The 72,089-nt window shown below is 41.3% G+C and overlaps 1 protein-coding gene and 2 long non-coding RNA genes across 4 annotated transcripts; 1 reads left to right on the forward strand and 2 right to left on the reverse strand.

Moving 5' to 3' along the window:
- Window positions 1-2,390: 2,390 nt before the first annotated feature.
- On the reverse strand, window positions 2,391-19,604 carry LOC149121489 (uncharacterized). 2 transcript variants are annotated; one of them, XR_016223262.1, is made up of 3 exons: window positions 19,406-19,604; window positions 19,139-19,220; window positions 2,391-2,531 (listed from the first exon to the last, which is right to left on the reverse strand). It is a non-coding gene; the product is annotated as an uncharacterized LOC149121489 (long non-coding RNA). The 2 variants fall into 2 exon arrangements; XR_016223261.1 differs by lacking the exon at window positions 2,391-2,531 and adding an exon at window positions 15,965-16,421.
- Window positions 19,605-34,315: 14,711 nt separating this feature from the next.
- LOC149121490 (methyl-CpG-binding domain protein 3-like 2) lies at window positions 34,316-34,882 on the reverse strand. Its single transcript, XM_089315536.1, has one exon. It carries the CDS (start codon window positions 34,880-34,882, stop codon window positions 34,316-34,318), a length of 567 nt encoding a protein of 188 aa, XP_089171662.1.
- A 1,785-nt stretch (window positions 34,883-36,667) lies between these two features.
- LOC149121491 (uncharacterized) lies at window positions 36,668-38,467 on the forward strand. Its single transcript, XR_016223259.1, has 3 exons — window positions 36,668-37,049; window positions 37,497-37,599; window positions 38,078-38,467. It is a non-coding gene; the product is annotated as an uncharacterized LOC149121491 (long non-coding RNA).
- The last annotated feature ends 33,622 nt before the right edge of the window (window positions 38,468-72,089 follow it).

Consider the following 72,089-nt stretch of genomic DNA (forward strand, 5'->3'; position numbering starts at 1 on the left):
TTGGTGCATCCAGTGTGCAATCCAGTTTCTGCTCAGAGGCAGAAACAAACTTGCCGGCATTTCTGTTTCCCATGAGGTTTTGAATATTTTAAATAACCACCCGACCTGCCAGTTTTTCCAGCTTTGGGATGCATTTGTCTCCTTATCCATATTCACCTGAGGAAATTTTTGGGCCCTTTGTATATTTTCCACTCTAATATGTCAACCCTTATGAAAGCAGCTTTGTTAAAATATATTTTCTTTGAAAGATGAGCATTCACTTCAGGACTTATGTCTTATTGTGATAGAATCCAAGCTAGTCCCTCAAGGGTCTTTATTTTCAGTGTTGGTAATGAATTATCCTCTCTTCATTTACATTTTGCACCTGAATATTTTCTGCTGTTTATAAGTAGCTTAGCCATCTAAATTAGTTCTTGGAATTTAAAAATAACTCCCACTGGCAGCACCGTGGCTCACTACGCTAATCCTCTGCCTGTGGTGCCGGCACATTGGGTTCTAGTCCCGGTTGGGGCGCCAGATTCTGTCCCAGTTGCTCCTCTTCCAGTCTAGCTCTCTGTTGTGGCCCAGGAAGGCAGTGGAGGATGGCCCAAGTGCTTGGGCCCTGAACCTGCATGGGAGACCGGAAGAAAGCACCTGGCTCTTGGCTTCAGATCAGCACAGTACGGCTGCCATAGCGGCCATTTGGGGGTTGAACCCAAAGGAAGACCTTTCTCTCTGTCTCTCTCTCTCACTGTCTAACTCTGCCTGTCCAAAAAAATAAAATAACTCCCACATATCATTTCTATATGGGAATTAGTGTCATTTTCTCATTTTTTTCTTCTTCCATTGGCATTATTCTCTTCTTTTCTGACTACTCAAGTTTCCTCCATAATTTGAACATAAAAATGCTTCCTTGTTAATAAATAACAATCTTAGTGCATTAAATCACTTAGTTTTTTCCCATGATTCTTTTCTTCTAATTAATTACAGAAAATTTTATTTTGTGTTAAATCTTTAAATAATTTTGAAATATTCTTAATGAGATATCAAGACAGAACGGAAAACTGCTGCCCATTTTAGATTACCCAGGTCTAGGCATTGAAGATTCTAGGATGTGACAAGCACATGATGGCTGGCCCCTTATGCACAGAATGAGGGTGGAGAGATACTTCCCTAGCTGCAGGACAGAAGGCAGAGTGCACCTCCAGCTTTGGTACCTGGAATAAAGGCTCTCACTCTGAAGGTAGGGATTCCTTCATCTTCAGATCACATTCCACCTCCACATCTGTCACTCAATGCACAGTCATAACTGTCACTTAACCAAGAAATTCACACACATGAACGACCTCCCACAAAAATGTCTCATTCAAGTTTTGGCTAGAAATGGAGTCACTAAAAGAGATTAGGGCACCAAAATGAAACAGTGAGAGGGATAGGTTATGTGAAGGCACAGGTTAGGCAAATTGCAAGGCTGCAATTCTGCCCCCAAAGTGAGGAGACCCATCATGAGCTCCCTCTTATGCAAGGCGACCTGCTGTGGGGACAGGTGTTAAATTCCAAAAGAAACTCACAAGGACAGACTGACTCCAATTAAACAACTTGTGTTCCTCACCCTGTTCTGAACACATGAGCATGTGGATCTCTTAAATGTCTGAGAAGCTTGCACCACTGTTGTGACCAACAAGGTGTTAAACCCCCTTGTTAAGCAGCAAAGTAGCAACCCAGTTACTAGAAGCATGCACAAATGAGGTGTGCAAATCCCAGAATTCATGCAGTTTCTGTATTGTTCCTGGAAAAGAACCATCAGCATCCTAGTGAAAAAAACATTGACTCGTTAGGAAACATGATTTATTTCCCTTTTTATTTTGATGATCAGGAACACCAACGCTTCCTCTCTGGTAGAACTGAGTTATTGATTGATGGTGGGACAGAGTCCATTTAGAGTGGTGGTTCTCAGGGTTTCACGGTTTCTAGTTCAGGCACATCTCAGCTATGCCCTTGTTGACTGTGATATCCAGCTTGAGCCTCTTGGGAACTAACCATGACCTTATGCCTGGTTATCAGTGTATCAGGACAACTTGAACCATCTCCATGGACTCCAGCAGGACTCATCTGTGGGTCCCAACAGTCTTAACCATTCCAATACCCCAAAGATTGGATCAGAGGGATGTGTCCAAATTGGTAGGTTTAAATATGTTGACACCTCTCTTCTGTTCTGAGGGACCAGGGGGGCAAACAGAAAAAAGGAAATGACTGCTGTGGAAGGGAAAAGAATTGAAGAGAACTCAACTTTCACTGGACTGCATTTCTGACACTTCTCTGTATACTTCTCAAAATTGCCAATAAGGATAGGACACACACGGGCACAAGCATGTACTCACACTCAGTCACAACCTTGAACTTACCGAGATGCTGACACTATATGCCGTGGCTTGACTGTAAAAGATAATTGGATCATCTCACATTCTAATTCCATGTAGTAAAGTGGGAGGAACCCACCCAGCTCCAAATCTTCATCTCTGTGGACATCTATCTTCAGATAAACGTGGCAGCTGCTGACCGACATGTTCAATGAAGTGTGTAAAGGGTGTGGGAGTAGGAAGAGAAAAATCAGAAATGGTGACATCCAGTATCTCCCCAGCATAGAGTCAGAGACCAGAGTCTCAGCTGAAATGGGAAGAACATGGGCAGATACTGCCTGCAGGGTCAGCCCTCTGCAGGCAGAACTTGTCTCTATGTAGGGCACAGCCAAGTCTTGGGATTGCTGTGTCCTCAGCCTATATAATGTGCATGACAGTGTGATGATCCAGACAAGGACACGGCTAGAAGCCAAAGGGAGATATTTCTAAGTCAGTCACAGTACAGAGACCTAGATTTTGTGTCACTGTGGTCAGAGCAGATCAGACCTCTGAGTCTTTTTATTCTTTTATCTGTGTCCATTCTGGAAACACAAGGAAGCATTCTGCAAGGAAGCTCTGCACCTATCACCCTCCATTCCGTGGAAAAATCACTTTGGAAAACAACACGATTATTCTTAGTCATTTAAATGTAACTTAAAAGTGATCCCTGTTAAATATAAGAATGGGAATAAGGGAGTGTGAAGATGTATAGTTCTGCACATGCTCATTTGGACTTACACCTCATAGTAGAGCTAGAAACGTGCCAGGGGATTCCAATTCAATCCCATTAAGGTGGCAAGTACCAATGCCATCTTACTTGTTCAAGTGATCAGTTTAAGTTCATAATTGATCAAAAAGATGGGATTAAGTGTCAAAGGGGCCAAATAAATAAGGCCAGTGTCTGCAAATAATAAATTGATAGAATTAAAAAGGAGGGAACAATGCAACATGGGAAGTGGGAAACAGAGCAAACTCTTAGAATGGCAGATGTCTTTAAACAGCACTCTGGCCTCAGAATCGGCCCTTAGGGCATTCAGATCTGACTAAAAAGCAGACGAGAGTATTCGAGGCATGGAAAGCCAAGACACTCTGTCAAAAAATGACCTAAATGAAAGATCTCTGTGAGTGAGATCCCAGTGGAAAGAACAGGTCATCACAGAATGCAGTACCTTTCTCTGAAGGGAGGAGAGAAATTCCACTTTGATTATGGCCTTGTCTAAACAAGATCGGAGTTGGTGAACTCAAGAGGCTTCCATAGCCTTGGCAGTTCATAACAAGAACTTTGGGTGATTACTGATATCATAAATAAGAGTGTCAATTGTTAAATCAACAATGGGGGTCACTGTGCATCTGCTCCCCATGTAGGACCTCTGTCCTTAACGTGTTGTACTATGTGAATTAATGGTAAAACTACTACCCAAACTGTACTCTATACTTTGTGTGTCTTTGTGAGTGCAGTCTGTTGAAATCTTCACTTAGTATATACTAAGTTAATCTTCTGTATATAAAGATAATTAAAATGAATCATGATGAAAAATGGGATGGGAGAGGGTGTGGGAGATGGGAGGGCTGCAGGCAGGAGGAAGGTTATGGGGGGGAAGCAGCTATAATTCAAAAGTTGCACTTTGGAAATTTGTATTTATTAAATAAAAGTTTAAAAAAAAGAAAAGACGTCTTTGTCCCTCCAACCTGTCCTCTATGATTTCATCATGGTCGATCAGGGCTTTTGGGACCACCCCAGGTTTACACAGCAGACCTGTAAACCTGTGTGTACAAGGGACCAAGAGTGGTTATTTCGATAGTTTGCTTGGGAGGATTTGGCATCTTTAGAAAGAGTTGGTGTTCAGATAAACAAAACAGCAAGTTGCATCATTACACGTGTTTCTCTAGAAAGAAGTGAAGGGCTGGTGTCATTCATTGATGGCTCTGTGTACACCCCAGCCATTGTCTTCATTACTGCATCTTAATATCACTCTCAGACCTACAGTACTCTGCTAGGAACATGAGTTTCTAATTGCTAAATAAATAGGTACATCCAGAGAACTGTAGGAGCTCATCTCCCTGCATCTACCACTCCAAACAATTAATCCACTTCCCCAACACACTTCTCAAATTCAGTATTCTGCACCAGCAACCTTGAATCAACATCCCATGGCAAATGGCAAATCACAGGAACTGTGATAAGTGACATATCCTGTGACAAGTGACAGGAACTGTATTCTTTATTAAACATTGATTTCCTGATCATATCTATGTTTCCTCACATTTCATATAAAACATCTCAGTAGAATTTTCTTAAATACTTTTAATTGTTTTTTTTTAAATTTATTAGACAGGTAGAGTTACAGACCCTCAGAGAGAGAGACAGAAAGGTCCTCCTTCTGTTGGTTCACTCCCCAAATGGCCACCATGGATGGCACTGCACCAATCCAAAGCCAGAAGCCAGGTGCTTCTTCGGGATCTCCCATGTGGGTGTAGGGGCCCAAGCACTTGGGCCATCCTCCACTGCCCTCCCGGGCCACAGCAGAGAGCTAGATTGGAAGAGGAGCAACCAGGACTAGAACCTGGTGCCCATATGGGATGCTGGTGCTGCAGGCGGAGGAGTAGCCACGTGAGCCACGGCGCCGGCCCCCTTAAATACTTTTATATGATTATTTAAAATGTAACAATTTATGGTTCCATGAGAATGACTTGCAACTGCATACATTGAGGATTGGCTCCATCCAACTATTTATCTTGTCCATTACCTCACATCCTTTTCATTTTTATGTGTGACCACGCTTAAAGGGTGGTGTCCAAGCACTTTGCGATAGATAATATGGTCTCAGAATGTTTCCTATGGTATGTCAAATATATGTAAACCTATAGAAAGTGAAGGAAAGGGGCCGGCCCTGTGGTGTACAGGGTAAAGCCAACACTTGCAGTGCTGGCATCCCACATGGGGGCTGGTCAGCATCCTATCTGCTCCACTTCTGATCCAGCTCTCTGCTATGGCCTGGGAAAGCAGTAGAAGATGTACCAAGTGCTTGGGCCCCTGCACCCACGTGGAAGACCTGGAAGAAGCTCCTGGCTCCTGGCTCCTGGCTTGGGATTGGCCAGTTTCAGCCATGGCAGCCATTTGGGGAGTGAACCAACAGAGGGAAGACCTCTATCTCTTTCTCTGCCTCTACCTCTCTGTCAGGCTGCCTTTCAAATAAATAAATACAAATTTAAAAAATTTTAAAAAGGAAACTGAAGGATATGATGGTTGCCTGCCCTGTGGTCTGGGGACTTGCTGTTGACTGCTTAGTGAAGAGACTGACTATGGGATAGGGAAGTGGTTTTGGATCTACATAGAAATGTTGTTTTCACAAATCTGTAAACACACTGTATACAATGTGAGTGTACAGTATGAGTATGGATGTGCTTCAGTTCCACTGAGATTTTCAGTTTAAAGTGATTCACATTGGCTATGCGAATTATATGTCAATAGAAACAGCATTCTCTCCAAGTGGAATTATAGAAAAAACTCTAAGCAAGGTCAAAAATAAACAGCAGTCAATGGATAGATTTAGTCCTATGTATTTAATTACAGAATCATTTGTATGTATTCATGAAAACTACATATAAGTGTGATAATGATACCATCTTATTTTTATTTTTTGGGGATGATTATAGATAAGTTTGTTAGTTAAATACTGATTCTACAGCTATTTCACCTGAAGATTGTGTTAGCAGCTTTGTGGGTTCAGGAAATCCTAGGAAGGTGACCTTCAGGAAGAAAGCACTGTAAATTATGATTAAAACAGATTCTTTACATAAGCATATTCTCTGTTACAGTATGTAGGAATTTGGGGTAGGGGCTGGGTGTTAGAGTAGAAAATAGTAACCCACAGTCATCTACTGTGCTGTTGATAAGAACAAGCACCAAGAAGTCTTTGAAGTACCATCATGCATAATTGGAAAATGATTATTATTCAAGAGATTGTGTACAATACAGTATCCATTTCAGGATAATAGCTTCATAAATTGACTCTGGTACTGGGAAGGAAACCCCACTTAAATTATGAAATAGCAAACTCAAATGACCCAGAGAAAACTGAACACAAAGCATATGTAGTTTAGATATCATATCAAGTATGAGTAATTGTAGTGTAGGTAGATTGATTAAGAAAATAGATAATAATTCAATATTCCAAAATTCAGGGATAGTTGCTCAATATAAAATGACATTATTGCTTGTATCCTTGCTAGGCAGCTGAAGATAGCTTCACACAATTACTCTTTTTCTTTTATTTCCAACATTCCCTAGTCATGTTTATTTCCTAATAAGTCTATGAAAAGAGAGAAAAATCTCAGAGCCAGCATCATGGCTCACTTGGTTAATCCTCCGCCTGTGACACCGGCATCACATATGGATGCCGGGTTCTAGTCCCGGTTGCTCCTCTTCCAGTCTAGCTCTCTGTTGTGGCCCAGGAAAGCAGTGGAGGATGGCCCAAGAGTTTGGGATCCTCCACCGTCATGGGAGATCAGGAAGAAGCACCTGGCTCCTGGCATCAGTTCGGCGCAGTGCTGGCCATAGCGACCATTTAGGGGAGTGAGCCAACAGAAGGAAGATCTTTCAGTCTCTCTTTCTCTCACTGTCTGTGACTCTACCAGTCAAATAAAATAAATAAATAAAATAAAAAAGAAATCACCTATTAAAAAAAAGTGAGAGAAAAATCTCCCACTTAGTTGGGGCTGGGCTTGGGACAGAACCAGGTGCCAAGAAATAAATCCAAGTCTTGCACATAGATGACAGGAAACCAATGCTTGATCTGTCACCACTGCCTCCCAGTGTCTGAATCTGAGAAGTTGGGGTCAGGAGCTGGAGCCAGGGATTGAACTCAGAAACTCCATTGAGGACATGGTCATAATCACTAGGCTAAAATGCCTGCTATCCATTTTGTAATAAAACAGAGAAATCAGTTGGGGTGCTAGGTTTCCGCAGCATTTGCTACTTATAGAACCAGAGTTCTGAGATGAGTAGCTCTGAGAGATCATGCGACAGCAGAAACTTCTGTGTGGGACATCACTAAAGATGTAAGCACAGTCACAGTGAGCATGGCTATAACCAGAACAAGTGAATCCATTGCTCTCTCCCAGAGATAAGGAAGGATATGTACCTTGATCTAATCTATTCCTCTTCTTCACCATACAGTCATCAAGTACTGATTTTAAAATGATGTCAGGGGGTGCCTCTGTGGCACAGTGGTTTAATGCCCTGGCCTGAAGCACTGGCATCCCATATGGGTGCCAGTTTGAGACCCAGCTGCTCCACTTCTGATCCAGCTCTCTGCCATGGTTTGGGAAATAAGTAGAAGATGGCCTAAATCCTTGGGCCCCTGCACCCATTTGGGAGACCCAGAAGAAGCCCCTGGTTTCTGGCTTCAGATCATCACAGCTCCGTCCATTGCAGCTATCTGGGGAGTGAGCCATTCGATGGAAGACCTCTCTCTCTCTCTCTCTCTCTCTCTCTCTCTTTCTCTCTGACTCAGACTTTCAAATAAATAAATAAGTCTTAAAAATGATGTCAGCCATTGTCATAGACAAAGATTTCTTGTAAAAGACCCTAGAGGCATAGGCAATAAAAGCCAAAATCGACAAATGGGATTACATCAGATCGAGAAACTTCTGCACTGTGAAAGAAGCAATCAGCAAAATGAAAAGACAACTGACAGAATGGGAAAAATTATTTGCAAACTATGCAACTGATAAAGGATTAATAACCAGAATGCATAAAGAGCTCAAGAAATTTAACAACAACAAAACAAACAACCCAGTTTAGAAGTGGCAAATTACCCGAGACATTTTTCAAAAGATGAAATCAAATGGCCAACTGACATATGAAAAAAAATGCTCAGGATCACTAGCCATCAGGGAAATGAAAACCAAAACCACAGTGAGGGTTCATCTCACCCCAGTTAGGATGGCTTTCATACAGAAATCAACAAAAAACAGATGCTGGTGAGATGTGTGGAAAAAGGTACCCTAATCCACTGTTTGTGGGAATGGGAGCTGGTAAGGCTGCTATATAAGAGAGTGTGGAGCACCAGTTTATATCAGTAACAATGTGGAAAAAAATGAATGTCCTGCTGTGGACTATTAGATAAAATGAATATGGTAGACAGAAAGACAAATACCACAAATTCTCCCTTAAATGTGGGAGCTAATTTTAAAATAATCACAATATGAAAATTGAATAAAGCACTTGGAGATGTGATGCCATTGAACAGCCCTTTTCTCAATTGTTGAGGAACGGTTTGTTTTTTCATACTACTTGTTGAACTCTTACTTAGTATAGAATTAACCTTATGTGTATAAAGTTAATTGAAAATATATCTTAGTAAAAATAAGAATGGGAATTGGGTAGGAGGGAGGAAGAAGTGTAGGAGTGTGGGTGGAAGGGCAGGTAGGGTGGGAAAAATCACAATGTTCCTAACGTTATATTTCTGCAATGCATGAAGTTTTGACACCTTAATTAAAAAGGTTCTGGGGAAATAAAAGAAAATTCATTTTGGCTGTGAAAAAAATAGAAATTTTAGGAGAGAAATATGTCTGTGTGTACCATTTGGGCTGCAAATACAGTGTTTTTGCAATACTTTGTTTTAAATCTTTGTTGAACGAATTATTAAGAACTATACAGTACTCTAGCATTAATATTCTATGGCAATTTTAAAATTTTCAGTATATGAGGGAAGTTGAACATCTTTTCATTGGATTATTGTTTATAGCCCCTGCCTATTTTCCTACAGTACTATGGTCTTTTTGCTTGGTGCTTGTTGAGCCCTTTATTTAGTGGAGCATTAAGCCTTTGAGTCAAATGCAAACTAAAACTATGTTATCTAAAAAATAACAATAAAATATTAGGTTGAACAAAAACAATGAAAGAGAATAAAATTGTAAAACAAAATGATAAAAATCATCAGTAAGATGGAGTTTGAAAAAGGAATTAATAAAGCCTGCTGCAATGTGGATGGGTTTGAAGCCAGACTCTTATGCCACATATTGACTGCTGCCACTTGTCAGAATTATTCAAAAAGGTAAACTCTTAGAAACTGAAGGAGATGATTGCTTCCATGATATGAGTTTGAAAGTGATTTCTTACTGCATAATACAATTTTTACGGTGATGAAAATCACTTCACTCCACATAGAGAAGACTATTGCACGAATGTGTGAACATACTGTGCACAATCTGCATGTTCAATATGAATGTGCATGCACTTAAATGCTTTTGACTTGTCCAGTTTAAAATTGGTTTATCTTTGCTATGAGAATTTCACATTAATCCAGCCTTGTGTCCCATGTGCAACTGGAAAAAGAAAACTTAAAACAAAGACAAAACAAAAGCCAATACATTGACAGAAGAACGTACAGTTACTAAGTCAGTGCCATGTGTAAATGAATATCCCATATATGTGTGATAAAAGCACCATTTCAAAAATCTCAGCAATGAGCATTTATTAAGATATTTTTGGGCAACACAATATCTCAACCACAGCCACAAAACACGTGTCCTCACACGGGGAAAACCTCAGTGCTGCCACCGCCACTGGTTATGGGCAGACCCCAACCCCACAAAACCCTTGTGGGAACATGGCAGCGGAACTTTTAAAGGGGACCCCCAGGAGGGTGAGCAGCCCGCAGTGGCAGAGAGCGGGGATGGGGGCCGTACTGGGGCCATGGGGGCGAGGCACAATATCTCTACAGAAGAACACTGTATGACCAAGCGCCTCCTGTGTCTGGAAAATAAATCTCATTTAAATGACAATGTCAACAAAGAAATGATAAGCACTCAATAGCCAGAGAAAACAGAATGTAAAGCATGTATAATTAGATGTCTTAGCAAATATGAATGCTTACATTGTCTGTATATTGATAAATAAATAGAAAGTAATTCAGTCTTAACCATTTCAGGGCTAGCCTTTTAAAATAAAGTAGCATTGTTGTTGGAGCCCTGATGGGCATTTACACCATAATTTATTTTCACTCAGTATAAAATTTTTCTCTAAATTCCATAACAAACTCTGAGATGGAGAGAAACAGAAGGTTAGTGACAGATAGAGACCTCCCATTCAATGCCTCATACCTCTACACCCCCAATGCCTGTGCCTGGGCTGAGGCTACAACCAATAACAGGGAGTCAAACCCTAAATTTTCACAAGGGTGGCCAGGATCAAGTTAATGTGAAGATTCACCACTTCCTTCCAGGGTCCCAGGAGTCAGAAGTCCAGGTCAGGAGCCAAAGCCAGAGCCAAAAATAGATGCCATGCATGCATTCAGATTGCTAGGCTAAATGTCCAATCCACAAGTAGATTTTAAAGGAAATAGCAATTTTAGTCCTTCATATTTCTGGAATGATATTTCAGAGTAGATTGTTGGGTCTAAACTCCAAATATTTGATAGCAAAACAAGTGGAAAATTTTAGAATCCTTTACAACTTGCTTTTTTTCTTTAAGTCTTTCAAATTGTTCTCAGGTCTTAAAAGAATAACATAGCATTTGGGGACAAATATGCAGCCTAGGAGCCCTGCACTGGAGGCCAAGATGGAGAAGACCTCCACGGCCACCATGACCGTCTGCTTCGTGCTGTGGCAGACAGGCAGGAAAGTCACCCAGACACTGCAGAACACCAGCATGCTGAATTTCAGGAACTTGGCTTCATTGAACATGTCTGACAGATTCCTGGCTAGGAAAGCCACAGTGAAGCTGGTCAGGGCCAGCTCCCATGAATTACCACAGACTAGACCACTCTAGACCCATAGATACTGATGACATTGGTTATAGCTGAAGAGATCACTTAGAGGTTTCAATTCTGGGATCACTGAGAAGCAAAACCCAAGTAACCACACAACTGACCTCCTACATTGCATCTAAACAAAAAAGTTTTCGAACTGAAGTTACTCCACAAAGAAAGAGGAACTGTTCCACCACATTTACAGATGTCAGTGTAGGAACACAGTAAAGATGCCTAGAAGCATGACAGCTCCAAAAGGATGAAACAGTTCTCCATTAATAGATACTGAATTGAAGGAGATAAATGAACAAATAAAAATAAATCCAAAATAATGATCCTTAGGAATCTCAATGAGATATCAGGGAACACAGATGGTCAATTCAAAACAATTAAGGAAACAATATATGATATTAAACATGTCATAAGCAAACAGAAGAAATCATTAGAAAGAATTAAACAGAAATTTTGGAGTTGAGAAATTACACCAATGAAATAAAAATACAATGAACAAAAATAAAATTGGACAAGTAGGAAAAAAAATTGCTGACCTTGAGATCAAGATTTTTGCCATCATCCTATCAGGCAAAAATAAAGAGAGAGAAGTTAAAAAAAAAAAGATAGCCTAGGGAATGTATGGGATATCATTAAGTAAACAAATGTTTGTGTTACAGGAATAATCATAGGAATAGCCATTGAGAACTTCTTAAATGAAATAATTGAGATATTATTTGAAATACACACACACACACACACACACACATATATAAGAAATAATTATTGAAAATTTCCCCAGTCTTGTATTTTATATGAGCAACCACATACAGGAAGTTCAAAGGACCTCAACAACTTTCAACGAATGAAGACTTTCTACAAGGAATGTTGTAGCCAAATTGTCAAAAGTTAAATGACAGAGGCCGGCACCACGGCTCAACAGGCTAATCCTCCACATAGCAGGGCCGGCACACCAGGTTCAAGTCCCAGTCAGGGTGCCAGATTCTGTCCCGGTTGCCCCTCTTCCAGGCAAGCTCTCTGCTATGGCCCGGGAGGGCAGTGGAGGATGGCCCAAGTGCTTGGGCCCTGCACCCGCATGGGAGACCAGGAGAAGCACCTGGCTCCTGCCTTTGGATCAGTGTGGTGCGCCGGCCACAGTGCGCCAGCCACGGTGGCCATTGGAGGGTGAACCAACGGCAAAGGAAGACCTTTCTCTCTGTCTCTTTCTTTCACTGTCCACTCTGCCTGTCGAAAAATAAAAAGTTAAATGACAAAATCCCAAAGACAGTGAAACACAGACATCAAGTTTCACTTAGATTAGTAGCAGACTTCTCAGCAAATACCTCTTCACCAGAAGAGAATAGGAGGATATGTTCAGGTCTTGAGAAACAAAATATCAACCAAAAATGCTTTATCCAGTGACCTACCTTTTAAAAGTGAATCAGAAATAAAATCATTCCCAGACAAGCTAAACTGAGAACATTCATCATTACCAGACAAAGAATCCTGAAGGGAGACCTACATTAGAATTAAAGGATCAGGGCCGATGCTGTGGCCCAGTGGGTTATTGCCTTGGGTTGAAGAGCCGGCATGCCATATGGGCACTGGTTCTGGAGTAGGCTGCTGCTCTTCTGATCCAGCTCTCTGCTATGGCCTGGAATAGCAATGGAGAATGGCCGAAGTCCTTGGGCCTATGCACCCATGTGGGAGACCTGGAGGAATCTCCTGGCTTCTGGCTTTGGATAGGTGCAGCTCCAGACATTGCAGCCATTGGGGAGTGAACCAGCAGATGGAGGACCTCTCTCTATGTCTCTGCTTCTCTCTGTAACTCTGTGTTTCAAATAAGTAAAATAAATCTTTAAAAAAGACTCAAGAATCTAATCACTAGATGCTTACAAAAAGAATTAAAAGATCATAACAATCATCATGAAAACACAATGACAATACAAAATTCAGTAACATTGCAAATTCATAAAAGAGAAAGATAAGAAAATCCACCATTATGACAGAAAGCTACCAAAACACAAAGATGAATGAAAAGAAAGGCAGAATGAAACATAGATTATGTAAGACAAGAAGTAAGCCATCAACAAAATTGCAGTAGTGAGTTCTCATCTCTCACATTAGCCTTGAAGGTAAATGGAATATATTACCCAGTCAAAAGATATAGCCTAACTGAATGAATAAGAAACTATACTGAACTCTACATTGCCCATAATAAATTCACCTCACAAGTAAAGATACACATAAACTGAAAGTAAAGGGATGCGAAAGATACAATGTTTCACTCTTTCAAAGACCACCAGGGCTTAATCAGAGAGACCTTGTCCATCAAGCAGGCACAAAAATGTTGGTGTCTCTCCTAGGTCTCTGAAGGAGTAGGGAAGCAAGTAGAAGCAGAAAGATAGTGGAAGAAAAAACAACCATTGTGTGCAGAATTCTCAGAAATCTCATTAGTGATTGGACACAGGGAGGCACAAGCATACACTCACATGTAGTCATAACAACACATAAGACTTACACACAGCCTTAAGCTTACCAAGATGCCACCACATTATACCCAGGCTTGAGTAAAAAGGATAACCGGATCATGTCTCTTTCTGGGTCCATGTACAGGGAAAAAACATTCCCAGCACTAGGTCTCCATTTCAGGACACTTGGCTTCAGATACTCATGGCAGTTCTCAACAATCCTGTCCTGTGAATTAGATAAAGCCATGTCACTGTCTCCCCAAACTATAGTGAGAGCCTTAAGTCTCAGCTGAGAGGAGGAGACACAGAGCTGGATCAGGTCTGAGGGCTCATCAATCAGCAGTGACAGTGGAGCTCTGTGTAGAGCACAGCTGACTCCAGGTATTGATGTGTGCCCTCTGCCTGTAGCAACCTGTGTGCCAGTCTGGTGAGCTAGATCAGAGCACAGCTAAAAGCAGAATGCAGAGTTCAAAGCAAGTCACAGTGCTGAGACCTGGCTCTGAGTGTCCTGTAATCAGAGCTGCTCTGGGTTCCCTGTATTTTCAATGCTTCCCATTTGTCTCATCCAGAAACTCAGGGGATCCACCTGCCGGAGGCTCTGCACCTGTTGTCCTCCATTATGGGGGAAAACCCTTTGGAAAAACATGTTTTGCACTTGTCTACCTCCTTTGCCTCTAGGGTTGCATCATAGTCCAACAAGGCTTTGGCAATCATAGCATCCTGGTACAGCAGCTCTGTTCAATAGTATGCACAGTGGCCAAGGGTTTTGTGAATAGACAGCTTTGAGGAATTTGGCAGGGTTAGAAAAAGTTGGTGTTGGAATAACCAAAACACCCAGCTGCATCTTCCCACATGATGCTGTAGACATTAGGCGAAGGGCTGACATCAGTCACAGATGACTTCTGACACCACAGGAATGCTCATCATTATCGTGCCTAATGTCACTCCCAGGGCCACGGTATCCTGCTGCCAAAATAGGGCTTCCTTATTAATAAGTGAATAAGCCACATTCCAGAGAGAGGAAGTAGTTCATCTCCCAATCTTACTCCTCTCCCACAGCTGAGCTCCTACCCATCAGCCTGATTCCCTCCACAAAGAGAACACTAGAATCACCAAGCTCTCAACATGTTGTTTCAATGTGACAACTGAGAGAAACTGTGTTGGTTTTCAACCACTTATTTTCTGTGTTCCATATTTATTTCCCCCCCCTTTTCAGAGAAAATTTTACATGTGTATTTTCATTTTGAAATTCATAATTTTAAATTATGTAGATGTATGTCTACCAGAGAATGATTTGATACCTGTACACAATGTTGAGTGGTATAATACAACTGTTTTGTGTCTCAGCTTTATTTCATTGCCTTATTTTTTCTTGTGCTGACCACACTTAAAGGTCTATTGTGTCAACACTTACAAGTATACAACATGTTGTTCACTGTGTTATCTCATGATATGTGACAGTTCACTTGAAATGCTTGGTCTTGCCTAATTTTGACTGCTGTGATCAACGTGTTCATAGTTTCCCACCTCCTAGTGTTTCAATCACAAAGCTCTATTTAATTTTTTGAACTTTTATTTAGTAAATATAAATTTCCAAAGTACAGTTTATGGATTACAATGGCTTTTCCCCCCATAACTTCCCTCCCACCTGCAACCCTCCCATCTCCTGCTCCCTCTCCCATTCCATTCACAAGATTCATTTTCAATTATCTTTATATATAGAAGATCAATTTAGCATATATTAAGTAAAGATTTCATCAGTTTGCACCCACACAGAACATAAAGTGTAAAATACTGTTTCAGTACTAGTTATAGCATTAATTCACATTGCACAATACATTAAGGACAGAAATCCCATATGAGGAGTAAGTACACGGTGATTCTTGTTGACTTAACAATTTGACACACTTGTTTATGGCGTCAGAAATTTTCCTAGGCTCTAGTCATGAGTTTCCAAGGCTATGGAAGCCTCTTGAGTTCTCTGACTTCGATCTTATTCCAACAGGGTCATAGTCAAAGTGGAAGTTCTCTCCTCCCTTCAGAGAAAGGTACCTCCTTCTTTGATGACCTGTTCTTTCCACTGGGATCTCACTCACAGAGATCTTTCATTTAGGTCCTCTTTTTTTTCCAGAGTGTCTTGGCTTTCCATGCCTAAAATACTCTCATGGGCTCTTCAGCCAGCTCCAAATGCCTTAAGGGCTGATTCTGAGGCCAGAGTGCTGTTTAGGACATCTGCCATTCTATGAGTCTGCTGTGTATCCCACTTCGCATGTTGGATAATTCTCTCCCTTTTTTATTCTATCAGTTAGTATTCGCAGACACTAGTCTTGTTTATGTGATCCCTTTGACTCTTAGACCTATCAGTATGATCAATTGTGACCTGGAATTGATCATTTTGACTAGTGAGATGGCATTGGTACATGAAACCTTGATGGTATTGTATTGGAATCCCCTGGCACATTTCTAACTCCACCATTTGGGGCAAGTCCAATTGAGCCTGTCACAATTTCAAAAAAGATTTGTTTATTTGCTGGTTTGCTCCCCAGATGGCCACAACATCTGGAGCTGTGCTGATCTGATGCCAAGCACCAGGAGCTTCTTCCAGATTTCTTCTGGATCCCCAACATGGCTGCAGAAGTCCAAGGACTTGGCCATCTTCTACTGCTTTCCCATACCACAGCAGAGAGCTTGATTGGAAGTGGAGAAGCCAGGAGTTGAACCCATGACCATATGGGATGCTGGCACTGCAGTTGGGAGCTTTATGAGCTATTCCACAGTGACAGCCCCAAAAGCTCTCTTTCTGAAGTTGACTTTGGACACCAGTCCTAGGAATGAGGAAAGGATACATTCTTTTTTTGCACATGATGTATGCCATGCATCCGAATGACCTCGACACTCATCCACGTTGTCAAATAAGATTTTCCTTATTGTTAAGACTGAATAATATTGCATTTTATATACAGACCACATCGTCTTTATACATTTATCTATTGATGGACACTTACGTTGATTCCACACTTGGAATTTTTGAATAATGTTGCAATGAACATGGGAGTGCAGATGTCTCTTTCACATGCAAATTCCACATCCTTCAGATATATAATTACAGGTAGCACTGGGACTGCTGGGTAATATGAAGGTGCTATTTTTCATCATACAATTTTCATTATATTAATACTAATTTACCTTTCTATCTTCATCCTTGTTAACATTTATTTCTTCTATGTTTTTTAAAGATTTATTTTATTTATTTGAAAGTCAAAGTTACAGAAAGAGAGGAAGGGGAAAGAACAAGGAGACAGAGAGAGAGAGAGAGAGAGAGAGAGAGAGAGAGATCTTCCATCCACTGGTTCACTCCTCCTAATGGCTACAACAGCTAGTGCTGGACCAAGTTAAAGCCAAGAGCCAGGAGCTTCTTCCAGTTCTCCCATGTGTGTTCAGGGGCTCGAGAACTTGGAACATCTTCTATGGTTTCCCAGGTCATTAGCAGGCAGGTGTATTAGCAGTGGAGTAGTCAGGTCTGAAACTATCACCTGTATGGGATACCAGCATCACAGGCAGTGGCTTTACCTGATATGCTAAATTGCCTGCCCCCTTTTATGTTTTTTTTTTTTAATAACTCTTCTAACATGTGTGTGGTGATATCTCTTTATAGCATCAGTTTGTAACTCTCTGGTAATTAGTGGTGATAAGCATTTATTCATTTTTTATTTAATGAATGCATTTTTCCTAGATACTACTTTAGGAATATAGTAGTTCTTTCCCCCTTACCCCCCTCGCAAATCCCACTTCACCTCCCTCTCCCTCTCCCATCTCTGTCTTTATTATGGTGTATTTTTAGCATGACTTTATATACAGAGGACCAACTCCATGCCAAGCATAGACTTCAACAATTTGCACCCATGCACATACACAACATATAGAGTACTGTTTGGGGAGAAAATGTGCAGTTGGTTCTCATATTAAAATTCATTAGGGACAGAGGTCCTTCATGGGGAGCAAGTCCACAGTGACTACTATTTTTCCTTTAAAAAGTAACGCTCTTTTTTTGACATCAGTGATTGATCATCTGAGACTCTTGCCATGGGCTGCCAAGGCTATGGAAACCTTTCGTGACCATAGACCCCATCAGTATTTGGGCACAGTCATAAGCAAAGTGAATGTTCTCTCCTCCCTTCAGAGAAGAGTGTATCCTTCTTTGATGACCCTTTCTTTCCTCTGAAGTATCACGGAGATCCTCCATGTATGATATTTTTTGTCACTGTTTTGGCTTTCCAGATCATTTATTAATTTACCTGTTCATTGTGGGTCTTCTTTTTGAGAAATCTCTATTCAAGTCCTTTGCAAACATTCAGTTGGGTTATTTTTTTCTTACTATTAACTTTTTGAGTGCCCTTTATGTTTTAACTATAATCTTTTATCTGATTTACACTTTCTTTTTTTATATTTAAATTTTGGAAAATTTTAATTATTATTACTTTTTAAAACAGCACAGTGAAATTTATTGTTGCAGCCAGCAAAACATCCCTTTTTAAAATTCCACAGAGCAATGCAAGTTAAAAAACTTCACTCATCAAATGAATGATATTTTAGACAAGGACTTGCTAAAGAAACCTCATCACAACAACTTTTTAGGGCATGATCACTTTAAATCCATGGGAGCAACAGTCATTCCATCTCTCTTTATTTCAGCAAGAAATCAGTGTCTGCCTGTTACATCAAAAGAAAAAAAATCATGATTTGCTTTCTAAATGTATCACCTGAGTCAAGGAAACATGTTATGACTTCTTGTTGTAGGAAAAATAGCTTGCAGCTTATAGGAGACACTTGGTTGATGTTCATTAATTAGTTTTTTTAAAAGATTTATTTATTTGAAAGACAGAGTTACAGAGAGATATAGATCCAGAGAGAGAAAGAGAGAGAGAGAGAAAGAGAGAGAGAGAGAGGTCTTCCATCTGCTGGTTCACTCCCCAAATGACTGCAAATGCTAGAGCTGAGCTGATCTGAAGCAAGGATCTTCTTCCAGGTCTCCCACGTGTGTACAGAGGCTAAGGGAGTTGAGCCAACTTCCACTGCTTGCCCAGGCCATAGCAGAGAGCTGGATCAAAAGTGGAGCAGGGGGAATCAAACCGGCATCCATATGGGATGAAGGCACTGCAGGCAGCAGCTTTACCTGCTATGCCACAGCTCTGGCCCCCCATTAATAAGTTTTTAACAGATTCAATGTGCTTTGTAGATACAATTCTAAAAACAAACTGATATTCCCTTTCTTCCTCCCTTAATTTCTCCTACTCTCTCTTACCCACCTTCTTTCTCCCTCCCTCTTTCTTTAGTTTTTGAGATAACATATTTACATTACTGTAAAAAGGCTTAATACTTTGCCAAATAAGATGGCGGAATACTGAGGGCACACCGACATCCGAGAAAAGATAGTATAATAAAAGTGGAGTTACGGTAGCCTCAGGAAAAGGATCAGGAAAAAACTCTTCCGGATCTAGTGGCTGTGACTCAGAGGACCTAAGGGGAGAGCAAGGTCACCCACCTCGTGGAAGCTGAGTCGCGGGAACCGCCAGGGCCGCCTAACCCGCCGGAACCTCCGGAGCCGCAGAGTCTGCACGCCAGCACTGGAAGGGGAGGTGAGACAAAAACCTCTCGGTAACCCAAGACATTGGTGGGGAAAGGCAGAAAAAGCCTACAGAGAATGAGGCCTGAAACCCCATTGGGGAAAGTTCACCAGGCTGGCTGGAGGAGAGAAAAAAATGAATAAATAAGGGGAACCTGCAGGGACATTTAGCCTCTCTCCACTCACCTTACAAAGCCAAGCAAGACAAAGGGCAGGCGCCATTTTACATAAGTAAAGTGGTGCGTACCATTTTGCATATGTAAAGCGGGTGCCCCTCATTAGCCAAGCAGAAAAACCTGACTCTGGTAAGCAAACGAATACCCACAGGGGCCAGATTTCATACATCAACTACTCTCAATTCCATTCAGCTCTGTGGAATTACTTCCCAACTGAGTCAAAAAAAAAAAAAAAGGAGAGAGTGAGAGCGAGAAAGAGAACAATCAAGGTGAATCACCTTTGGCACACCCTTAACCCTGTGGAACCAGAACTCTCTGGCCACACCCATCACAGCCTCTAAGGATCCATCAAAAGCAGACAGTCTTCTTAATCTAGAGTCACAGTATAATGAGAAAAAAAAAAAAAAAAACAAAGAATATCTCCAATATGCCAAACAACAAACGCAAAAACTGAGGTAACAAGAACAAGGAAGACACTATGACGCCCCCAAATGAAAGAGACACCACAATTCAAGATTATGAAGATGATGAGATAGAAGAAATGCAAGAAGCAGATCTCAAAAAATTGATAAGAACATTAAGAAGTTCTCAAAAACAAATTCTCAAACTACAGAAATCCTTAATGGACAAGATAGAAAATCTCTCTCATGAAAATGAAATATTAAGGAGGAAATAAAATGAAATGAAACAACTAGCAGAACATGAAACTATGATAGTGATGAGAAATCATAATGAAATGAAGAATTCAATAGATCAAATGATAAACACATTAGAGCGCCTTAAAAACAGAATGGGTGAAGCAGAAGAGAGTATCGGACTTAGAAGACAGAGCACAGGAAAAGATACAGTCAGACCAAAGAAAAGAAGAGGAAATTAGAAATCTAAAAAATATTGTCAGGAATCTTCAGGATACTATTAAAAAAACCAACATTCGGGTTCTAGGAGTTCCTGAAGGCATGGAGAGGGAGAAAGGATTAGAAGGCCTTTTTAGTGAGATACTAGCAGAAAATTTCCCAGGTTTGGAGAAGGACAGAGACAAACCTAGTACAGGAAGCTCATAGAACCCCTAATAAACATGACCAAAAGAGATCCTCACCACGACATGTTGTAATTAAACTCGCTGCAGTGAAACATAAAAAAAAAGATCCTAAAATGTGCAAGAGAGAAATGTCAGATTACTCTCAGAGGATCTCCAATCAGACTCACAGCTGACTTCTCATCAGAAACCCTACAAGCTAGGAGGGAATGGTGAGATATAGCCCAGGTGCTGAGAGAGAAAAATTGCCAGCCCAGAATATTATATCCTGCAAAGCTCTCATTTGTGAATGAAGGTGAAATAAAGACCTTTCACAACAAACAGAAATTGAAAGAATTTGTCACCACTCGTCCGGCCCTTCAAAAGATGCTTAAAGATGTGTTACACACAGAAACACAGAAACATCAATATGAAAGAAAGTAAATGAAGGAAACCTCACGCCTAAAGATCACAGGAAGTTCAAAACATATATCAGAAAATATCTTTGGCAAATGGCAGAGCAAAGTTACTACTTATCAGTAGTCATATTGAACATTAAAGGCCTGAACTGTCTAGTTAAAAGACACCGATTGGCTGATTGGGTAAAGGAACAAAACCCATCTATTTGCTGCTTACAAGAAACACATCTTTCCAATAAAGATGCATACAGAGTGAAAGTGAAAGGCTGGAAAAAGATATACCATGCCAACAGAAATGAAAAAAGAGTGGGCATAGCCATCTTAATATCGGACAACATAAACTTTACCACAAAAACTGTTAGGAGAGACAAAGAGGGGCAGTATATAATGATCAAGGGATCAATTCAACAGTTGGGGATCAATTCAATATAACCATCATCAATGTATATGCACCTAATTACATGGCACCGCTTTATTTAAAAGATTTGTTAAGGGACTTAAAGGGAGACTTAGACCCCAATACAATAGTACTGGGGGATTTCAGTACTCCACTCTCAGAAATAGACAGATCAACAGGACAGAAGATCAACAAGGAAACAGCACATTTAACTGACACTATTGCCCAAATGGATCTAACAGATATCTACAGAACTTTTCATCCTACACAGAAAGCATTTACATTCTTCTCAGCAGTACGTGGAACCTTCTCTAGGATTGAGCACATACTAGGCCATAAAGCAAGTCTCAGAAAATTCAAAAGAATTAGAATCATACCATGCAGCTTCTCACACTATAAAGGAATGACATTGGAAATTAGCAACTCAGGAATCCCTAGAGCATATGCAAACACATGGAGATTGAACAACATGCTCCTGAATAAACAATGGGTCATAGAAGAAATTAAAAGAGAAATCAAAAATTATCTGGAAGTAAATGAGGATAACAGCACAAAGTACCAAAACTTATAGGATACAGCAAAAGCAGTGTTAAGAGAAATGTTTATATCAATAGGTGCCTACATCAAGAAATTGGAAAGGCACCAAATAGATGACTTTCACTGTATCTCAAGGATCTAGAAAATCTGCAGCAAACCAGACCCAAATCTAGTAGGAGAAGAGAAATAATTAAAATCAGAGAACAAATCAACAGGATTGAATCAAGAAAAACATTACAAAAAATCAGTCAAAGGAGGAGCTGGTTTTTTGAAAAAATGAACAAAATTGACACCCCATTGGCCCAACTAACTAAAAAAAGAAGAGAAAAGACCCAAATCAATAAAATCAGAGATGAAGGAAATGTAACAACTGACACCACAGAAATAAAAAGAATCATGAGAATTTTCTATAAAGACCTGTATGCCGACAAACAGGGAAACCTATCAGAAATGGATAGATTCCTGGACACATGCAACCTACCTAAAATGAACCAGGAAGACATAGAAAACCTAAACAGACCCATAACTGAGACAGAAATTGATACAGTAATAAAGGCCCTCCCAACAAAGAAAAGCCCAGGACCAGATGGATTCACTGCTGAATTCTACCAGACATTTAAAGAAGAACTAACTCCAATTCTTTTCAAACTATTCAGAACAATCAAAAAGAGGGAATCCTCCCAAATTCTTTCTATGAAGCCAGCATCACCTTAATCCCTAAGCCAGAAAAATATGCAGCATTGAAAGAGAATTACAGACCAATATACCTGATGAACATAGAAGCAAAAATCCTCAATAAAATACTGGCCAATAGAATACAACAACACATCAGAAAAATCATCCACCCAGACCAAGTGGGATTTATCCCTGGTATGCAGGGATGGTTCAACATTCGCAAAACAATCAATGTGATACACCACATTAACAGACTGCAGAAGAAAAACCATATGATTATCTAAATAGACGCCAAGAAAGCATTTGATAAAATACAACACCCTTTCATGATGAAAACTCTAAGCAAATTGGGTATGGAAGGAATTTGAAAGCATTTCCACTAAGATCTGGTACCAGACAGGGATGCCCACTCTCACCACTGCTATTCAATATAGTTCTGGAAGTTCTAGCTAGAGCTATTAGGCAAGAAAAAAAATGAAAGGGATACAAATTGGGAAGGAAGAAGTCAAATTATCCCTCTTTGCAGATGATATGATTCTTTATTTAGGGGATCCAAAGAACTCTACTAAGAGACTATTGTAACTCATAGAAGAGTTTGGCAAAGTAGCAGGATATAAAATCAATGCAGAAAAATCAACAGCCTTTGTATACACAAGCAATGCCATGGCTGAGAAAGAACTGCTAAGATCAATCCCATTCACAATAGCTACAATAACCATCAAATACCTTGGAATAAATTTAACCAAGGATGTCAATGATCTCTATGATGAGAATTACAAAATCTTAAAGAAAGAAATAGAAGAGTATTCCAAAATATGGAGATTTAACAATTGACACTCTTTTTTATGACAGTAATGACCCAAGGTCAGTAATCACCCAAGGCTCTTGTCATGAGCTTCCAAGACTATGGAAGCCTCTTGAGTTCACAAACTCCTACTTTATTTAGACAAGGCCATAATCAAAATGGAAGTTCTCTACTCCCTTCAGAGAAAAATACCTCCTTCTTTGATGGTCCATTCTATAAAGTGATAGATTTCATACAAATCCATCTATAAGCCAGGGTAAAAAAGGCAACCAGAATTGTAATAATATTACTTTCAAGGTGAGCATGAGCATGTCATCTACAAATGTGCACCTACTACATGGTGATATGAAGAATCTAGTCATTGTTCACATTGCAAAAAAAATGCTTCTTCACATGGGAAAGGTGTGGATCATGGCAGAAATGTGGGGCATTTTTGTGGATGAGGCTGTCCCTACACTGATCTATGTCATTCTGAGCACAGATAAGATCACATTTTACATGCCCAGTGCTTTAAGGACAGTGATTCCCCATTCACAGTATGAAAGAAAAAAAATGCACCACTACAGGCTGTGGATGCTTTGCATTTCCAACTGAGAAGGCATGAACTTTGGATGTAGCATCAGGAAGAAAGTAGACAGTGGATTTCCCTCATCTTCTCCCCATGCCACTGGGGGAGCACAACCCCCTCTCTCAGCAACCACTGTTATGTGTTCACACTGAGACTAATGACAATCTTTACTGCATTGATCTCTTACAACTTTGCATGTGTCACCACAGTATAACCTGAGTTACCTTAGAAATGCAATCAATCCAGCCCAGAATCTTCCAAAGCTACTGTGTTCTGTGTTTTGCAGTGATATGTCCTGGCTGTTGCTTGTTTGAAATCGTCCCTTCATTGAGAATATCTGAGATGCTAATGCAGACCATGGGAAGCATCAGAAATGGCTCATGTAATTGGATTTCTAACACCTAGATTGGAGACTTCTATTGAGTTCCTGGCTCTTGGTTTCTTCCCAGGACCAGGTGGGCTTCTGCTATTGAGGTGTGCTTTTAGTGAGAAAACAGCAAATAGGAGCTCTCTCTCTTTCTGTCCCTGTTTCTCTGCCTCTCAAACAGAACAGTCAGAGGTTGTGAGAATGTTTTCTGGGTGCGCTTTGACAAAATCTGCTTTTGTGGAAGAGATTGTGGCAGGCTTGGGCTTGGGCAGGTGAGTGTGTGAATTCCAGTGTAATTGTAACTGAGCCTTAAACATTCCTTGGGGAATCTTCAGGACTAGCATGGCCCTCAGCTTCATCTGAAGTGGAAACCAGATGTCCAGGTATTCACATCTACACATCTAACCACCTTTGGTCCCTGGATGCCTTCTAAGAGAGCCTTGTCTTAGGACAGAATATTTCTGCATGCTATAAATATCTTATGTGTCAAAGAGCTGTGATTAGTCAAAAGTCAATATTCACAGAAGATGGCAAATGGATATATTATCCTCAGACAGCAATCAGAGTGGGCTCCCTCAGGTTGCACTGCTTCACACCTTCATTAGTTCTTCCACTTTTTAATATTCTCAGAATCCAGCCGACTCCCTGGGACACATTGTACACCATGGTAGGATACCCATACTTGGCTTCCACATTTGCCTTTCATCAGATGTGAGAGAATGGTATTGGTGGAGACTCACACATTGCTCTCCAGAATTAGGATTCCATTTACCTGTGGGGTTTTAGAGGTCCAACAAGTACCATCTATGCAGAAAATGCAGACATGGTTCCAGCAATAACAAGTGCTTTGTATTGTGTATGGCAATTATAGTTAGAGGGAGTAAATGCTTTTTGAAGAGAAAATGCAAAACATTCCTAAGGGTCAATGGTCCATGACAAAGGCATTGCAGCTTTGGAATTCCATGGATAGGTTGAGGAGTTATTGTGGGTCCTTATTGATCACCTGGATGGCAAAGTAAGAGGCCAACATATACGGGTGGTTCTTCCCTGACCACCTAAATGAAGCAGCAGATTTAGAGAGAAGGGTGAGATCCTATTTTTCAGTGTAGTTTCACAGCTAAATCCAAAGGAAGCCAAGGCTGGATTCAGGGTGCCACTCAGTGATGCTCCAGGGTCGCTGGAGGATTGTGGAATGTCCTTTTTTTACATTCTTGGAAGCAAACTGTATCCATGCACAACTTCATCTTCATGTACCCTTTGGGAAAGCTTTGGTAAATTCCAATGTGGGAGCTCATTTCTGCTTAAGAAGAGAAACCAATCTGCATCTATGTTTTCTGTAGGTTCTGGAATAGTTTGAATAGAACTTTGTTTGTCACTTGTTCAAATATGTGAGAATATTATCATCTGTGACCATATTCACCAGTGTGATTTCCCGAGACTTTTTGATAAGTTTCTACTTTTATATATAAACTCTTGTCAAAGCAGGTTTATTAAGTTAGATTTTCATTGAAACAAAGGCATCCAATTCAGGACTTCTTATATTAGAGATTTCAGAAGGTTCACTTTGTCTTCATTTATTAATTTCCTGTGTATTGAATTTATCTTGTCTTTTCGCATTTTACAATTTAGCAATCTGTATTTTCCCACATTTCCTGCCTGAAAATATGAGTTCTTGTAATTTAAGATGGATTTATGTTATTGTGAATAATAAAACAGTTGTTCTATTTTTTCACTATGATTTTCTTTGCCCCACTTTCCTTGGAATTCTGGTCTTTATCTTATTTCCTACATTTCATCCATAATTTGAATGTCAAGAAAATTGTCACATTGTAGTTATAAGGGAAGAAATATATTTATCCAATCATTTCTTCAGTTCATATACACTGATTTTTAGTTTGCAATGTTGAATTAATAAAGTGCCATTTCTATTTTGTTCCTTCTTATAATATATTCATAGTTTCAAGATGGCAGTGTTTCATTTTTAGTGTAAAGGTACTTTTCTATTTTGACACACTGTGTTGTATGTATTATCTTTACACATGAATTTAAAATTTTCTCCTGTGGTCTAAACAAGTGTTGCTTTCCCATAAACACCTGAACCAAAATTGGATTTCTGATCCCAGGAGGACTCACTTGTGGGACACTAAATAGATCTGGTGCAAAAATTGTGCTGTGGATCCATTGAGTAATTTTATGTATTTTAATGATAAGAATGTTGAATTAAATTTTTAAAATCATTTTTCCTTAGTGATAAACTTTTACACTATGAAGGGTATATTTGTTCACCCCTGGTTTACTTATAGCTCTGACAATCAGCTGAATATTGAGTACCTTAACCATGTAAATGTTCTGAGAAAAGTATACTTCTCACTGATACAAGGTACAACGTGGGTAAGATATGAAAATATTGGGCACTGAAAGAAGCTCATCCCAAAGGGTGACAAAGTGAATTAGAGGTTCTTGTCTTCTGATAAGAAATGTCAGACATAAGATGGAACAGTGATAAGCAAGGCAGCAACATTGAATGAAGTAGTGCATGCATCACAATAGCTAGGCTCCTCTCCAGACAGATCTGGACATTGGCAGTAGTGGTCCTTGGTCCCAACAGTCTTATCTTTGCCAAGACCCCCAGAGTTGGATCAGGGGATGTGCTTATAGGGTGGGCACAAAAATCTTGATGCCTATCCTCTGCCTCTGAAAGGCTGGGGAGCAAACGGAAAATTCCATGGAAGGCAGAACAAGGGTGAGGACCTCTGCTTTCATTCATCTGCCTTTCTGCTACACATTTTTCAGAATTGCCAATAGGGACAAAACACACAGGCACAAACATGCAGTCACATGCAGTCACAATGATATTTAACACATACACACAACCTTGAACTTCCCAAGATGCTGACACTGTGTTTTCTGGCTTGAACATAAGAGTCTGGTTGTGTCTCTATCTGTAGACTTTCGGTGTAGACATTTATCCTCAGATAAGTTTGGTAGCTGCTGACCAACATATCAAGGGAAGTGTGCAGGGGGTGGAGTTTCAAGCAGAGAAAAAGCAGACATGATGACATGTCAAGATCTCCCCAGCATAAAGTCAGAGACCAGAGTCTCAACTGAAATGGGGAGAACGTGGAGTAGATGCTATCTTCAGGGTCAGCCCTCATCAGGGAGAACTGGTCTCTGTGTAGGGCACAGCCAATCCCAGGATTGCTGTTTTTTTCAGCCTACAGAATGCCCATGAGAGTCTGGTGATCCAGATAAGGACACAGCTAGAAGCCAAAGGGAGAAATTTCTAAGTCAGTCACAGTGCTGAGACCTTGCCTTTGTGTCGCTGTGATCACAGCAGGTCAGACCTCTGTGTCCTTTTATTGCTTTATCCCTCTCCATAGGCCTATTATATAAAATGACATTGTCATTTATAAGTTGATGGTCTGCTGTGTTTCAGCTTAAACAGCGATTTCTTTTACTTTATATGAAAACATTTCTAGACTGCTTTGTGGTTTTTGAGAGGAAGAGAGAGAAGCATGGAAAGAGAGATAGTTGAGAGACCAACCTTTTGCTGCTTCACCTCTCAGTGCACATAGTGGCTGAGCCTGGATTGAGGCAAGAGCCAGGAGGTAAGAAAAAAATAACTGACAGGGACCCAATAGCTCTGAGTCATTACCACTCATTCGGTGCATTTCTTTTCTTGAGAATCTGGGGTCAGGAATCAGCCAAATTTCAAACCCAATTATTGTCATGTGGGACAGGGTCATAATAATTACTATATAAATGACTAACCAACAATGGTTTATAATTTGCTTACTTGACAATGTTGAAAGGGTGCTTCACTTTGGATTTTGTTTACAAAGTTATAATATAAAGAAATGCCTGAGAATAATAATTTAGGATCTCCTAGAACTGCTCTGGTTCTTTAAAGCTTTTAAAGAAATTGAGTTGGGGATACAGAGCATCTTTGGGATACTAGTAATACTATGTTCTGAATTTGGGTGTTGATTATGAGTGTGATGCAATGATGAAAACTCATTTATCTGTAGACTTATGTGAATCTCTTAGTATGTATACTGTTTTTAAATACTTTCAACATGTTCCATAGCATAAATTGTTTTTTTAAAATGTTCAATAGCAGATAACAAATCCTCCACACTCAGATAACTATTATAGATGTATATATGCCCAGTGAAGAATGAAAGAGCCCACTTTCCATCATACCTGATCATGCCAGTCTCAGCATGAAAACATGGTCACGTGTTACTGCAATAAAAATACCTGAGGATGCTAACAGGTGTTCAGTGAGTGTCCTGTTCTGGGAGATGTTTACCTGCCATGGAAGAATCCTAGGGTGAGCTGCATCTCCTGTAGATCCCTTTTCTATTTGCTCTGAAAGCATCTTATGGAGGGCATGGGCCACTGCATACACAGCATTGTAGATGAAATAGCTGGAGTCAGATATGATCAGCATGTCAATGCGTCCTGGGAAAAAATCAAAAGAAGCAATTGGTGGGCAGACTCCAGTTGTTCCAAAAAGTGACCCAGGAGGTAAGCAGTGAAAAGCATGAAGCCATAGTTGACTGAGGAAGAAATCTTCTGGGTAGTGGGAAGGGTCCACTGTCTTGACAACATGTTTGAGGCCAGGGATTTCTCTCTTTTGGTGTGAAAATGAGAAGCCTCCATGGAAAGAAGTCAATATGTGTTGTGTCTCATGCACAACAATATCCCACTTAGCAGCCATGATCCACTGTTGCAGTTGAATTCTGAGAGGAGGAGCGTGGTGGGGGCAAGAGGTGAGGAGTCACCACACAGACCCTGGGAGTCGGGTGAAAGCGGGCTTGAGGCAAGCAGCCTGGAAACTCATTTATTTCAGTTGTAATATATGTAGAATCTCTGTGAATTAGTTTGCTTCTTTCTACTAAATTTGCTTCTTTCCTCCTTGTATTAGCTTTGTTCCTACCATTCTCTAACTGCTGATAGAAACCTGCACATTTGATAGACACTGGATGATGACTTGTGTGAGGAACATAATATTTTATGCATGCATGTGAAATGAGAATTGAACGCATATTTAAAATTTCACACATCATCTCTTCTCACCTCCTTCTGTTTCAAATTCTTCTCATGGAACCATACCTCCTTGAATTCAGTAGGCCATTTTATCATCTTTGCATTGATAACCAAGCCTTGGTAATGTGCACGCTTGGCTGGGAAACTCTCCAATTTTATCCAACAACTCAAGACCTAGAGGAAAATCCACACACTATGGACATTGTGGTGTGCAATATGGTGCCTTGATCATAAGAGGAATCTCCTTCCCCAGCACTGTTTTTTTAACCTTTATTTAATGAATATAGATTTCCAAAGTACAGCTTATGGATTACATTGGCTCCCCCCACCAATGACTTCCCTCCTACCCACAACCCTCCCCTTTCCCACTGTCTCTCCCCTTCCATTCTTATCTAGATTCATTTTCAATTTTCTTTATATACAGAAGATCAGTTTAGTATACATTAAGTAAAGATTTCAACAGTTTGCACCCACATAGAAACACAAAGTGAAAAATACTGTTTGAGTACTCGTTATAGCACTAAATCTCAATATACAGCACATTAAGGACAGAGATCCTACATGAGGAGTAAGTGCACAGTGACTCCTGTTGTTGACTTTACAAATTGACACTCCTGTTTATGGCATCAGTGATGTCCCTAATGCTCCAGTCATGAGTTTCCAAGGCTATGGAAGCCTTTTGATTTCATTGACTCTTATCTTATTTAGATAAGGTCATAGTCAAAGTGGAAGTTCTCTCCTCTCTTCAGAGAAAGGTACCTCCTTCTTTGGAGACCTGTTCGTTCCACTGGGATCTCACTCACAGAGATCTTTCATTTAGGTCCTTTTTTTTGCCAGAGTGTTTGGGCTTTCCATGCCTGAAATACTCTCATGGGCTTTTCAGCCGAATCCGAATGCCTTTAGGGCTGATTCTGAGGCCAGAGCCCAGCACTGTTTGTAAATGGGCTTTTCCTTAGAAGATGCTGAAGCTGTAGGACAGGGATATTTGGAAAGAGAGTGAGAGCACTCAAATGAGAGGCAGGAAGTGCATGTGTACTCATCTGTCCTTATTATTTTTCCTTGACCTCCCTATCCTCAATGTTTCTTTTTGGTAGAAATTAGTTATTGTTTGTTTGTTTTTTGGTGGCCACCATGTAATAGGTTCAGATGGTGAGAAATGTTTGTCCATGAACCCTTCCAACAAGTTGGGAACTGACTTAACACAATCAAGATAGGTGTATGATGTAGTTCAAAGTTGGCTAGGGTATGGGCTATTTGCAAACATCCTAAAGATTTCGTTGCATCTTTATGGAAGCTAAACCTATTTTTTCAGTAACATAAGCAAATCATGGATGGATAAGTCACTATGATTTTTGGGTAGTTCACACATAGAGTGGTAGGTTTATTTTAAAATTCTATTTACATTCAATAATTCAAGCTCAATTTTGGTTCAGCAAATACAAATCGATCCATAGATTTTTCAGAATGCACAATTTCTGTTTAAAGACACCTTGTGTTATCTTGTAGGCCCAAACTTAAAAAAAATGTGTACATTCTATAAATTTAAACCTATGTATACATACTACTTATGTTATGTTACATCTCTAATATAGGAGGATGTCATTTTCTTTTGATATCATAAGGATTATTGCATGACCAAAAACAAAACTTCCAAATCTCCGCATGATATTACAACTATTCATAGTGTGAGCTAATCCTTATTTTCAGGGCTTATGATGCCTAATATAGGGTATATTAGGTATACATCTTTGGGACCCTTAGACAAATTCATTGTAAATTACTCCAAATGATGGACTGTAAATAAAAGCACAGACTATTTCAAGTAATGTAACTACAAGAAAAAAAAAATTAGATGTGAAATAAACTCTTGGCTATTTTTTTATATATAGCTATTTGTCTTTTTCCTAGACTTTAATCTCTTCGACTAATTTAACCTATATATCCCTTGAGTTACTAAATATATTCTACATATAATAAATGGGCCATCTTTTGCTTCTATCCCAGACCAAGTGTCCTAAGAAATCCCATTTTTATTTCCAAATCTCAAGTTCTCTGTTGGGAGAGGCTCAGTTTTGCTTGAGTGGTCATGGCCTCCTGGACTCAAGTGGGAGAAATTTTCCTCACCCATGGAAATGATGGGGGAGCTGTTGATTCAATCATCAGGATTCTGTAATATTTTTGAGCAGGTTTCTGGAATGTCCTTGGGTATTTTTTGATGTGAATTCTCATACTTCAGAAAGGCATGTGGATGCAAATTCCTACTTTATTGTTTTTAAAGAAGCCATTTATTTCAGGAATACAAACTTCATGAATTTCATAAGTACAACTTTAGGAATATAGTGATTCTTCTCACCATACCTGCTCTCCCACCCACACGCCCAGACTCCCTCCTCCTTTTCCCACTCCCAGTCCCATTCTCCACTAATATTCATTTCCAATTAACTTTAACACAGAAGACCAACTCTGTAGTAAGTAAAGAGTTCAACAATTTGCATGAAAAAAAAAAAACTGTTCCTCAACAGTCGAGACAAGGGATGTTCAAATCTTCTACTTAATTCACTAAAATGAAATAAAACTTTGAGAACAGGTTTCAAGTTAAATCTCATTGAGGACAACTCATTGAGGACAGATGCCCTGCATGAGAAGTTAGTGCACAGTGACTCTTGTGGTTAATTCAACAATTAACACTCTTGTGTATGACGCCAGTCATTAACTGAGGCTCCTGACAAGAGCTGCCTAAGCTATGGAACTTTTTTTAAATGTTTTTTTATTTATTTTATTTGAAAGGCAGAGTTACAAAGAGGAGAGGCAGAGAGAAATAGGTCTTCCATCCACTGGTTCACACCCCAGATGGCTGCAATGGCCAGAGATGTGCCCATCCAAAGCCAGGAGTCAGGATCTTCTTCCAGGTCTCAAATGCAAGTGCAGGGGCTCAAAGACTTGGGCCAACTCCCACTGCTTTCCCAGGTCATGCAGAGAGCTGTATAGGAAATGGAGAAGCAGGGACTTGAAATTGCACCCATATGTGAGGCCAACACTGCTGGCAGTGGCTTTACGTACTACACCACAGAGTCGGCCCTTACGGAAGACTTTTGAATCCACAAACATCATCAGGATTTAGACAAGACAATAAACAAAGTAGAAGTTCTCTCCTCCCTTCAGAGAATAGTACCTCCTTTCTTGAAGACACCTTCTTTCCAATGGGGTTTCACCCACCGATGTCCTTCATGTAGGACACATTTTTGCAGTAGTGTCTTCACTTTCCATGCCTGAAATGCACATGTGGGCATTGTAGCCAGAACAGAATGCCTTGAGGGTTGTTTCTGAATTAAGAGTGCTACTTAAAGTGATTATCATTCTATGAGTCTGCTGTGTGGACTGCTTCCCATGTTGGAACAGTCTCTCCTTTTAAATCTATTATTATGATTATTATTATCATTACTAGACACTTAATCCTATTTCTATGAGCACTTTAACACTTAATCCTATCCATATGATTATTTTCATACTTAAGATTTTTTTTTTACCACCCAACCTAAGGGGATTTGGTGCCCATGAATGTCTACTTCTTTGATGGTTATGATGATACTATGATGTATGCGATGTCCAAAGTTGTCAACATACATACATGAAACGTACTAAATTTGTATTACTATACATCAGGAAAGCTTGAAAAAGCCATTTTCCCCTCATGCTTAAAAATTTGGTCTCTTGTGTGTGAATGTTTCTGTCTTCTGACATTTCAGGGAACAAGGTGTGATCAAACATGAGAACTTTTTAAAAAAGATTTATTTATTGATTTGAAAGTCGAGCTCAAGACATATATATATAGAGAGAGAGATTGAGAGAGAGAGAGATCTTGCATCCATGGGTTCACTCCCCTAATGGTCTCTACAATAAGCAGCTGGGCCAGACTGATTCAAGGAGTCAGGAGTTTCTTCTGGGTCCCCTATGTGGGTGGCAGTGGCCCAAGCACTTGAGTCAGCTATCACTTTTCTTCCCAGGTTTATCAGCAGGGAGCTGGGTTAGAAATGAAGCAGTTGGGACTCGAACTGACTCCCATATGGGAAACCAGTGTCTGAGGTAGCAGCTTTACCTGCTTGGCCACCAAGCTGGTCCTGTGATGAAATTTTTAAACAGAATGTTCAAAACTGTGACATTTTGAAGCTCATGACCCTGATGTTGGAATTAGCCAACTACATATTCCTTAAAAAGATTTTGTTCTTCAGTAGCTTGATATAGAAGAATTGTAAACAATGGTATCAATCAAAATAACAGAGGTGAAACTTGTCCAAAATTTCAAATGTACCAAATGCTACTGATTTGTTTACCTGAAAATACTTCAGAGGCTGACCCTGTGGCACAGTAGGTTAATTCTCTACCTGTAGTGCGCCAGCATCCAGTATGGGCACTGGTTGGTGTCCCAGTTGCTCCTCTTCCAATCCAGCTATCTGAGAAGGCCTGGGAAAGTAGTAAAAGATGGCTCAAGCACTTGGGCCCCTACACCAATGTGGGAGACCCAGAAGAAGCTCCTGGCTCCTGATTCAGATTGGCATAGCTCCAGCCACTGCGACCATTTGGGGAAAGAACCAGTGGATACAAGACCTTTCTCTCTGTCTCTCCCTCTCACTCTCTGTAACTCCACCTCTCAAAAAATGAATAAAAAATTTTAAAAGTGAAAATCATTCACATGGACATCAGAGGAAGAGAATGTCTTTGGAGCAGGGGCCATCATTTCCTTTAATGTTAAGTAATGGAAGAAGAAAAATGAGTAAGGCAATAATCCCTCAATAGATTACCGATGAAGATGGTGATGTAAAAATGAAAAAAAAAAAAAACTGTAAAGAGAAACTTAAACACTTTCTCAAGGGAAACTTATCATGTCCCCTACAAAAAGAGGCACAGTCCACACTTCCTTTCTATCAGAGTTTAATAAAGTACAGTTGGGGATTACTGGATCCATAAAGAGGGCCGAACTGGCATTATACACAAAGACCAACATGGAAAGCTCTTTCTTGGGGGCTCCCCACCCCCACAGAGCCTGTACCACCATGTGGCTGCCCCTTCTCTCCAGCTTCCCCATGTTCAGTCTCCCCTCCCCACCTTCTCTTCCTCTCTGATGATCTTGTCTGCCTGCAGGGCCTCAGCCAGTCTCCTCCTCAGCTCCTTCACTTTCCTTGTCTGCCTTTTGATGTCCTCAGGAGTTACCTGCCAGCTGGAGAGAGGCCAGGAGACACCCAGATCTGCTGGTGGAATCACCACTACCACCTTGGAGGCTGGCTCAGGGGTAGGCTTGGGCCTGGACTGCAGACCCCCAGCACCAACCGGACCTGGGGATCTGCTTGGGATTGCTGGTGCTGTCATCTTCCAGGAGTTTGCAAATTCCAAAGTGGGTAAAGGCTCTCCCTCGTTGCTGCTGGCGCAGAGCCCCTGCAGTCGCCTGAGTGCACAGACCTGCTGGGGCTTCTCCAGGTACCCCTCTGTCAGCAAGTGTTGAACCACATTGCCCGGGTGGGCAGTGAATCGAGTGATCAGACTCTTGAAGATGCAGCTGGTCAGTCTGACTGGCTGTGCAGAGCCTGCTCTGGGTCTCGGCTTGGCCTTCAACACACGCGCTACTTGCTTCCTTTGCAAGGTCTCAGGAATAATCATTCTTCTCAGTCTCCCCTTGGAAAACAAAATCAAACTTGAGCAGAGTGGAAGACACAGACTTCCAGCCATGGAAGGGGTCCCACGTGCCTCCACCTCCCCTTCTCCTGGTGGAAGCTGCCTCGCACTGTGCACCATTGTCATCCAAAAGGTATGAGGCCAAGTGCATTGGAACCACAGGCGGTTTGAGGGGATGAGAACAAAAAGCTGTGTGTTTTAGGGTTTGTTTTTATTTGATAGCAGAGTGCCAGAGAGAGAAGGAGAGAGGGGGAGGATGGAAGATCATCTTTCACTAGCTCTTACTATTGTTCTATGTAACTCTTCCTTTGAAATAAATTAAGAAATATTTCAGAACAATCTGGTCTATGATCCCAAGAAAGTTCACATAATTAAGGGTAGATGACATTGACTGTCACTCAAAACCAGGGAGTGAAGCCCCATGTTTGAAGTTGTGGCCATGGTTGGAGTGAACCAGCACGTGGAGGGCTTCTCCCCCTCTCTTTCTCTCCCAATCTCTGCCTGTAACCCAGCCTTCCAAATAAATAACTAAATCTTTAGAAAAATCCTGTCAGTTACTGAGAGAAATTTAAGTAAAGAAAGAAGTACACCAGTGGACACTGGGTGGTCACAATAATTCTCAACTCACCAGGGAGGGCTGGCTTGGAGATGAGAATGACGCAGGTTCTCCCATGGTCACAAGTTTTGCCTGGCTGCCCTCAGAGTAGGATGCATACAGCCTGTGGATTCTTGGAAAATGCTGGATCTTTGCCTTCTGGCTGGTCCTTATAGAGGAAGACAATAGATAAGCAAAACAGTGGGAAATCCACAGCTACCGGGAAAAATGCAATTAATTCCCCCAGTCACAATCCCATCAGTGGATAAGCCACAGACCAAGGAAAAATATATATGGAAAACATATTTATATGTAAAAATCTAGAAAGTTTCCATACACAGAAATTTGCATATGCCATTGGTTATAATAGGCTACAGGAGAAATTGTGCTGCTGTTGTGGCCCAGGGGAATAAGCCAGCCTGGAATCCTCCAAATCCCTTAGAGGCACAGGTTGGAGTCCTGGCTCCTGTGCTTCCAATCCTGCTCCCTGATGAGTATGGAAAAGGAGTAGAAAGCACCAGCGGATGCAAGATGGCTCTTTGGGTCTCCCTATCCCACTGCCACTTTGCCTTTCTAAATAAATAAGGAAGGAAGGAAACCAGTAGTAAATAGGAAAAAAGGATGATTTCAAAAATCAAATCCTGTGGCTGGCGCTGTGGCATAGCAGGTAAAACCACTGCCTGCAGTATCGGAATCCCATAGGGTCACTGGTTTTAGTGCTGGCTGCTCCACTTTTGACCCAGCACTTTGCTATGGTCTGTGAAGGCAATAGAGGATGGCCCAAGTCCTTGGGCCCTTGTACCCATGTGGGAGACCCAGTCGAAGTTCTTGGCTACTGGCTTCGGATCTGCACAGCTAAGGCTATGTAAACAACTGGGGTGTGAACAAGTGGATGAAGAATTTTTTTTCTCTCTCTCTGCCTCTCCATCTCCCTCTGTAAACTCTGACTTTCAAATAAATAAACTCCTCTATAAAAATCAAATCCTGTAAAATTGCACAATGGTTATTGGAAAAACAATCACATAAGGAGCAAGAGAATTGTTTAACAGAATTGCATACCATAGGCAGTTCTTACTGGATGGGATTTTAATCAGGGGAGGTTCTATTGGATTGACTTTCATTGATAGACTGCCAGCCGATCATTATTCTGATTTATTGAGTTCTGCCTAGCAAACCCTTCCCCCCATAAGCTCATCAGGCTGAGAATATGAGGAGGAAGCCAAGGCTACCATTCCTCCCTGGCTCTAACCCTGCCTCCCACACCTGGAGGCGTTCCCAGGAGCTCCCTCTGTCCAAGCTCACTCTGCCCTGCCCGTGTGAGGCCGCAGGAACATCTCCCTAGCACTCAAGTTGCCTGGGGTACCAGCTGGGGGGCTGATCCCTCTGCCTCAGGTGAAGAGAAAGAGCAGGAGCCAATGGGAGATCTGCAGGAAGCAGACATCACCTGGGGTTGGCACAGACAGACCAGAGAATCTGTACCATGAGTGGCTGCCAGCGCCCAAGGAGTCCCAGTGACTCCTGCCCAGAAGGGACCAGCGGCCCTGTTGGAGACAGCAGGTATGTTGGAGGAGAGTGTCTAGGTGACAGATTGAGTGTGTGTGTGTGAGAGAGAGAGAGGGAGAGAGAGAGAGTGAGAGATAGAGAGAGAGAGAGATGCCCCTAGGTTCCTGTCCCATGTCGGTGTGTGCTGAGGTGAGCACAGTTACAGGGGTGGGAACATCAGCCCCCTGGGTCCAGTGATGCTCTTTTGTTCAGCCTGTGCTAAAGGATCTGCAGGTGGGACCCAGAATGCAGAACAGCAGAGCAGACTCCTTTTTAAGCTGAGTGGTTGGTATGGCCCCCAATTGATGTTGTAATATCCACATGGGCCTTGGCAGATCAGAAGTCCCCACCCTCAGGGGAGAAGAGGGATTCAGGCAGCCCCAGTGTTGGGCGTTGAATCTGGGGGACTGGGATGGGCTCAGGGCTGCAGGGCTGCAATGAGTTAGGGGCTTTGTGTAACAGGTCTCGCTGGTCTCAGCTGACTGAGTCCCATTCTCCTGCAGACCACACGGGACACAAGGCAACCTCCCCAAATGGCAGAGACTGCAGCAGGGTCCCAGGCCAGGTAAGGCATTTTCTATGCTCTCACCTGACTGCCCCCACTAGGAAAGGCTCCCCCTTCCAAGGCTGACTGGAACGGGGGAGGGACTTTCTCTAGGATGCCCAGGCCTGCAGCCACCTCCGCGCTGGGAGCAACTATGCCCCTCCACTGGGACTCCTGCGGGACAGCCGCCTCCCCTCGATGAACTCCGTGTTCCCCTAGGTGCAGAAGCTGCCCAGGAAGGGCAGCCGTTGTCCATGCCATGATGAAGCAGTACTCCATGCAGCCCTGAGTGTATGTCCTGGGGTCCACATGACTGATTGTGCTCCAGGGCCCAGGGAACGTCCCTTGGTGATCTTTTTGAGGGTTTCAGGAAAGTGACATTTTTGGGTGTCCACGGAGAGCTGGATTTGGGGGCTGAGTTTCAGGTAGGGACACAGCCACCTGTACCCTGTCAGCTGCTTTCTGACAAGCCCTAACTCCTGGCTTCTGCCCCATCTAGGGCTGAAGAGTGCCAGCACCCAGATGATCTTGGTAGTCTTTGAAGTGGAACAGAGCTGCAATTCCACCTGGGAGCTGAGAGCCTGGTGCTGGGCCTTACAGAGAGCCCTGCAGCTCACGTTGGGCCACGTGGTGGTGGTAGTGGTCCCTGAGCACATCCTGAGGCAGTAGAGGGCTCTGGTTCCCTGCCCAGGCCCCTGCATCCCGCTCAAAGTGCTGACCCCACCTGGAAGATCAACCTTGAAGATGGGTCTGTGGCTTACCTGGGAGCAGCTGATGTGTGTGCCACAGACAGACAGGGTGGCTGGTATTCTCCAAGGCCCCCAGCCACCATCAGCATGCCCAGCCAATGCAATGCCAGGAGCTGCTCCTCTCACTGTCCCAGCCCCCTCTTCCTCACACCTTGCTAAAGAGCTGCCGCAACTCTGGGCTACTCCCACATGTCCAAGCCTCAACTGGAGAGGCATCCTCTGCAGCTGAGTTCCAGTTGAGTCTCCATGACCTGGAACCCCTGGCCTGCTCTGCCCTCAGACCTCTGCCTCTGTCTCCCTCTCCCAGCTCAGGGCCCAGAACTTGCATCAAGGCCCACCCTAGGCCAGGCTGCAAGGTGCACAGATGTCTCTTCCAGCACTGATGCACTGGGGGCCCTCAGGCCCCACACAAACTGCAGACAAGCTGACAGCAAGACCATGGACACCTGCCCCTTCTGGGATTCCCCCATTCCTGACCTCAACCCCTTCTCTGTGAGGGGGACACTGTGGGTGTTTGGTGCTGTGCAGAAATGCCATGTGCTCTCTCCAGACTGTCACCAGCTGGAGATGCTTGGGAGAGAAGTGGAGCTCTGTATTTGGTGTACTTGGAGGAAGGGGATTTTGCCAGAGTCCCTAGAGCTGTGCTGTGGAAGATGGTGTTTGTATCTCTTGTGATTTCTATAAATAAACTTAGGTATTCAAATTTTATATGGAGATGCACTGGGTTCATGATATACATCCTAGATTTGAATTCAGAAGAAGAAGTTTAGTCAAATCTTTACAATTTGATATCCTATGTTTGTAATGATGCTACTTGGCTTCTTTTGGTTGAACAAAATACAAAAATGAGTTCTGTGTTTGTTGTATTTATTTTCTTTCACAAGCACACATTTCAAAAGGCACATTATAGGCTGGAAGATGCCACCTTTGTTCAAGGCCACAGTGAACAGACAGGGAGGGTCGTTCTCAAGACAGTGATGTCCACTTCCAAGAATCAGAAGCTCAGAACCAGAGTTGTGGTGCAAGAGGTTAAGTCCATGGCTGTAGCACAGGCATTCAATATAAGCACTGGTTTGAGTCCCAGCTGTTCCATTTCTAATCCAGGTCCCTGCTAATGTGCCTCGGAAAACAGCAAAGGATGGCCCAAATCCTTGGGCCACTGCACCCATGAAGGAGACCTAGATGGATTTCCTGTCTCTTGGCTTCAGCCTGGGCCATCCCTATCCATTTCAGCCATTTGGGGAGGGAAACAGCAGATGAGAGATCTCTTTTTCTCCATCTCTCTATTTCTCTCTGTAATTCTGATGTCAAATAAATATACAAATATTAGATTTATGTATTTATTTGAGAGGTTGCATACAGAGAGTGTGGCAGACAGAGAGAATTTTCAACCCACTGGCTCACTTTCCAAATGGCCACAACAGATGGAGCTGGGCTGATCTGATACCAAGAGCCAGCAGCTTCTTTCTGGTCTCCTACATGGATGCAGGGGCTGAATTACTTGGGCCAACTTCAGCCGCTTTTCCAGACCATAGCAAAGAGCTGGATCCTAAGAGGAGCAGCTGGACTCGAACCGGCCCCCATATGGGATGCCGACCTTGCAGGTGGAGGCTTAACCCACTACCCCACAGTGCCAGCCCCAAGACATAAATCTTGAAAGAGAGAGAGAGAGAGAGAGAGAGAGAGAGAGAGAAAAGCTCACACCCTCCCTACCACACTCTTGCATACACACTCAGAAACATAATCTCAAAAGCATGTCCACAACTCCTACATAAGTTCAATTAAGGTGATCTTCATATCCCTCAGTATTTCTCAATGCCATGAGTCTTTTCCAGTCTTTTCTGGGCTGGGAGTTGTGGAACATGCTTGATATGCACACTCCAATACTGGAGTAACTGAGTTCAAGTTCAGGCTCTACTCCATGTCCTTGTACCTTGGGAAGCAACAGGTGATAGCTCAAGTAGGTGGGTCCTGGCCACCTATGAGGTTACTAGGATTGAATTCCCAATACTTGGTCTGGCCTATCCCTACCCCATGATTGCATACATTTGGGGATGAAACAGCAATTGGGATCTTGCTCTCTCTCAAATAAATAAAGTAAATCTTTTTCACCCCAAACACTCTTTCCTTTAAGGACATCCCGAGGTGGTCTGTTTGGACAATTAGGTGGAGTTCTAATCAGAAACTCACATAAGGTGATGAATTTATCTCTACTTCTCTGAGGAGTTCATGCAAATTATGAGTAACATTCTTTGTAATATTCTTTTCAAAAATCAAATTTAACAGTGTAAACATTCATAAACAATTATTTCAGGGAATGAATGATATAGTATAGCAAAATGTGAATATCACTGCTATGAAATATTTTCTGGATAAAAGCAAATCTCTTCCAACTCACCAGGAAGCAGTGAGATTAGTGGGTCAAGTGGTCAGCATATTCCTTCTAGAGCTGGTGTTAGGGCGTAGCAGTTTAAGCCTCTGCCTGAGATGCCGGCATCGCATATGGGCACTGATTCAAGAATCGGCTGCTCACCTTCTTCCCCAGTTCCCTGCTAATGCACCTGGGAAGGCAGCAGAAGACAGCCTCAGTGCTTGGGCCCCTCACCCATGTGGGAAACCCAGGTGAAGCTCTTAGCTCCTGGCTTCAGCCTGGCCCAGCCCCAGCTGTAGTGGCCATTTTGGGAGTAAACCAATGATTTGAAGACCTCTCTCTCTGTATCTCTTTATCTCTCTCTGTATCTCTCTCTCTGTGTCTCTTTCTCTCTGTGTGTGTGTCTCTCTGTCTCTCTCTCTCTCCCTCCCTCCATCCTCCTCCTTTTCTTCTCTCTTTAACTCTAACTTTCAAAGAAATAAAAAAAAAATATTTTTAAGGAAACCAAGAAAAAAGTGTCCCTCTTTCTGTATTATCAATTCACTCACAAGAATCACCAGCTAGGACATCCAGTCCTGCAAATAAGAAAATCATCAAGAGAAACTACCGCATGTGATTTAAACGTGACTCCTGCTTTCCACAAAATGTGGGAACAAAGCAGAACCTAGATGTACTGAGAATGAAGCTGCATAAAAATGAAGTCTGGGTCCAAAAATGTATAGTCACGTGAAACTGGAAACCAGCATGGGCCATGACCAAATATGATGGGGGTGCACTTTTCCATAAGTGTGCAGGCATTGTTGGTTCCTTCTTCCTCCTAAGCATCAGGCTCGTATACTAAGAGATACTGAGAACAGCCACATATCAGAGAAATTGATGATGGAAATGTGGCATCACATACACAGACACTGGGTCAAGAGAAGTATTCCTGGGGCCAGCACTGTGGCATAGTGGGCTAATCCTCCACCTGTGGTGCCAGCATCCCACATTGATGCCAGTTTGTGTCCTGGCTGCTCCACTTCCAATTCAGGTTTCTGCTGATGGCCTGGAAAAGCAGTGGAAGATGGTCCTAGTGCTTGGGCCCCTGCACCTGATTGGGAGGCCTGGAAGAATCATCTGGCTTCGGATTGGTTCAGCTCTGGCTGTTGTGGCCATTTGGGGAATGAACCAGCAGATAAAAGTCCTTTAAATCTCTCTCTCTCTCTCTCTGCAATTCTACCTCTCAGATACATAAATCTTAAAATAAAAAGAGTAGGATTCCTTTTATTTAGAATGAAAAGACAAGGTCAGCAACGTGGCCCTGTGCACTAAGCTGCCACTGTGACACTGACTGCCACTTTCTATGGCTGGCTCAAGTCCCAGTAGCTGGTTCAAGTCCCAGTTACTCTACTTTCCATCTAGCTTTCTGCTAATGACCCTGGGAAAGCAGCGGGTAATGGCCCAATTACCTGAGCCTGTGCCTTCTCTGTGGGAGATCAGGATGGAGATTCAGGCTTCCGACATCAGCCTGGCCCAGCCCTGGCCATTGAGGCCATTGGAGGAGTGAACCAGCAGATGGAAAATTTTGCTTGCTCTCTCTGTCTCTCCCTGTAAATCTGAATTTCAATTAATAAGTAAATAAATAAATCTTTTAAAGACATCATATCTGTAACTTCCTCAAACCCCCACCCACCCATCTTATAGGGGTTGAATAATATGATGTTTCCTTTTCTTGAGACTTAACAAATTCATTCAAGAAGGAAGGATTAACTTTGTGGATATTATGTTTTTATAACCATGATGAAATTTTAATTGCAAAAATGTAGATGTGGAGGGTTTATACTTTATTTTTATTTTCTGAAGATGTATTACTAACCAATTTTTCAAAAGATTTTTATTTATTTGAAAGTCAGAGTTACACATAGAGGAGAGGCAGAGAGAGAGAGAGAGAGAGAGAGAGAGAGAGAGAGAATCTTCCCTAGGTTCACTCCCTAGATGGCTGCAATGGTCAGAACTGTGCTGATCTAAAACCAGGTGCCAAGAGCTTCCTTCTGGTCTCCTATGTGGGTTTAGGGACCCAAGGACTTGGATCATCTTCTACCACTTTCCCAGGCCATACAAGAGAACTGGATTTGAAGTGGAGCAGCCAGGACTCGAACTAGAGCCAATATAGGATGCTGGCACTTTAAGCCAGGACGTTAACATGCTGTGCCACAGCGCTGGCCCCGCTACTCATTATTTTTTGAAAATTTATTTGAAAGAGAAATGGTGAGAGGGAGAATTGGGGAGACAGGGAGAGAGATGGCTACAATAGGCAGACCAGGGTCTGGACCAGCTCAGAACCCAATGCCCTGCAGACAGCTGTGGCATGGACCTAAACATTCAGCTACAACTTTCATCTCCCAAGGTCACATCAGCAAGAAGCTGGAAATGGGAGAAGAGCTAGGACTAGACCCCAAGCCTTCTATATTGGATACAGACATTCAAAATGGCTGATTTTCTTTTTTTTTAAGATTTATTTATTTTATTTAGAGGCAGAGTAACAGAGAAGCAGAGAGAGAGAGGAATTCCCTCCATTGATCCACTTCCCAAATGGCTGCAATGGCAGGTGCTGGGCTCATCTGAAGCCAGGGGCCACAAGTTTCTTCCAGGTCTCCCACATGGGTCTGTGGCCCAAGGACTTGGGCCATCCTCCACTGCTTTCCCAGGCCATAGCAGAGAGTTGGATAAGAAGAGGAGTAGCCAATTCACAATAGCTAAGACATGGAGTCAATCAAAATGCCCATCAACATGAGACTGAATAAAGAAATTATAGTATATGTACTCTATAGAATACTATTCAGCAATAAAAAAAAATGAAATCCAGTCATTTGCAACAAAATGGAGGAATCTGGAAAACACCATGCTGAATGAAATAAGCCAGTCCCAAAGGGACAAATATATGTTCTCCCTGATTGGTGACAACTAACTGAGCTCCTAAAAGGAAACCTGTTGAAGTGAAATGGACACTATGAGAAACAATGACTTGATCAGTCCTTGTCCTGACTGTCAAGCAAAAATTTGCTATTTCATTCCTTTTAATATTTTTTTTGTTCTACTTAATACCATTGGTTGAATGATAGAGTTAGAAACACGCCAGGGGATTCCAATTCAATCCCATCAAGGTGGCATATACCAATGCCATCTCACCATTCAAAGTCTAAATCCAGGGTGTGTTTCACACATACAGAAGGACTCCATAAGAAACTTTAGTTCATCATACACACCAGGTATGTACACAGGTTTCACAAGAGTTAGAGGCCCCAGATAAACCTGACAATCCCAAACTGTCCAAATTCACCTTCAATAATTGCAAGATGTGTAAGGACTCACAGTGCTGCTATTTTGATTTTTTTCACAGTGTTCTATTATTTACAATTGGATTTTAGGTATTTACAATGGTGTCACCCAAAATTCTCATCCCATTGACAGTGAGGACACTGGAAATCACTGACACCCCAAATTCATCACTACCACTATTTATCTCTCCAGCACCTGTGGCAGATCTGAGAGCACCACACATCTGCAGTGTCCCCCGCGCATACTCGGGGGTGATGTCAGGGATGGGTGAATCCAGAAGGGGCAGGTGTCCATGGCCTTGATGTAAGCATCTCTGCAGTTTGTGTGGAGCCTGAGGGCTCCTGGTGCATCAGTGTTGGAAGAGATGTCTGTGCGCCTTGCAGCCTGGCCTGGGGCCGGCCTTGATGCAAGCTCTGGGCCCTGTGCTGGGAGAGGGAGGCAGAGGTCTGAGGACAGAGCCTGCCAGGGGTACCAGGCCATGGAGACTCAACTGGAACTCAGCTGGCAGAGGATGCCTCTCTGGGTGAGGCTTGGGCATATGGGAGTAGCCCAGAGTGGCAGCAGCTCTGTAGCGAGGGGTGAGGAAGAGGGGGCTGGGGCAATGAGAGGAGCAGCTCCTGGCGCTGCATTGCCTGGGCATGCCAACGGTGGCTGGGGGCCGTGGGGAGCAACAGCCTTCCTGTGTGCCTGTGGGACACACACAGCGACTGCTCCCTGGGGAACGGCAGATCCGTCTATGCTGATCTCCCAGGTGGGGTCAGCACCTGTGAGCAGGAGCCAGCGGGCCTGGGTAGGGAACCAGAGCCCCTCTGCTGCTGTCAGGACATTCTCAGGGACCACCACGACCACCACATGGCCCAGTGTGAGCTGCAGGGCTGTCTGTGGGGCCAGCACCAGGCCCTCAGCTCCCAGGCAAAGCTGCAGCTCTGTTCCCGCTTCCAAGAACACCATGATCATCTGGGTGCTGGCCTTCTGCAGGAGCTGGGGGGAAAAGCCAGCAGTTAGGGCTTGTTGGGGAACAGCAATCAGGGCACAGGGCAGGGGACAGCCCTACCTTCAACCCCAGCTTCCCAATCTAGCTCTGCATGTCCATCCAGAAATGTCACTCTCATGAAACCCTTAGGAAGCTAACCAATGGACATTCCCTGGGTCCTGGAGCCCAAGCAGTTGCGTGGGACCCCCAAACTTACCTTCGGGATTCCTTAGGACACCACTTCATCCTGCCATGGCACAGCCATACCAGTGCAGCTTCTGCAGCTGTGGGAACACAGGAAAAGAAATCATGATTTTTTTTTCTTTTTCTGTAACAGGCAGACACTGATTTCTTGCTGTAATCAAGAGAGATGGAATGGCTGCTGCACCCATGGACTTAAAGGAGAAAAAAAAAAAAAAACAGAACTAAATGCTTCCAAAAGACTTGAATAAATATTTCTGAAAAGAAGTTTCACAGTGAACAGGTATATGAATAAATGCTCATCATCACTAATCATCAGAGAGTTGCAAACTGATGCTATAAAGAGATATCACCACACACATGTTAGAAGAGTTATTAGAAAAAAAACATAAAAAGGGGGCTGGCAATGTGGCATAGCAGGTAAAGCTACTGCCTGTGACACTGGTATTCCATATAGGTGATAGTTTCAGATCTGACTGCTCCACTGCTAATACACCTGCCTGCTAATGACCTGGGAAACCACAGAAGATGTTCCAAGTGCTTGAGCCCCTGAACACACATGGGAGAATTGAAAGAAGCTCCTGGCTCTTGGCTTTGGCTTGGTCCAGCCCTAGCCGTTGTGGCCATTAGGAGGAGTGAACCAGTGGATGGAAGATCTCTCTCTCTTAATCTCTCTCTCTCTCTCTCTCTCTCTCTCTCTCTCTCTCCCCCCCCTCCTCTCTCCTCTCTGTTTCTTTCTGTTTGTTCCTCCTCCCCAGTATAAATTTGACTTTCAAATAAATAAAATAAAAAGTTAAAAAACACAGAAGAAATAAATGTTACCAAGGATGAAGGTAGAAAGGTAAATTAGTATAAATATAATGAAAATTGTATGATGAGAAATAGAACCTTCATATTACCCAGCAGTCCCAGTGCTACCTGTAATTATATATCTGAAGGATGTGGAATTTGCATGTGAAAGAGACATCTGCACTCCCATGTTCATTGCAACAGTATGCAAAAGTTCCAAGTGTGGAATCAACCTAAGTGTCCATCAACAGATAAATGTATAAAGACAATGTGGTCTGTACATACAATGCAATATTATCCAATCCTAACAATAAGGAAAATCTTATTACTTGACAACATGGATGAGTCTTGAGGATATTTGGATGCATGAAATACATCAAACACACACAAAAAATAAATATATCCCCTCCTCACCCCTAGGTCTGGTGTCCAAAGTCAACTTCAGAAAGATAGCTTTTGGGGCTGTCGCTGTGGCATAGCTGGTAAAGCTGCCGCCTGTAGTGCCAGCATCCCATATGGATGCCGGTTAGAGTCCTGGCTCCCCACTTCCAATCAAGCTCTCTGCTATGGCCTGAGAAAGCAGTAGAAGATGTCCCAAGTCCTTGGGCCCCTGCACCCACCCAGGAGATCCAGAAGAATCTCCTGGCTTCTGGCTCCTGGCTTCTGATCGGAACAGCTCTAACCGTTGTGGACATATGGGGAGTGAAAAAGCTGATGGAAGACCTCTCTCTGTGTCTGCCTTTCTTTCTCTCTGTGTAACTCTGACTTTAATATAAATAAATATTTTTTGAAAAAAATAAATAGAGCTTTGTGATTAAAACACTAGGAAATGGGAAACTCAGAACCTGTTAATCACAGCAGTCAAAATTAGGCAAGACCAAGGAGTTCAAGTGAACTGTCACAAATCATGAGATAACTCAGTGAACAACATGTTGTATACTTAAGAAAGTGTTGACATAGTAGACTTTTAAGTGTGGTCAACACAAGAAAAAATAAGGCAATGAAGTAAAGCTGAAACACAAAACAGTTGTATTATACCACTCAACATTGTGTACAGGTATCAAATCATTCTCTGGTAGACATACATCTACATAATTTAAAGTTATGAATTTCAAAATGAAAATACACATGTAGGACATTCTATTGTCTCTGAAAAGTGGGAGAAAATAGATATGACAACAGAAAATAAGTGATTGAGAACCAACACAGTTTCTTTCTGTTGTCATATTGAAATCACTGATGCTGAGAGCTTAGTGACTCAAGCATTCTCTATGTGGAGGGCATCAGGATGATGGGTGGGGAGCTCAGCTGTGGGGGAGGAGTAGGTGTGGAGGACAGAGTACTTCCTCTCTCTAGAATATGGCTTATTAACTTATTAATTTTTTAATTTTTTTTTGACAGGCAGAGTGGACAGTGAAAGAGAGAGACAGAGAGAAAGGTCTTCCTTTGCCGTTGGTTCACCCTCCAATGGCCACCGCAGCCGGCGTGCTGTGGCCGGTGTGCCACACTGATCCGATGGCAGGAGCCAGGTACTTATCCTGGTCTCCCATGGGGTGCAGGGCCCAAGCACTTGGGCCATCCTCCACTGCACTCCCTGGCCACAGCAGAGAGCTGGCCTGGAAGAGGGGCAACAGGGACAGAATCCGGCATCCTGACTGGGACTAGAACCCTGTGTGCTAGCGCCACAAGGTGGAGGATTAGCCTAGTGAGCCACGAGCGCAGGGCTTATTCACTTATTAATAAGGAAGCCCATTTTTTTGGCAGCAGGATACCGTGGCCCTGGGAGTGACATTAGGCACGATAATGATGAACATTCCTGTGGTGTCCGAAGTCATCTGTGACTGATGTCAGCCCTTCACTTAATGTCTACAGCATCATGTGGGAAGATGCAGCTGGGTGTTTTGGTTATTCCAACACCAACTTTTTCTAACCCTGCCAAATTCCTCAAAGCTGTCTATTCACAAAACCCTTGGCCACTGTGCATACTATTTAACAGAGCTTCTGTACCAAGATGCTATGATTGCCAAAGCCTTGTTGGACTATGATGTAACCCTAAAGGCAAAGGAGGTAGACAAGTGCAAAACATGTTTTTCCAAAGGGTTTTCCCCCATAATGGAGGACAACAGGTGCAGAGCCTCTGGCAGGTGGATCCCCTGAGTTTTTGGATGAGACAAATGGGAAGCATTGAAAATACAGGGAACCCAGAGCAGCTCTGATTACAGGACACTCAGAGCCAGGTCTCAGCACTGTGACTTGCTTTGAACTCTGCATTCTGCTTCTAGCTGTGCTCTGATCTAGCTCACCAGACTGGCACACAGGTTGCTACAGGCAGAGGGCACACGTCAATACCTGGAGTCAGCTGTGCTCTACACAGAGCTCCACTGTCACTGCTGATTGATGAGCCCTCAGACCTGATCCAGCTCTGTGTCTCCTCCTCTCAGCTGAGACTTAAGGCTCTCACTATAGTTTGGGGAGACAGTGACATGTCATTGCCTCTGATTTTTCTCTACCTACTCCTGCAGGCTTTATCTAATTCACAGGACAGAATTGTTGAGAACTGCCATGAGTATCTGAAGCCAAGTGTCTTCAGAGATGGAGACCTAGTGCTGGGAGTGTTTTTTCCCCTGTACTACATGGACCCAGAAAGAGACATGATCCGGTTATCCTTTTTACTCAAGCCTGAGTATATATGGTGGCATCTTGGTAAGTTCAAGGTGTGTGTATATGTGTTTTTTAAGTTTTATTTAAGGTACACATATTTCATTGCTTTCATATATACAGAATCAGGAATAATAATCCTTCCCTCCCTCCTCTGCCCTCACCCTTCTTCCTTTCCTATTCCTACTCCTAATTTTACAAATCTATTTTCAATTTACTTTTTCCTTATAAGATTAACCCTACAGTAAGCAAATAAGATGAGGGAAAAAACACTGTTCCTCAACAGTAATCCAAGGGCTGTAAATAGCCATCAAATTTCAAAATGTCAATTTCAATCTTATCCACTATATTTTAGATATTCTCTAGCTGTTTAGTGTTGTTATGCCTGCATTTGAGTATATGTTCATGTCTGCGTGTGTTCAACACCTCTTGCGAGTTCTGATAATTCTTCTAAGAATGGAAGAAACACAGTTCCATGAAAGCTAAGGTCCTCTCCTTTCTTTAACATTTCACTACCTTTCATTTCCATTTGCTTTCTGACTCCTTCAGAGACATAGGACAGGCATCACAATTTTTGTGCCTACTCCATTGGCCAGGTCTCTGTAATTAAGCCCTGGGGTTCTGTTCTTGGAGTCAGTGAGATGGTTGGGACCTCAGGTCCCCTATTGCTAGCACCTGTGAAGAAAGCACACAGGAGTCCTAAGACTATGTCCTGAGGTCAATGTTGGGAGGGCCTTAGTCTAGGTAGCCACTGCCGACAAGGACAATACTCATTTTGCTTGTGACTTGAAGCCATGAGGCAGACCCGGTACCCTCACAGATCAATAATTAAATCCTACTACACTGGAGGCATTTGAACCCTGATCCTGAACATCAGAAGCAAGGGAAATAATTTCCCATACATAGTTAATGGCTTCTTCTCAAAATCTGACATTTTCTTCTCCAGAAACAATGCAGAAACTGTGTGAATTCTGAGCTTTGCATTAGTGGTGTGTCTGGTAACTCAGTCACTGCATTGGTGCTTAAGGAGGGGTTTAATAAAAGGCCTGTGTCTACACACCTTGTTGGTGCCAGCAGAGGAGTTTGCTTCTCAATTGCCCCAGAGATCCACATGCTCATGTGATAGGAGAGTTTTGCAGTGTGCAATTTGTTTAAATGATGTGAGTCTGTCCTTGTCAGTTCTTTCTCGTGTATAGCACCTACTACCTCCGCAGATAGTGTTGTGCTAGTGAGAAAGTGGGGGTGCTGATCTTTGGGTCAGAATCACACCTTGTAATTACTTCTAACATGTACTGTTAAATACTTCCGTTCTTTTTCACTGTTTCACTTTGAGTTTCCTTACCTCTTTGTATTTTCTTCATTGCTAGTCCCAATGTGAAATGGCACATGTGATGGAAAATGTTTCATGCTTGTGGATTCTCTGCTAAGGTGGCAGCTGATTTATGTTTCCATTCTGCCAGTGGTGGGGCTTTGTGTAGGGATAGTGAGGACCTGCCTTGTTCATGAGTCCCAGAGGAGAGTTCTGTTTATGCCACAAGTTTAGAGGCCAAACTCTGTACTCTGCCTTATGTCCTCCAGCCCAAAACATGTCTGGCCACCCTCCCTGTGTGCTGAAGAGTGTCAACCATCATGTGCTTGTTGTGTCCTAGAATGTTCTAGGCCTCAACCAAGGTAAGCCCTGTTATAGGCAGACAGACTAAGTTTCTCCTCAATTACACTTCCATACCTAACAATATATCATGAATGTATTTCCCTATAACTGATGGATAGTGTTACTGTTTCCATGCCAACCAAGTTTTATTTTATGTTAATAATACACACCTGTTTACTCAATGTGCATATTTAGGAAATCACTAATTGTGTGTGATTTTGAGTAATATATAATGATCATTTTTAGTTAATAAAGCTTGCATATTTTTTCTTACTCAGATAATTGGGCTAATTAATAGGACATGAGGTATGCCGTTTCATAAAACTTTCAGTGCTTATTGCAAAATACTTGCTTGTTAACTAGGAGACGTTCATCTCCCCTTCAAAATCTAAATACCTGTTTTCAGTGCATCCCCATCCCTCTGACCTTCCCTCCTGCTGCTGGATAACACTAATCCATCCTTGGTCTCTGTGGAGCTGTCTATTCTGGACATTTTCTGTAAACTGATTCATGTCTTTGTGATCTTTTTGACTGGGTTTTTGGCTGCATATTATTTTCACATTTTATCCATGGAAGAGCTTATAGCAGTGCATAGTATACTGTTATCATCATAATATCTTAATATCTAAGTCTGCTTTTGAAATGAAGATCTTTCTGGTGGCTCATAGCAGGCAAGGATTATTATTTGTTCCTCAATGTTCTGGGTATTATTTGTACCATTGGCATTTTCTATAATTTAAACAATCAGAAAAAAATTCCCAAGTGGAGCAACCATAAATATTCTTTTGCCTGCAGAAATTAGTTTCCAGATTCAATCTTACTTTATCATTGGTTTTTAAAAGTTGTCCTTTGTTTCTAAAATGTTTGATAAACATGCACTGTTATTCACATTAGTTGCACCAAATGAATATTCTAAAACATGTATATATCATAAACTGACACTATACTATATTGCATTCGTTATTATGTGAAATGATTGCATCAAGATTTGTAAGTGGAATCAGAAGAAAATAATTCCTTTAAGAATAGTAATGCCTCCAATTTGAGTTTTTTTTTAACTTTCATTTAATGAATATAAATTCCCAAAGTACGACTTATGGATTACAATGGCTTCCCCGCCATAACGTCCCTCCAACACACAACCCTCCCCTTTCCCACTCCCTCTCCACTTCCATTCACATCCAGATTCATTTTCAATTATCTTAATATACAGAAGATCATCTTAGTATACATTAAGTAAAGATTTCAACAGTTTGCTCCCAAATAGAAACATAAAGTGAAAAATGATAGATGATTTTTTAAATGATGATGAAATCAGATCAGACCTATTGTCATGTTTAATCCCAGTGAGAGTCAAGTTGGGAATTTACAATATTTTTTTTACAGAAGATCAGTTTAGTATGCATTAAGTAAAGATTTCAACAGTTTGCACCCCCATAGAAACACAAAGTGAAATATATTGTTTGAGTACTCGTTATAGCATTAAATCTCAATACACAGCACACTAAGGACAGAGATCCTACATGAGGAGTAAGTGCACAGTGACTCCTGTTGTTGACTTAACAAATTGACACTCCTGTCTATGGCATCAGTAATCTCCCTATGCTCCAGTCATGAGTTTCCAAGGCTATGGAAGCCCTCTGAGTTCTCTGACTCTTATCTTGTTTAGACAAGGTCATAGTCAAAGTGGAGGTTCTCTCCTCCCTTCAGAGAAAGGTACCTCCTTCTTTGAAGACCTGTTCTTTCCACTGGGATCTCACTCACAGAGATCTTTTGCCAGAGTGTCTTGGCTTTTCATGCCTGAAATACTCTCATGGGCTTTTCAGCAAGATCCAAATGCCTTTAGGGCTGATTCTGAGGCCAGAGTGCTATTTAGGACATCTGCCATTCTATGAGTCTGCTGAGTATCTCGCTTCCCATGTTGGATCACTCTCCCCTTTATTTATTCTATCGGTTAGTGTTAGCAGGTACTAGACTTGTTTATGTGCTCCCTTTGACTCTTAGTCCTTTCATTATGATCAATTGTGAACTGAAATTGATCACTTAGAATAGTGAGATGGCATTGGTACATGCCACCTTGATGGGATTGAATTGGAATCCCCTGGTATGTTTCTAACTCTACCATTTGGAGCAAGTCAGCTTGAGCATGTCCCAAATTATACATCTCTTCCCTCTCTTATTCCCACTCTTATGTTTAACAGGGTTCACATTTCAGTTAATTTTCAACACTTAAGAATAACTGTGTGATAATTACAGAATTAAACCAGTCATATTAAGTAGAACAGACCAAAAAAAAAAACTACTAAAAGGGATAATGTAGTAAGTTGTTCATTAACAGTCAGGGCTATGCTGATCAAGTCACCATTTCTCATAGTGTCCATTTCACTTCAGGAGGTTTCCTTTTTGGTGTTCAGTCAGTTGTCACCGATCACGGAGAACATATGGTATTTCTCCTTTGGGACTGGCTTATTTCACTCAGCATGATGTGTTCCAGATTCCTCCATTTTGTTGCAAATGACTGGATTTTGATGTTTCTTACAGCAGTATAGTATTCTAAAGAATACATATCCCATAATTTCTTTATCGAGTCTACCGTTGATGGGCATGTAGGTTGGTTCCAGGTCTTGGCTATTGTGAATTGTGCTGTGATAAACATTAGAGTGCAGACAGCTTTTTTGTTTGCCAATTTAAATTCCTTTGGATAAATTCCAAGGAGTGGGATGGCTGGGTTGAATGGTAGGGTTATCTTCAGGTTTCTGAGGAATCTCCAGACTGACTTCCATAGTGGCTTGACCAGTTTGCATTCCCACCAACAGTGGGTTAGTGTCCCTTTTTCCCCGCATCCTCGCCAGCATCTGTTGTTGGTAGATTTCTGTATGTGAGCCATTCTCACCGGGGTGAGGTGAAACCTCATTGTGGTTTTGATTTGCATTTCCCTGATTGCTAGTGATCTTGAACATTTTTTCATGTGCCTGTTGGCCATTTGGATTTCCTCTTTTGAAAAATGTCTATTGAGGTCCTTGGCCCATCTCTTAAGTGGGTTGTTGGTTTTGTTTTTGTGGAGTTTCTTGATCTCTTTGTAGATTCTGGTTATTAACCCTTTATCTGTTGCATAGTTTGCAAATATTTTTTCCCATTCTGTCGGTTGTCTCTTCACTCTCCTGTTTCTTTTGCAGTACAGAAACTTCTCAATTTGATGCAATCCCAATAGTTTATTTTGGCTTTGACTGCCTGTGCCTCCTGGGTCTTTTCCAGAAATTCTTTGCCTGTGCCAATATCTTGAAGGGTTTCTCCAATGTTCTCTAATAACTTGATGGTGTCAGCTCATAGATTTAGGTCTTTAATCCATGTTGAGTGGATTTTTGTGTAAGGTGTAAGGTAGGGGTCTTGCTTCTTGCTTCTGCACGTGGAACTCCAGTTATCCCAGCACCATTTATTGAATAGACTGTCCTTGCTCCAGGAATTGGTTTTAGATCCTTGATCAAATATAAGTTGGCTCTACATGTTTGGGTTGATTTGGTGTTTCAATTCTGTTCCATTGGTCTATCCATCTGTTTCTGTACCAGTACCATGCTGTTTTGATTACAACTGCCCTGTAGTATGTCCTGAAATCTGGTATTGAGATGCCTCCGGTTTGTTTTTGTTGTACAAGATTGCTTTAGCTATTCGAGGTCTCTTTTGCCTCCATATGAATTTCAGCATCATTTTTTCTAGATCTGAGAAGAATGTCTTTGGTATCCTGATTGGAATTGCATTGAATCTATAAATTGCTTTTGGGAGAATGGACATTTTGATGATGTTGATTCTTCCAATCCATGAGCATGGAATATTTTTTCCATTTTTTGGTATCCTCTTCTATGTCTTTCTTTAAGGTTTTGTAATTTTCATCGTAGAGATCTTTAACGTCCTTGGTTAAGTTTATTCGAAGGTATTTGATTGCTTTTGTAGCTATTGTGAATGGCATTGATCTTAGCAGTTCTTTCTCAGCCATGGCATTGCCTGTATATACAAAGGCTATTGATTTTTGTGCATTGATTTTATATCCTGCCGCTTTGCCAAACTCCTCTATGAGTTCCAATAGTCTCTTAGTAGAGTTCTTTGGATCCTTTAAGTAAAGAATCATATCATCTGCAAAGAGGGATAGTTTGACTTCTTCCTTTTCAATTTGTATTCCTTTCATTTCTTTTTCTTGTCTGATGACTCTGGCTAAAACTTCCAGAACTATGTTAAATAGCAGTGGTGAGAGTGGGCATCCCTGTCTGGTGCCAGATTTCAGTGGAAATGCTTCCAACTTTTCCCCATTCAATAGGATGCTGGCCGTGGTTTTTTTAGAAATTGCTTTGATTATATTGAGGAATGTTCCTTCTGTACTCAATTTGCTTAGAATTTTCATCATGAAAGGGTGTTGAATTTTATCAAATGCTTTCTCTGCATCAATTGAGATAATCATATAGTTTTTCTTTTACAGTCTGTTAATGTGGTGAATCACATTGATTGATTTGCGAATGTTGAACCATCCCTGCATACCAGGGATGAATCCCACTTGGTCTGGGTGGATGATTTTCCTGATGTGTTGTTGTATTCTATTGGTGAGAATTTTATTGAGGATTTTTGCTTCTATGTTCATCAGGGATATTGGTCTATAATTTTCTTTCAGTGCTGCATCTTTCTCTGGCTTAGGGATTAAGGTGATGCTGGCTTCATAGAAAGAATTTGGGAGGATTCCCTCTTTTTCGATTGTTCTGAATAGTTTGAGAAGAACTGGAGTGAGTTCTTTAAATGTCTGGTAGAATTCAGCAGTGAATCCATCTTGTCCTGGGCTTTTCTTTGTTGGGAGGGCCTTTATTACTGTTTCAATTACTGTTTCAGTTATGGGTCTATTTAGGTTTTCTATGTCTTCATGGTTCAATTTTGGTAGATTGTATGTGTCCAGGAATCTATCCATTGCTGATAGGTTTTCCTGTTTGCTGGCATACAGGTCCTTGTAGTAATTTCTGATGATTCTTTTTATTTCTGTGGTGTCTGTTGTTACGTTTCTTTTTTCATCTCTGATTTTATTGATTTGGGTCTTTTCTCTTCTTGTTTTAGTTAGTTGGGCCAATGGGGTGTCAATTTTCCTTATTTTTTCAACAAACCAGCTTCTCGCTTGGCTGATTTTTTGTAGTGTTTTTTTGGATTCAATCCTCTTAATTTCTTCTCTGGTTTTAATTATTTCTCTTCTCCTACTAGATTTGGGTTTGGTTTGCTGCAGTTTTTCTAGGTCCTTGAGATGCGCTGAAAGCTCATTTATTTGGTGCCTTTCCAATTTCTTGATATAGGCACCTATTGCTATAAACTTGCTTTCAATACTGCTTTTGCTGTATCCCATAAGTTTGATATGTTGTGTTGTTATCCTCTTTTACTTCCAGAAAGTTTTTGATTTCTCTTTTGATTTCTTGAATGACCCAGTGTTCATTCAGGAGCATGTTGTTCAGTCTCCATGTGTTTGCATACTTTCTGGGGTTTGCTGAGTTGCTAATTTCTAGCTTCATTCCGCAGTGGTCTGAGATGCTGCATGGTATGATTCTAATTCTTTTAAATTTGCTGAGACTTGCTTTATGGCCTAGTATGTGATCAATCCTAGAGAAGGTTCCATGCACTGCTGAGAAGAATGTGAAGTCTTTAGATGTAGGATTGAAAGTTCTGTAGATATCTGTTAGATCCATTTGGGCTATAGTGTCGATTAAATCTGCTGTTTCCTTGTTGATCTTCTGTCCGGATGATCTGTCTATTTCTGAGAGTGGAGCATTGAAGTCCCCCAGTACTATTGTATTGGAGTCTAAGTCTCCCTTTAAGTCCCTTAACATATCTTTTAAATAGACTGGTGCCCTGTAATTAGGTGCATATACATTTATAATAGTTACATCTTCCTATTGAATTGATCCCTTAATCATTATATAGTGTCCCTCTTTGTCTCTCTTAACAGTTTTTGTATTAAAGTTTATTTTGTCTGATATTAATATGGCTACACCTGCTTTTTTTTGGTTTCTGTTGGCATGGAATATCTTTTTCCAACCTTTCACTTTCAGTCTGCATACATCTCTGTTAGAGAGATGTGTTTCTTGTAGGCAACAAATAGATGGGTTGTGTTCTTTGAGCCAATCAGCCAATTGGTGTCTTTTAAGTGAAGAATTCAGACATTAATGTTTAATGTGACTATTGATACATAGTGACTTTGCCCTGCCATTTTCCCGTAGATATTTTCTAGTATATGCTTTGAGCTTCCCATGCTCTTTTACTGGTAGGTGTTCTTCCTTTCCCTTCTTTCATATTGATGGCCGTGTTTCTGTGTTTCTGAGTGTAGCACATCTTTAAGTATCTTTTGCAGGGCCGGACTAGTGGCCACAAAGTCTTTCAATTTCTGTTTGCTATGAAAGGTCTTTATTTCACCTTAATTCACAAATGAGAGCTTGGCAGGATATAATATTCTGGGCTGGCAATATTTCTCTCTTAGCACCTGTGCTATGTCTCGCCATTCCCTCCTAGCCTGTAGTGTTTCTGATGAGAAGTCTGCTGTGAGTCTGATTGGAGATCCTCTGAGAGTAATCTGACGTTTCTCTCTTGCACATTTTAGGATCTTTTCTTTATGTTTCACTGTGGTGAGTTTAATTACAACGTGTCATGTTGAGGATCTCATTTGGTCATGTTTATTGGGGGTTCTGTGAGCTTCCTGTACTAGGATGTCTCTGTCCTTCTCCAAACCTGGAAAGTTCTCTGCTAGTATCTCACTAAAAAGGCCTTCTAATCCTTTCTCTCTCTCCATGCCTTCAGGAACTCCTAGAACTCGAATGTTGGGTTTTTTTAATAGTATCCTGTAGATTCCCAACAATATTTTTTTAAATTTCTAATTCCCTCTTCTTTTCTTTGGTTTGACTGTATGTTTTCCTGTGCTCTATCTTCTAAGTCTGATATTCTCTCTTCTGCCTCACCCATTCTGTTTTTAAGGCTTTCTAGTGTGTTTGTCATTTGATCTATTGAGCTCTTCATTTCATTTTGATTTCTCTTCACTATCACCCTTTCCTGTTCTACTAGTTTCTGCGTTTCATTTTGATTCTTCCTTAAAATTTCATTTTCATGAGAGAGATTTTCAATCCTGTCCAATAAGGATTTCTGTAGTTCAAGGATTTGCTTTTGAAAACTTCTAAATGATCTTATCATAAATTTTTTGAAATCTGTATCTTGCATTTCTTCTATCTCATCGTCTTCATAATCTTGGCTTGGGGTGTTTTGTTTATTTGGAGGCATCATAGTGCCATCTTTGATCTTGTTCCCTCGATTTCTGTGTTTGTTGCTTGGCATAGTTAATTCTTCTTTTGTCACTGTGCGTTTTTTTTTTAATTTTTTTTTTATTTTATACTATGTCCGTGTTAAGTGTACTGCCTGCTGTTGGAGGAGCCTTGGAGGCTTGAGATGGGTGTGGCCTGAGAGCTCTGCTTGGTTCTTCCGTGTTACGGGTGTGCAAAGGTGACACCCTCAGGTTATGCATGGTAAATCTCTATTTATTTATTTATTTATTTATTTATTTATTTATTTTATTCAGGGGGTAAGTAATACCGCACGGCACGGCTGTGCAGAATTGATGGTATTTAGCTTCCAGTCTCTGGCTTCTACCCAAAGAGTCTGTGTAGGCTCCGTTTCTCCTCTGGACTCCCACTGGGTTGCCTAGGCTACTGAATTGTAGTGACTCAGTTCCTTAGCTCTCCCCTGTTGTTATGTAAATCCAGAGAGGGGGCCTGCTCTTTGTCTCTTGCAAACTCAAGCCTTGCAGCCTTTCAACCTTTGCAAGGTTGGCAGAGAGAGGAAACCCCCACCTTTTTTTTTTTTTTCCTTCTTTCTGGTAGTGAGTCTGCTGCACTTTCTGGCTCCCCTGTAGATTCTGACCCCCGTTTCCCCGCCAATGTCTCAGGTTATTGAGCTCACCTCCCCTTCCAGCGCTGATGTGTGGACTGGGAGCCCTGGATGTCCCAACTCTCCCCGCTGGCATCTGTGTGACATGCACTCCCCTTCCTGCACTGGTGTGCAGACCCTGCGGCTCCCGCAGCTCCCGTGGCTTGGCTTCCACAGGGTGGGCGACCTTGTTCTCCCAGTAGGTCCTTCGATTCACAGCCACTCGATCCAGGAGAGTTTCCTCGTGCAAAATCTCGGGAGCACGTCCCCTTTCTTTCTATTTATTTATTTATTTATTTATTTATTTATTTATTTATTTTGACAGGCAGAGTGGACAGTGATAGAGAGAGAGAGACAGAGAGAAAGGTCTTCCTTTGCCATTGGTTCACCCTCCAATGTCTGCCGCGGCCAGCGTGCTGCAGCCGGCGCACCGCACTGATCCGATGGCAGGAGCCAAGAGCCAGGTGCTTTTCCTGGTCTCCCATGGGGTGCAGGGCCCAAGCACTTGGGCCATCCTCCACTGCAATCCCTGGCCACAGCAGAGGCCCTTTCTTCAGGACACCTTGTTAGAGCCTGGTTATTCCACCTGGTCCATCTTCCTGCTGATGTTCATCCTGAGAGATGATGATCCAAGTACTGACTCCCATGACTATCTGTGTAGATGCAAATACAGCTTTTGGGTGCTGGCTCTAGCCTAGCATAGTCACAGCTGCTGCAGGCCCCTGGGCAGTGAGCCAGCAGGTGGGAAGGTCTTTCTGTCTCTGCCCAGTCTCAGAGCTGTTGACTCCGTACACAAATGGAAGCCATTTTTCTTCTTAAAATTCCTGTTCTATTCTCAGTCTTTTGTGCTTTCATATGAACTCTAAGACTGTTTTTCTTTTCTTTTTTTTTTCTTTATTTGAAAGTCAGAGTTATACAGAAAGAGGAGAAGCAGAGAGAGAGAGAGAGAGAGAGAGAGAGAGGTCTTCCATCCGATGGTTCACTCCTCAGATGGCCACAATGGCAGGAGCTGTGCCGATCCAAAGCCAGGAGGCAGGAGCTTTCTCCAGGTCTCCCACATGGGTGCAGGAGCCCAAGGACCTGGGCCATCTTGCACTGCTTTCCCAGACCACAACAGAGAGCTGGATTGGGAGAGAAGCATTCAGGACTAGAACCGGCGCCCATATGGGATGCCAGAGCCTCAGTGCCAGCCCCTGTTTTTCTAAATCTATAAATAATGTCACTAGAATTCTTTCTCTTTGTTTCTTTTTTTTCTTCCTTTCTTTATTGTTCCTCTTTTACTTTTTTCAGTCACTAGAATTTTAATGGGGATTTCGATGAATCTTTAGATAGCATTTTAACACAGCTAATTGTTCTAATCCATGAACAAGAGACATCCTTCCATTTTTTTGTGTGTCTGTAATGATGCCTCTCATAAATGTTTAATAAATTTCACTATTATTTGCATTCTAGATAACTTTACCTTTTCAGGTTAATTTATTCCTAAATATTTAATTTTTGAAGCTACTGTGAGTGAGATTACTTTCTTTTTAAAATTATTATTTATTATTTTTATTTATTTTCATTTTCTTTGAAAGGCAGAGAAACAGAGACAGGAAAGTGATATCTTCCATCTACTGGTTTACTTCTCAAATGCCAGCAATAGCCGGGCTGGGCCAGGCCACAGAAGCAGCTCAGAATTCAATCCAGGATGGCAGAGACCCAAGTATTTGAGCTATCACTGCTGTGTCCCAGCGTGTGCATTAGCAGGTAGCTGGAATCAGAAGCAGACCATAGCTCAAACACTGGCACTCTGCTATAGGTTGCAGGAAGCCCAAGTAGTGTTTTTTTTTTTTCCCTAAGTGAGAACCATTATTTTATTTTTTTTCAAAGAAACTTTTTATTTATGGATTACAAACTTTATGCATTTTATAAATTTCAACTTTAGGAATGTAGTGATTCTGCCCACCATACATGCCCTCCCACCCATACTCCCACCCCTCCTCTTCTTCACTTTCCCATTCCCAGTTACATTCTCCACTAAGATCCATTTTCAATTAACTTTATACACAGAAGAGATTTATTTCTTGATTTCCATTTAGCAAGATAATTATTAGTATATTGAAATGCTGGTTTTTGTTTGTTGATTCTGTGCCTTGTGAATGTACTGAATTGATTTATCAATTCTAATAGATTATTGGTGGAGTAGTTTTTTTTTTTTCTCGTGATATCTCCTAACATGGACATCTGACTTTTTTCTTTCCAATTCTTATGTTCTTTATTTCTTTTTCATTCTGCTATTCTCTTGCTGCTGTTTCTGATACTGTATTGGTTAAGAGTGCTGAAACTGAATGTCATTTTCTTCTTCCAGGTTTGAGGGAAAATGATTTCAGATTTTCCCCATTCAATATGATATTAGCTATTTTTTACATGTAGAGCCATTGCAATTTTTATGTATGTTCTTCCTGTATCTAGTTTGTTAAAAAAAAAAAACTGTGAATGAATGTTGAATATTATCAGATATTTTTCTGCATCTATTTAAATGATCATTGAGATTTTTTTTCATTCTGTTGATGTGATTTACAACAATATGTGATTTGTGAATGTTAAATCCAGTTGGCATTCTTGGGTTAAATCTCACTTGATCACAATGTATGGTATTTTGTTGTAGTGTTGGATTCAGCTTGCTAACATTTTGTTGGAAATTTTTGCACTTGTGTTTTTTAAGTATATTGATCAGTAGTGTTTTTTTTTTCTTCTGTTATATCTGTGTTTCATTTTGGTATCAGAGTGATGCCGGTAGAGTTCCATACTTTTCAATATTTTGGAACAGTTGAGAAGAATCAGAGTTATTTCTTCTTTAACTGTCCTATAGAATTCAGTTTTGAAGACATTGAGCCCTGGGTTTTTCTTTGATAGGATTTTTCATTACTGCTTTATTGTTATTACTTGCTTAACAATCTTAGGTTTTATATATCTTCTTTTCAAAAAAACATTTATTTATTCATTTGTTTGAAAGGCAGAGTTACAGAGAGGCAGAGAGAGACAGAGAGGTCTTCCATCTCTTGGCTCACTCCACAGATGGCCGCAATGGCTGGAGCTGTGCCAATCTGAAGCCAGGGACCAGGAGCTTCTTCCAGGTCTTCTATTCCGGTGCAGGGGCCCAAGCACTTGGGCCATCTTCCACTGCTTTCCCAGGCCATAACAGAGAGCTTGATTGGAAGTGGAGCAGCCAGGACTCAATTCACTGCTCATATGGGATGCTGGCACTGCAGGTGATGGCCTTACCCGCTACACCACAGTGCCAGCCCCCTATATATCTTCTTGATGTAATTTTGACAAGTTGTATGTACCGAGGATCCTCTCCATTTCCGTAAAGTTTTCCATTTTGCTTACATAGAGTGGTTTGTAATAGTTTCTCATGGTTCTCTGTGTTTCTGTGGTATCAGTTATGATGTTTCCCCTTTCATCCCTAATTTTATTTGAGTTTTTCCTCTTTTTCCTTTGTTGTCCTGAGTAAAGTTTTGTCTGTTTCGTTTATCTGTACATAGTACCAGTTTTTTGTTTTCTTGATCTTTTGCATTTTTTTAGTTTCAATTTTACTTATTTTTGTTCAGATTTTTCACCTCCTTCTAATTTGGAGTTTGGTTTGTTCTTGCTTTTTAAGTCCTTGAAAATACATTGTTATATTGTTTTATCTGAAATCTTTCTATATTTCAATGTATGCATTTATTTCTGAAATTTCTTAATTCTGCTTTTGGTAGAATAAATATATTTGACAAGCTGTGTTTTCATTTTTTGCTTCAAGATATTTTTAAAAACTATAGTTCATTTTTTAGATTTAATAGTTTTTACCAGTTTGCCAAATTTATTTTATGTATATATATATATATATATATATTACATATACACACATACTATATTTATTAAAGCCAGTATATTAATATGACATAATGTGGGACACATTACAATGATCATAAACTGTAGAAATAAGGCTATATTATATAGATGGTGTAATTCAGAGAAGTCAATATTTATAATTTTATACTCCAAACAATATGACATACATACATTTTTTATACTCTGCATATCTTAACTTTCACATATGAGAGAAAATGTGTTATTTGTCTTTCTGTGTCTGGCTTAGTCGGCCTATGAAAGTGATACATGAATTCTAATGTTTATTGAAGCTCAATCCATAATAGTAACGAAGAGTAGATGAAGAAAGTGTTGTATATGTAAACTCTGAGAACCGATTGTCACCCAATGTGTGGTTTATCCTGGATAGTGTTTGGTGTGCTAATGAGGAGAATGTGTATTCTTGTGGTATTTAATTACAATGTTCTGTCAATGCCTGTGTTGTTCATTTGCTCCATGGTCTGCCTCTCTTAAATACCTTTGCGGAGTTTCTGGCTAAATGATGTGTCCATTGATGACAGTGAGATATTGAAGTGCATCACTATTATTGTATTGCAATTATCCATTTATTTATAATAATATTTGCCTTACATATTTGGGTTTTTATTGTATATATGCATATATATGTATTGTTATGTCTTCTTGCTGAATGAATCCTGTTATTAATATATAATCTTCTTTGTCTCTTTTTTAATTTCTGGATTGAAATCTGTTTTTACCTGATATGAGTACATGTACTCATGATCCTTTTTTCTTTCTATTTGTATCCATTATGTTTTTCAATCCTTTACTCTCAGTGAATGTGTATCTTTAAATGTGAAATGAGTTTCTAATGAGTAATGTAGGGTTGAGTATAGTTTCTTTTTTAAATATTTTATTTATTTATTTGGAAGGTAGAGTTACAGACAGAAAAAGAGACAGAGAGAAAGGTCTTCCTTCCATTGTTTCACTTCCTAAATGGCCATAACAGCCATAGCTGCATTGATCCAAAGCCACGAGCTTTTTCCTGTGGGTGTGGAGGCCCAAGGACTTGGGCCATCTTCTATGGCTTTCCCAGGCCATAGCAGAGAGGTGGATTGGCAGAGGAGCAGCTGGGACTAGAACCGGCACCTGTAGGGGATGCCGGAACCGCAGGTGGAGGATTAACTTATTGCACCACAGTGCCAGCCCTGAGTATAGTTTCTTATCCATTCAGTTAGTCTGTATTTTTTGACTGGAGAATAAATCCGCTTACATTCAAAGTTAATATTGAAAGGTGAGAACTAACTGATGTGGTTTGGTTGATGTCTTACTTCCTGTTTTATAAAATCTCTGTTTGTGCCTCTCATTATTTAGCTTTGTGTTTTGGTAGCTTTCTGTCATGATAAGTTTGGATTTGCTCTTTCTCTTATGAATTTGCTATATTACTGAATTTTGCATTATAATGTGTTTTCATGATGATTATTATGATCCGTTAGTTCTAATACAGGACTCCCTTCAGAATTACTTGTGATGCTTATGTAGTGATGATGAGTTGTCTCAGTTTCACTTGTCTGGGAAAGATTTTATTTCTGATTCACTTTGAAGGGGTAGCTCACTGGATATAGTATTTTTGGGTGAAATTTTGTTTCCCCAGACCTTGAATATAGCATCCCATTCTCTTCTGGAGTTTTTGCTGAGAAGTTTGCTAATAACCTAAGTGAACCTTAATGCTTTTGTTTCACTCTTTTGGATCCTCTCATTATTACTAACTTTTTTTTATAAATAAAATTTTATTGTGACACAATCATATACATTTGTTTATTTTCTCCTCAAAGAAACCTTTTATCTAAGGAATACAAACTTCATGCATTTCATAAGTACAACTTTAGGAATATAGTGATTCTTCTCACCATACCCGCCCTCCCATCCACTCTCCCACCCTTCCTCCTCCTCTATCTCCCATTCCCAGTGCCATTCTCCACTAAGATCTATTTTCAATTAACTTTATACACTGAAGATCAATGCTATACCAAGTAATGTTCAACAATTTGCATTAAAAAAACAAACAAAAAATAAAACAAAAAAAAATTGTTCCTCAACAATCAAGAAAAGGGCTATTCAAAGTCATTGCATCTTGAAGTTAATTTCACTTTTTTTTTAGAAACTTAATTAACTTTAAAGACGCACCCAATAATGATACATCTTTTGTGAGCACTTAAGATATAATTATAATATAACTCTTTGAGGACAGAGGTCCTGCGTGGGAAGTTAGTGTACAGTGATTCTTATTGTTATTTTAACATTTAACACTCTTAGGTGTGATGTCAGTGATCACCCTAGGCTCTTGACATAAGTTGCCTAAGCTACAGAAGCCTTTTGAATCCACAAACTCCATCAGTATTTAGACAAGGCCATAAGCAAAGTGGGAGTTTTCACCTCCCTTCAGAGAAAAGTACATCCCTGTTTGATGACCACTTCTTTCCACTGGGGTCTCAACCACTGAGGTCCTTCATGTAGGACATTTTTTTTAACTTTTATTTAATGAATATAAATTTCCAAAGTACGAATTATGGATTACAATGGCTTCCCCCCCATACCATCCCTCCCACCCACAAACCTCCCCTTTCCCACTCCCTCTCCCCTTCCATTCACATCAAGATTCATTTTAGATTATCTTACTATACAGAAGATCAGCTTAGTATACATTAAGTAAGGATTTTAACAGTTTGCTCCCACAAAGAAACACAAAGTGAAAAATGATAGATGATTTTTTTAAATGATGAATCATCTATTACTAACTTTTAAAAAAGATTTATTTAATTTTTTTGAAAGACAGAGTTACATAGAGAGGTAGAGACAGAGAGAGAGGTCTTCCATCCACTGGTTCACTCTCCAGATCGCTGCAATGGCCAGAGCTGGGCCTATCTGAAGCCAGGAGCCAGGAGCTTCTTCTGGGTCTCCCACGTGGGTGCAGGGGCCCAAGCACTTGGGCCATCTTCCACTTCTTTCCCAAGCCATTGCAGAGAGATGGATCAGAAGAGGAGCAGCTAAGACTAGAACCAGCACCTATTTGGAATTCCAGTGCATCAGGTCAGGGATTTAACCCACTGGGCCACAGCACCAGCCCCCTAATATTAGCTTTTGACAATTTGATTGCAACATTCCTTGTGGAACATCTTTGTTAGTTGAGTTTGTTCAAGGTTGAACGTCCTTTATCTGGATGTTTATATCTCTTTCAAGACCTAGGGATCTTCCAGTTATTTTGTCATTCAGGAAGTTCTCCATGGCCTTTTCCTTCAGTTATTCCTGTAACAACATGTGTTTGTTTACTTATTGATATCCTACATATCACACTGGCCTTTTCATTATTTTTACCAGACTGTATTATTTCAAAAATCTACTCTCAAGAACAGCAGTTTTTTCCCCTCTGTCTTGGTTTATCTGTTCTTGAAGATCTAAACTGTATTTAATTCATTGGTTTAATTTTTTCAGCTCCAAAGATTTTGATTAATTATTTTTAATGATTTCTCTCTCTCTCTGTTGGAGTTCTCATTCATACCATTCATTGATTTCTGTGCTGAACTGATCATCTGTGTTCCCTAGTATCTCATTGAGTTTGGTTAGGATCATTACTTTGAATTCTTTTTGAGGCCTTCATAGGTTTCCTTCAAGGCAGTACCTATTTCTGTAGAACTATTATATTCTTTTGGAGCTATCATGCTTCTTTACTTCTTCATTTCCATTAGGTCCCCACATTAACATCTGCACATGTGATAGAACCATTCCTTCTTCTTTGTGGAGTAACTTTCATTGCAAAAGGCTTTTTTGTTTAGATGGAATGTGGAATGTCAGCTGTGTGGTTACTCTGACTTTGGTTCTTCATGAGCCCAGGATTGTAATCTCTAAGTGGTCTCTTCAGCTATGACCAATGTCAGCAGTGTCTATGAATCCCATAGTTGTCCAGTCTGCAGCAGTTCATAGGGATACTGGTAAGACTTTGTGGTGGGTGTGAGCTTCCAAATGTGTCTGCCTTCAGGCCCCAGAGCTAGTTGTCAATTGCAGTAGGGTTTGTGATGTCAGTAGCTACATTTTTAGATTGGGAGAGACACATATGTCTCTCCTTTGTCCCAGGCGTGCTGGAACTTGGCACCAGTAGCTTTGTCCCTATAACTGGGTGATGTGAGTAGACCTTTCCTATATTTTCTGGCAGTGTGTGGGTAATAGTGGGGCTTATAGCACCAAAAGCTCCACTTCTAGCACTGGGAAATTTGAAGGGAACCATGCGGTTAAATGCAGGCAGAATTTAGCCTGGTCCTGCAGGCTGTTTAGAGGTGATCTAAGAACTATAGTGCCAGTAGTCTCAGTACTGGAGCTGCTGAGCAGGAAGGATATCTTTCATAGGTTCTGGAGTAAAAGTGTAGGTTGTGGTGAGGCTTACACATTGTCAGCCAAGGACTTCCATCAGTGTAATGGAAATAGTGCATTTCCCAGGTCCCACAGGGAAAGCAAGGTACTCCCAGGACTTAGAGAGAATAGTTACAGTTTTGGTGCTATTAGGTGCAACTGAGACCCGAATCTTGTGGCTTGGCCATCAAGCACCAAGTGGTAAGAGCTGCAGAAGGGGACTTCCTAAATTCTGGTTTTCTGGGATTCTGTATTGGCTACTGCCAGTTGGCTCCAACACACAAAAGCAAAAGAGAATTTCCTGAGATTGTATGTGAGGGAGCATAACTCCAGGCCTGATGCCCTGAGTTTTCACTCAATCTTTTGGAAATGTGGTCCTCCCTTTGTTGTTCTGTTTTTTTTTTTTTTTTTTTCTGTCATGGAGCAAATGTTGGCCCTCTCTAGCCATCTTGAACATTATTTCTTATATTCTGAATACCTCTGCGTATATGCCAGGGTTATTGATTAGAGAATTCTTCACTTTATTATCTAGTATTGGAAAGATTAGTCCTGGTGAAGCAACCACTTTATGGGCCTTGGTGCCATGTAGGAAATTATATCTACACATGTCACTTTTTTTTGAAGATGTATTCATTTATTTGAAAGTCAGAATTACAGAGAGAGAGTAAAGGGAGAGAAAGAGAAAAGGAGGGAGGGAGGAGAGGACTTCCATCCGATGGTTCACTCCCCAATTGGCCACAATGGCCGGAGCTGCAGGGATCCAAAGCCAGGAGACAAGAGCTTCCTCCAGGTCTCCCATGCAGGTGCAGGGACCCAAGGACCTGGGATATGCTCTACTGCTTTCCTAAACCATAGCAGAGAGTGGAATTGGAAGTGGAGAGCTGGGTCTGAAACTGGCTCCCATATGGGATGCAGGAGCTTCAGGCCAGGGCATTAACCTGCTGCACCACAGCATAGCCCCCATCACTTTTTTTTAAAACATGATTTCTTTCTTTTTTTATTTAAATATTTATTTATTTTTTTGAAAGGCAGAGTTACAGAGAGGCAGAGGCAGAGAGGAGAGGGAGAGAGAGAGAGAGAGAGAGAGAGAGAGAGAGAGAAAGCCTTCCATCTGCAGGTTCACTCCCCGGATGGCTGCAATGGCCAGAGCTGCACCAACCCAAAGCCATGAGCCAGGAGCTTATTCTATGTCTCCCACATGAGTGCAGGGCCCCAAGGACTTGCACCATCCTCCACTGCTTTCACAGGCCATAGCAGAGAGCTGGATCAGAAGTGGAGCAGCTGGGACTCAAACTGGCACCCATATGGGAGGCCGGCACTGCAGGCAGCACTGTACCCACTATGCCAAAGCGCTGGCCCCAATACATGTAGCTTTGATGCTTATGATCTCTGAAGGTTTTCTACCAGGTTATAGCAGTGTCTGGAACTTAATACTCCCCATGTTTACATCAGGAAACAAAGAATTCAGCTAATCATATTTCCCCTGATAGCAAGTACTACAAATAGCTCCAGGGTGAATAAAAATTCACTTCAAAAAGGAAAATCATAGCAATAAGGTAAAATGATGAAAAGTAAAAAAAAAGTTTCATTAATGCTCTTAATTTATCGTTTAAAATAATGTAAGCATTGGGCAGATCTTCAAAGCCTAATTTTTGTGTTGGGTCTACTTCAGGTATAACAAATAAGTTATATATATATGAGCTAAAATGTGTTTGATTAAGTGTTTCCATAAAGGGAACTTTTGTTTAGACAATAGAAGAAAACCCTGAGTTTCATATATAAGAATAATGCACACAATATTTTGTGACACAACATGTAAACTCATTTTTCCTAAATGTAAAACTATGCCTTTGGGGAACTGTATAAAAATGCTTCAAAAATATTTAAAATAAAGTGAAATTATATATTAGTATTAATCCCCACATTGAAACATAAGAATCAATGCAAACCTCCAGTCACATATACCTTATTAAGAAGTGAGATTTTTCATATGAATGAAATTATGGATGAAATGTATAAATTAGAGAAAGTTCAGAGCAATTTTCAGGAATTCATATTTTTTCACAAAAAAGGAAAAGAATGTTCAATGTGAAATGTTAAGAAAGTTCAGTGAAGAGGAGAGAGGACAACAAAGTGATATAATTTGAGTTCATATTACTTAGAAGCCCTAAATCTATTATTTTTACTTGTTGAATTATAAATATAAATAATCACTATATTTAGTGATTATAAAGTGAGTTGAAAGTTTGTTGTTAAAAATTAAATATTAATTTATTTATTTGAAAACCAGAGTTACACAGAGAGAAAAGGAGAGGCAGAGAGAGAGTGAGAGAGGTCTTCCAACTGCTGGTTCACTCCTCAACTGGCTGCAAAGGCCAGAGCTGTGCTCAGCTGAATTCAGGAGACAGGAGATTCCTCTGGGTCTCCCACATGGGTGCCAGGGCCCAAGACTTGGGTCATCCTCCACTGCCTTCGCAGGCCATAGCAGAGAGCTGGGTTGGAAGAGGAGCAGCTGGGACTTAAACTGGCACCCATATGGAATGTCAGCACTAGAGACAGCGGCTCCACTCACTACACCACAGCGCCGGCCTCCAAAGTAAATATAATTTTTTTATTTTTTATTTTTATTTATTTTAATTTTTTGACAGACAGAGTGGACAGTGAGAGCGAGAGACAGAGAGAAAGGTCTTCCTTTGCCATTGGTTCACCCTCCAATGGCCACCGCAGCCTGTGCACTGCGGCTGGCGCACTGCACTGATCTGATGGCAGGAACCAGGTACTTATCCTGGTCTCCCATGGGGTGCAGGGCCCAAGTACTTGGGCCATCCTCCACTGCAGTCCCTGGTCACAGCTGAGAGCTGGCCTGGAAGAGGGGCAACTGGGACAGAATCTGGCGCCCCGACCGGGACTAGAACCCGGTGTGCCGGTGCCGCAAGGGGGAGGATTAGCCTAGTGAGCCGCGGTGCCGGCTTCAAAGTAAATATAATTTAATGAGGCTTCTTTTACAAGATTTGATACATCAGAGCAGAAAATTGCAGAAATGGAACATGAAAAATTAATTCAGGTGAATGCGTTTAGAGGGGATAATATTTAAACAATTGGCAAATCAGTTGCCATTTAAACTCTTTCAGAACTAACAGAAAACAAAAATTGCATCTTGATTTCTGTCTCTGAGTAAGACTCAGATTCCATATTGAGGTACATCAAGGCTTGTCTAAAAAGTTCATGAAGAGAAGTGTGTGCATAGGCAGTTTGCTTCTTTCCCACATCTGCACTGAAGAACTCATTCCTTTCCATGAATCTGACCCTCTTCATAGGTGGTTGTGGAAGAACTACCAACATGCCCTGGCCTTTCACTTTGCCATCCAGGAGATCAATAAGAATCCCTACTTATTACCAAACATGTCCCTGGGTTACCAATTCTACAATGGTTTTCCTAGTGATCAGCTCACCTTGTGGAGCACTCTGCACTGGCTCTCAGGACAGGGTATATTTGTCCCTAACTACAACTGCAAAAAACAAGACAAATCAGTCGCCATCATTGCAGGAACCACAGCAACATTTTCTGCTGAAATTGGAACCCTTTTGGAGCTCTACAAAACCCCACAGGTATGTGTGTTCTGAATTTCAGAGAAGAATGTTTAAGTTTTTCCTAACACCATTCTCTCATCTGTGTTGAAAAGGCAATGTAGAAACCAAGAATAAGAGAGGGAAGAGATGTGCAATTCAGGACATGCTCAAGCTGACTTACCTCAAATGGTAGAATTAGAAACAGAGAGGGAAGAGATGTGCAATTCGGGACTTACCTCAAACGGTAGAGTTAGAAACATACCAGGGGATTCCAATTCAATCCCATCAAGGTGGCATGTACCAATGCCATCTCACTAGTCCCAGTGATCAATTTCTGTTCACAATTGATCATAATGATAGGACTAAGAACCAAAGGGATCACATAAACAAGAATAGTGTCTGCAAATACTAGCTGATAGAATAAAAAAGGGAGAGAATGATCCAACACGGGAAGTGAGATACACAGCAGGCCCATAGAATGGCAGATGTCCTAAACAGCACTCTGGCCTCAGAATCAGCCCTTAAGGCATGCGGATCCAGCTGAAAAGCCCATGAGAGTATTTCAGGCATGGAAAGCCAAGACACTCTGGGGGAAAAAAAAAAACTTAAAGGAAAGATCTCTGCGAGTGAGATCCCAGTGGAAAGAACAGGTCATCAAAGAAGGAGGTACCTTTCTCTGAAGGGAGGAGAGAACTTCCACTTTGACCATGGCCTTGTCTAAATATGATCAGAGTCAGTGAACTCAAAAGGCTTCCATAGCCTTGGCAATTCATGACAAGAGCCTAGGGTGATTACTGATGCCATAAACAAGAGTGTCAATTTGTTAAGTCAACAACAGGAGTCACTGTGCACTTACTCCTCATGTAGGATCTTCATCCTTAGTGTGCTGTACATTGAGATCTAATGCTATAATGAGTACTGAAACAGTATTTTTCACTTTATGTTTCTGTGTGGGAGCAAACTGTTGAAATCTTTACTTAATGTATGCTAAACTGATTTTCTGTATATAAAGAAAATCGAACATGAATCTTGATGTGAATGAAAGGGGAGAGGGAGTGGGAAAGGGGAGGGTTGCGGGTGGGAGGGACGTTATGGGGGGAAGCCATTGTAATCCATAAGCTGTACTTTGGAAATTTATATTCATTAAATAAAATTAAAAAAAAAAAGAAATCCAATACTAAAAAAAAAACCAAGAATATATATCCCACCATGATTTTAAGTGGGAAAACCCTGGCCTGTGAAATTATTAACAGAAGGAAGGAGGTAGGAAGAAAGGGAAGGGGCAGTGAATGCTGAGGGTCTCCACTCAGATTCCTACCTAGGGCCAATATATCCATCCCTACCATTGGATTTATTGACTTCATTGTATTCACAGCTCAGTATCTCAAAGGTAATTTCCACGTCACCAAGAAGTGTACTGTCCAAGGTGGCATCCACAGGTGATAATGTAGATGTGGGGATTTAAAAACCTGGACATTTGCTTTTCCTTTGGGACATCACAGAGGACCATGCCTTCCCTAAGTTTGCTAAGAGTGTTCGAGGCTCAGTTCCAGTGAAATGGGTGTTCCTGGACGCCATCATCCAAACCTCCCTCACTCACCTTCACTGAAAGATTCCTTCAGAAGAATCTCACTGAGTGTTCTATTTACAATTCCTGACATCACAGATTGTTTTTCCTAACATTTTGGTTTGAGAGGCAGAAAGAGACATAAAAGAGGTCTTCCATTCATTGGTACACTCACTAATGTGCTGGGAGTCTGGCAATTGTAGGCCCTGGGTATAGGAATTCTGTTCAGGTCTTCCATGAGGGCTAACTATTTCAATTAATCAAGACATTACAGCTGCCTCGCAGGATCTGCATTAGCAAATCAGTGATTTATAAGACCCAGTACACACCATCAGCAATATAGGCCCATTACTGCCAAAAAAAAAAAAAAGACTTCAGTCGCATAAGAGGATTCTAAGCTGGAAAAATTATTTCACCAAAAATCAGAGTGAGTAATTGTGATTTTCATGACAAGTTATGTGATGTTGTGAAAAGAA

Source organism: Oryctolagus cuniculus, chromosome 16 (assembly GCF_051225735.1).
Source record: "Oryctolagus cuniculus isolate XC-2025 breed Fujian yellow rabbit chromosome 16, ASM5122573v1, whole genome shotgun sequence".
NCBI lineage: Eukaryota > Metazoa > Chordata > Mammalia > Lagomorpha > Leporidae > Oryctolagus > Oryctolagus cuniculus.

Bases quoted from the DNA above. Each gene is read 5' to 3' on its own strand.
- LOC149121490 (XM_089315536.1), bottom strand. From the start codon at position 34,882: ATGATTATTCCTGAGACCTTGCAAAGGAAGCAAGTAGCGCGTGTGTTG.